This window comes from Excalfactoria chinensis, chromosome 1, assembly GCF_039878825.1.
Source record: "Excalfactoria chinensis isolate bCotChi1 chromosome 1, bCotChi1.hap2, whole genome shotgun sequence".
NCBI lineage: Eukaryota > Metazoa > Chordata > Aves > Galliformes > Phasianidae > Excalfactoria > Excalfactoria chinensis.
In genome coordinates this window covers 144238922-144304059 of record NC_092825.1, presented here as the reverse complement: position 1 = coordinate 144304059, position 65138 = coordinate 144238922, and the positions used below count along the sequence as shown (strand labels likewise).

The window sequence follows — 65138 nt, the reverse complement described above, 5'->3', positions numbered from 1 at the left end:
GCCCGGCCCCTCGCCAATGTCCCCCCGTTCTTGGCTGAGGTCCGTGCGGAGATTCCCCCTCCTTTCGGCCTCGCAACGTTACTTCCCCGTTATTAGCTGCTTCCTCCAGAATAACTCATGTGATGGACATTGGTTTGAGGCACTTAGGGGCTATCGGTTCCCACACATTTCCTCCCCCCATCTCCTCTCCATAGTCTACTAGAATTGTGCGTATCTCTTCCGCTCCCGTGCGGGGAAACCAAAGTTTGCTTTGCGTGGTCTGAGGCAATTACCGACGGAATAGCATATTCTTCATTTCCTTCTTTATTCCCCCTCTCCTCCCCCCTCCCTCCTCCCTTCTTTTTCTCTTTCCTTCCTTCCTTCCTTCCTTCCTTCCTTCCTTCCTTCCTTCCTTCCTTCCTTCCTTCCTTCCTTCCTTCCTTCCTTCCTTCCTTCCTTCCTTCCTTCCTTCCTTCCTTCCTTCCTTCCTTCCTTCCTTCCTTCCTTCCTTCCTTCCTTCCTTCCTTCCTTCCTTCCTTCCTTCCTTCCTTCCTTCCTTCCTTCCTTCCTTCCTTCCTTCCTTCCTTCCTTCCTTCCTTCCTTCCTTCCTTCCTTCTTCCCCTTTCCTTTTATCCTTTTTCCCCTTTCCCTTTTCCCTTTTTCATTTTATTTCTTTTCTTTCTCTCTTCCTTTTCCCTCCCTTCTTTCCCTTTCTCCCCATCTCTTCCTCTCCTATTTGTCACAGGAATGTTGATTCTCTCTGAGTTCCAAACTGAGTAAAAAGGAGAAGTGCTTTGGGAACGAATCCTTCCCTCCTTTCTTTTGTTCTCTCTCGCTTTGTGGCTCATCGAATACTTTTGAACCCAAATGAAACTCTTCAGGAGAGACAGTGGAGTAAGAAACTCGCGGCTGTTCTATGAGCGCTATCTGGGGCCATTGCTCCTCTTTAGTTCAGTTTTTCCCTTCTAGCTTTCTTATGGACTCGAAGATCCTCAGAGGCAAAGCTGAGGACGGTCCTCGGAGCAGCCGGGGAAGGCTCTGCCTCTGAGGAACGCGGTCACGGGGAGCACAGGGCAGCCCGCGAGGAGCCGTTACTATGAGGCATTCCGCAGCTCCCCCGCGTCCAGGAGGGAACGAACACGGGCTGCGGGGAGGGGGAGCTCCGGCATTGCTGCTACTCCGGGACACCCGCTCGGGGATGAACAACGTGGCATCGAGACACCGCTGTGGCGGGGGTGGGCTCTCTCGATTTACAGACTCTCTCCACCCCTCCGGTGGCAGCGGGACCCCTGCTTTCCCCCTCGGGCTTGGGTGTTGGAGCCGGGCGCTGCCGCTGCCGTAGCGTTAGGGACTTGGTACCAACTTCTTCCCTGCCAGGTCTTAAATGGTACCGTAGGGAAAGGCAGAAGGGGAAGCAGAAGGAGGAGGGGGGGTTGCTCTAAGTTATGAGTTCAGACAGCGCTTGCTCTGCCTCCTCGGCACTTAAAGTCCTAAACGAAAAACTTTTCTTGGGACACCTCTGTTATTATTACTATTTCCGAGGCGCTAACGTGAAGCAACGCTTTACGTATCACTCCCTAGATCCTCTTAGTGTTCGTTCCTCGAGGGCCCAACCCAGCCCCGTGCTGATGGACGCAGCCTGAGAGCCGACCTGGGGAGACGGCCACACTGCGACCCTGACACGGCGGGTCGGGGCGGGGGGGGGGGAAGGGGGCATAGAGGCACATATAGACACATACATGCCCACATATGCATGCACATATATACACACATACATACACATAGATACATGCACATATGTATAGACACATATATATACACACATACATACATATACACACATATATACATATACACATATACGTGTACACACGTATACACACATATATACACATAATGCAGTTAGGTGTCCCGCAGATTTCTCTGGCTTCAGATGCAGGAAATGGGCGCATATCTAGAATGGACTGTGCTGCCCACCTCGAGAAGGCACCAAAGCAGCCCATTATGGCCACAGTGAAACCATTTGTAAATTAATCGCTGTAATGCATTGTGTTTGGCTTTCCTTTTTAGGATTCCCCGAAGACAGGTGGATGGTTGGTCTAGACAGAATTATCAGCCTTTTCCAACCTTAATGATTACATGATTCTATCAATATGAGGATATTAAGGACTAAGTATCCGTGCCTGATCACAGATAGCCATTCATCCCGACTTCTACATGGAGTCACCGTGAAGCCCATAGGACCCCACTCTGACCCTCCCTGGCTCTTTATGCCACCCGGCATTGCTCTGTGGCAGTGTTTTCTTGCCCCGTGTATCAGAGGGAGCACGGGCAGAACGCCTCAGCGCCGTCCACTGAAAGTCAATATCCCACTCAGCGCCAGCTAAGTTTTCCCTTTCTAAAGAGGCAAAAACTCAGCTGTTTTTCCTTTAGATGTAAAAAAAAAAAAAAAAAAAAAAAAAAAAAAAAAAAAAAAAAAAAAAGCCTTTGGAAGGGAAAAAAAAAATAATAAATAAACCTTTGGGTGAATGCACAAAAAGTATTTCCATGTCCTAATGAAGACTTCCCCTACATCAGCAAAGAGCCGCTAATTACCGCGGTGCGCGCTGCAATCACCGCGGCCGCAGCCAAAGTGTAGAACGGTGTCCTATGAAAAATTGAAACGCGCCGCGCTGCTGGGCGTCCCGGGGCGGTCCTCCGCGTCTCTGTTGGGAAAGTTGCGGAGAGGTCCGCAGGAAAGCACCGCTCTGCTGATGGCAAAGTTTCTCTTCGGTGCTTCTCGCAAGAGAGAAGCGCCCCCGGCACCGCACTCCGCAGCCCACGGCCTCTTTCGGTCCCTGGGGGACGCCGGGGGCTTCGGGGGGCCCCGTCCCGCTGTGCTCGGAGAGGGAACGGAGCGGTGTCTCCCCGCCCTCCCAACCCCCCCGACTCGAATCCGAGCACGTAGCGAGGGGCTGGGAAGCGGTTGCCTTGTCATGTAACACATTGCCCTGATTTATTATAAAATTTTAACGAAATCATGCATATTTTAACAGCCTTTAATCACTGCATGAAAATTTAATTCATGAACTGTAGCGCGTTTAAATAAATGAAGTGTTAATTCATTAGGATTAATTAATTTGTTAAAGGATTGTGTGCAAGGTTAAGGTGGGAGAAAAACTCTTTGTTGGTTTCGCGTCTTAATCACCGGGGTTTGTTAACAGAGACGGGGTAAAACGTATGGCGGAGGGGGGGATGTGCTGCGTGCTGTCGGAGGACTCCGGGCAGGGCAGCATCCAGCGCGGGGAGGGACCCGTCGGGCCCGGGCGTTGTCAGCGGGGTGCGAAGGAGCCCGGCAGAGCCGGAGGGGGCAGCCCCGGGCCCAGCGGCAGCGCTCCCCTCCCGAAATGCCTCCTATCACTTGTGGTGGGGTGAACGCTCCTGCGGTGCTTCCAGGAAGGAGGCCCGGGAAAGGGACAGGGACCATTATCCCGTCCGGGTCTTCTGGATCCCCTTTGGTACCTAATGGCCGGGCTAAGGAACATCGGGTTCTGTCCGAGGACTTGACAGCACCGATTTGGCTTCCTTGAAAAGCAGAATGCAGACAGCAGCCCACTAACCTGTATTAGAGACGGCACTCTCTACCAAGAAAAGCTGAAAACACAGTAAACTTTTTTTCTTTTTTTTTCAGCCCAGCTTCATCCTCTTCTGCTACACTCATGACGGCTGAGGCACAGGCATGCTGTTCCCTCCACCTGCTCTTCTCGCCTTTCTGTCTTCAGCTGGTGGAGCTGGCTAGACCATGGCTTAATCTTGGGCCACAATGATGGGAGACATGGTACTCCAGATCAGACCCCTCAGGCACAGGAGTGTCCTTCCCTGCCCAGCCTACAGCTTACCACAGAGATACCAGGCTGCAAGGGACTAAGGACAAGTCCTGGGTGAACAGCTGGAGGGAATCACTCATCACCAGGTTGCCCAGTGAAGCTGTGGATGCCCCATCTTTGGAAGCCTTCAGGGCCAGCTTGGATGAGGCCCTGGGCAGTTTGATCTGATGTGTGGCAGCCACGAGGTTGGAGTTCAATGATCTTTAAAGTTTTGTCCAACCAAAGCCATTCTGTAATTCTGTAATCACCTTTGGCTGCAGGTGCCCATATCCAGATACCTTAGTGCCACTTTTCTTCTCTTCCAAACCTGGAAAAGAGAGAAGAGTGAGTATACTCACGTGGTACCATTCCACATCAAAGGCAGCAAGGAAGGAGTGTCTTCACATTTTGCAATGTGTTTACCTAAGCCAGAGTATGGAGGAAGTGTGCAAAGGTTTTTTTTTTTCCAAGCCTATGGCTGATGAGAGGCAGCAGCAACACACTTAAGCACTACCCAAGAATTTCTATCATTTAGCTGACTCAAATTGCCTTTAAATTAATTTTGGTGAGGGAGACAACTGTAAAATGAAGAAGATTCAAACAGTATTTGGTGCTGCAGCAGCCTTTCATGGAAGGAGGCAAGGGCAAGCGGATGGGGGCTCTCAAAAGGCCTTCATGGAATCGTGGGGGAACAGGTCACTTTCCAGACAGCCTGTAGGTAAATCTGCCTGCCAAGAAGTGAAAATTCGACTCTCACTTTCTTGCACTTGGTTGTAATCCAACAGATTCCACTGGCAAAGAACTGAGGCTGGTAGCAATCTCACTCTCCTGTACTATCAGTACCCTGGAGAGCGTTCTTCTATTTTAAAGCCTGCAAGTTGCTTGGTATTTAGTACAGTAAGTATAATTAGATTAAGTGAAAATTTTACAAGCTATTTAATATCATCAGACATCATCACTTTGAAAAATCTACTGCCTTATTCAAAATTGTAATAGTTAAGTTTTAGATCTTGTATATTACAAGTCTACATTACTAGATAACTACATAACTACATAACTGCCATAAAAAATTAACAGTGATGAACTCGTGTGTAGGCTCTTTTATTCAGAGAACATGGTAAGTACAGCAAGAAATTAAGGAAGCACGGCACTGACAGAATGCAACCTAGATAAGTGAAACCCCACATATGGCTAACAAATTTGTAACTGAAGAAACCCTATTAAAATTTTTTAACTGAAAGAGTGCAGATTTAGGCCAGATGCGAGGAAGAAATGTTTTACATTGAGGGTTGCCCAGAGAAGTAGTGGATGCCCATCAAAGTCAGATTGGAGGAGGCTCTGAGCAATCTGACCTAGTGAAAGGTGCCCCTGCTCATGGCAAGGGGGATCAAATTGGATGATTTTCAAGGGTCCTCTACAATCCAACCCAACTCATGCTATAATTACATATATATATAGACATATATACACATAATATATTTGTTATGGCATCATTTACTCCTCCAAACTCTAAGTCAAAAGGAATACATCCTACATTAACTAAATAAATGCAGAATTTAGTAATCAAAGGGATGCAGTACCTCCCATAAGAAAACAGCTTGAGGGAGCTGGGCTTGTTCATCCTGGAGAAGACTGTAGTGACCTCATTGCAGCCTTCCAGTATTTAAAAGGGGAATCCGCTTTTTACAAGGGTAGACAGTGATGGGATATGAAGGAATGGTTTTAAGCTCAAGGAGGTTTAGATAGGATGTCAGGGGGAAGTTCTTTACAGTGGGAGTGGTGAGGTGCTGGAACAGGCTGTCCAGAGAGGCTGTGGATGCCCCATCCCTGGTAAGTGTTCAAGGTCAGGTTGGATGGGGCCCTGAGCAGCCTGGTCTATTACCAGGTATGGAGGTTGGTGGTCCTGCCTGTGGCAGGGGATTGGAACTCAATAATCCTTGGGGTCCCTTCCAACCCAAGCCATGCTAAGATTCTATGAATCTACAGCTGGGGGGCTGTTTTAATGGCACTCAAAAGAAACAAACAGTTGACCAAAGTGAAACTAAAATATAGTAATTCAGACTGTTTTAGCTTTCAAAGTCACAAAACATAAACTCCTACTTAAGAGCACTGAATGCAATCACAGCCTACTTATTGTATTTGTAGTTGAGATTTGAGAGAAAGCTTGGAAAAGCTTGGAAAAAGCATGTAAATATATCACCTCTTGTTGCAGTGTAGGAGGTTACTAGCCCCAAGCAGGTGGACGCCTGGTACCTGCCTTGAAACATCTTTTTGATCAAGTTTGAGAATGAGACACAAAGTTTATGATTTTGGCCTTCAGCATTTTTTATTTTTTTTTTAACCTTAGGCTCCCTTTTTCTCTTTATCCCAATGCATGACAAGCAAAGTTCATACAGAAGGGCAAGCCTGTAAGAAGTGTTCCTTTTCAAAGAGATAAGGAATAGCACTGGAAAACCTTTACTAGACTTAATTTAGAGTACAAAATATCAGTTGTATTCATGTTCTTATCACTGAAATCTACTTGTGTATCAGAAATGTACTGGAGTAAAATACACCTCCATAAAACCATGGCACACATAAAATACACCTCCATAAACCAAAAGAAACCAATATAGTGACCTTAACACTTAATTAGATCATTCAGCAATATGAGGATGTTTTTAAAAGGTATTTGAGTCACTCTCATCTTTTCTCTGAAAGGGTTAAACCAAGGCTACATTTTTTGACTTTGCACAACTACTTAAAGCAGCAGCTCATGTACAGATGCTGCTCTTTTACTTCCAAAAATCAAAAATGAAAGCCTAAGTGAAAAATGAATGACTAAACTTTAATCTTTAAAGACGAAAATTCAGGTGGCTTACTGAAAATAGAGTTGGGAAGCACAGTGTCATACTGCACGTCACCGTGACAGGGGACTTGTGAATATGGCCCAAACAATGATTTTTTGTTGAAGTTATTTCTTGAATAAAAACAAAAAACCCAACAAACCCAAACCCATCTAGAATGAACACACCAATATCCATGTACGCATCACGGCGTCAAATGCAATTCTTGTTCAAACTGCTTAACTTCGCAAAAGATGAGCCAGACAAAGTCTATTGAAATTTTCCAGGTGACTATTACTCTCTTCAAGGGGACAAAAGGCAGCGTATAGATTTTTCATATCACGTGTATTGACGAATCAAGGATTTGTTTGTAAAAAAAAATGCCACCAGAGGCCTATAAAGAAAGAAAACTGGTATCTTACAATGAAATGTGCCCTTCAAACTAATTCGAAGATTCCGTCACCACCTCCTCACAAAAACAAAACCAACAGAAAAACCCCACCAAAAAACAACCACACAAAACAACAAAAAGCCCTTAAAACACAATAATGCAAAGAAACCAATTTTGCTCTGCTGCTTAATTAGGTCTCCCGCCTGTAGTAGGCCATCACATTATGTTGACCTATGCAATACTTTATGGAAGAGTCACCTCCAGAGAGGCTGAAAGCCATTTCCATCAACTGTATTGATGCTGACACTAGAATGGTAATACATCTAACAAGGAGGAGAAAAGGAGATTTTATTTTTTGTGAACAAGCTTACATTTATGTTTAACAGAACTCAGATATCTTCCAAATTATAAAAAAAAAAGGTTTCCCAATTCCTTTTTTTTTTTTTTTTTCTTTTTGCTAATCGTACATTTGAGAGACAACATCAAGGATTACAGTGCTTATAACATGTTTTATTCAATTCACATAGAAAAGCATGCAGTATTAATGTAAAATGGTACAGTATTAATGTAAAATGTTCAGTGCACATTAGATAAACAAGTCATTAGCATACAAACCCATTTTTATGGTCTACGCAGGCATACTGAACACATTTAGAATAACAACCCTTTTTGGGAACTAAATTAAAAATTGTGCTTAACTTCAAAAAATACAAGCCACGTTTGCAAGTGTTAAAGAAGCAGTGTTTTCTAAGTGAACTAGTGTAACCCTGAAATGAAAAAGGCTGCTACCTTATACCTACTTAAAACAAGAGTTCTGGTACAGTACAGTGCCATGAAACAATCTAAGCAGCAAGATTTCCTCTTGGAGGCAAGTTTTATGGCAAAACCGACATTGTTTTATAGCATTTTCATGAATCCATAGGATATATAGCCAGTAGCTGCCTTGCACACACAAAATGTAATCTTCATGAAAGGAAAACATAACCTTTAAAGCAAGTTCTTACATAAATGACTGATTTGACAATATCACTTAAAACTGTCCTGCTCAAGGGAGCCACTCACTGTGCTAGCAACTGGAAGGTCACGAAACTTGAAAATTCAGAAGAAAAAAAAAAAAAAAACACCATAAAAATTCCAAGTAAACAAAATGTCCAGACAAAGAAGAGAATCTGGAATGGTTCTTCCCTAGGAAAGAGCTTGTAATGGGTAAGGGAATGTTCAGTTTCCACTCAGTCGGAAGAAAGCAGGATCAGACACTCCATGGAAATCATTAGAAATAGCAAGTTCACTTGGTAAATATTAAACATTTGCAGACTGATGACTTTGAGCCACATTAGATTTCCACACAGAATCAGTTTTTGGTAGTTTTTGATGGACTAGCACTGGAAAGGCTGCTCTGAATTTTCCTCTTGGTCGATTGACTGCCATTTTTATTTTTCTTTTCAGCAATAAAGGAAGGCACCCAAGGAGGATTAAGTTGATTGTGCAGGTCAGATGACATCTTTAAAAAGCATGATCCAAACTTTTGTTCCTCAAACAGCCTCTGTGAGTTACTGAATAGCAGGCTCTGGGAAAACTCTCTTTGAAATAAACAGTTTGGAGGTTTAATTTCACTATTTTGGCCTGTAAATAGTGGAAAGTGGTCATTCACATCTAGTCTAGATGGGGTTAGGACAGAAAACATGGCAGGTTTCCAGCCAGTTCTGTCAACTGATAGATTGCTCGTTTCTGAGCACTTCATACTCTGTTCTTCATCCATCCCTTCCAGCTTCTTCTCAGATTCATCTAGAAGCTTGGAGCCATCTGCTGACTTTGAAGAATTATCAAGATCAGAGGACTTAAAATTATAGCATGGACTCTTGCTGTTGTCTGATTCAGACATCATTGAGTCCAGCTCAGAAATTTTATCAAGGTAGGCAGCATCCATAGATGCCTCACTGGAGGTTCTTGTGCGATTCATTTCTGAAGAGCAGAGAGTATGTAACCTTTTAGGCAAGCCTGAACTTGTTTTATCGCTGGACTTTGCTGATGTTTCATCTGACTGACCAGCTGCTGAATTTTGCGCCGACTCATCAAAATCCAAGTTCTCTGTGAAACTACTTGGGCCTGTGCCCCAAAAACCTGATTTTCCCACAGAAAAGCAGTTTAGCTTCTTTTCACTGCTTGTGCTTTGTTCTTGAGAATCTTTGCTGCAGTCATCTGAATTGTCACAAAACTCTTCAAATTTTAGCTTTCTCAAGAATGTTGATGTTTTCTCTGTATTTTCTTTTCCATCAGGAGTGTTCAACTGAAGGCGACTAAGAGACAGAAAAGGAGTGCATGGTGCTGGAAGATCATAAAGTTCTTCATCCTTATATGGGGTACATTCCTCAATTTTATTCCACTGCTGTTCTAAGCAAGTATCCATCATACTTGTACTATTTTCATCCAGATGGACACCCTGACATCCTGGAAATAATTCTTTCTTTGGGATACTCTGGGTGTTTGAACCATTTGAACCATCCTGACTCAAAGAGCTTGAACATGTTCCACTATCTGCTAGCTGTTCAAGGCTGTCAGGACTCTGACTGGTATTCACAGCTGTTTTCTCTTCAACCTGGGTTTTCAAACATGGAGCGTCTTCATTGCTCTCAGTTCCTTTAGCATCTGCAGAAAGTGCTTGTTCACTAACAGCACTTATGGTCTGAGTTCCTTCACCTGCACTTTTCAGCTGTAAAAGCTGACACTCCATTTCCTCTATATACTTATCACTTCTTTCCAGTGCCTTTTTCAGACGGTTCATTTCACGTTCACTTTGTTCTACCTTGGACTGAAGTGCAGCTATGGTAAACCTACCAAACCTGCAAGAAAAAGAAGAAGAAGAAAAAAAAGCATTAACCTGGAAAAAGACCTGGTGCTCTTCTATTGTGTTAATTTGAAAACAAAAGCGAGTTTCAGTTCTCAGCTAATCACAAAGCAAAATAAATAAATCGGCATATACAATGTACAGGTTGCAGTGAATATCCAAGAAGCCAGAATTAAACTATTAGTGGTAGTAAGGTAATAACAAGCAGATTACCCTTCCAGGGGCTGGTTCCATCAATTCAACTCAAATATGCATGAAGAATTATCCCCTAAAACAATGGCAAAGATTTATGATAACATTTGAACAGTGGTCCACATCTTGAAATATTTACATTCAATCATTTTCCTGCAGTACAGCAGTGTTTTACAATACAATTCCTACACAATGTCACCTTGTCAAATACAAAACGCAGATATAAAACTCAGGAATTGCACAAGTCCTCCTTTGAGGTGGTTTAAAGACTTATGCAGAACATTTCAATTACGTTCTTGTTAGATATATAGCTTCTTCTCAGCCATCACATGGATGGTACTTCTGCTTACATCAGAGCTATTTTGTTTTTCCTTCAAATTTTACAACTGGAACAATCTAATTTCTTCCTCAACACCAGTACAAAAGAAGTGCCACTTGTGGTTTGTTAAAACTGTGTGTTTGTGGTGCTTCCAGCTTGAGCACATCTTGAACTGCAAAAATACAGACCTATCTTCCCCCCATCCTCCACCAGCTTTCAAGCCTGACCTTCCCCAGAGGGCAGGTGAAGGTTTCAGCTATATGCCCTGACTAATTCTAACCTGTCACTGACAGGTAGACACCAGGGAATTTCCTGCTCCATCCAAGACTTTCAATTTACCGAAAGGTAAAACAATTAAAGTTCTGGTATTATTAGGAAGGTGGAAAGGACCTGCAGCCACCCTAAAACTCTGCCACACATGGTTTTATATCACAAATAAATGACTGTCATGGTTTTGCAATTTTGTAATTTTGCTATCAGTATTCCACATCATAACATCATGTTAAGCATAGATAATTTTGACAATTCTGCATTTTGGCTCATCATTCACTTTCCACCTTGCAGATTCATGTTACAGAACAACTTTATATTCTCTCTTCTAGCACAAAGACTGTTTCCACCCCATTTATTTGTCTGGCTGCATCTCCTTTGGCATCATTCAGTCACAAGGAATTCCCACTCCATTTTCCCCATAAACTTCTTAATTCCACATTTTTATCCTTTCATAAAAAGCTCTCACTGTAACCTTTACAGCAACAAGGTATGAAGGAGGCATATCTGTAGCTCATGATTATGCTGGTGAAATACCTGTAAATCCTAGCATGCATTTCCAGCAAGAAACTAAACTCAGTATAAAGCAGCAGGAGACTGTTTTGTGCTGACAACTGCAATGCAGTCACACCAAAAATGGAAGAAAGGAGTAAGGGGCATCACAAGCCCTGAACAAGTTGGGCACGAGCAACCAGATCTACTGATGTATTTCACTGCTCAGTTACTTGGGCAAGTAACTTAAAGGACTTAGTGGTAGTAAAGATCACACCACAGTTGACATAATTTCTTTCACAGAATTGCTACTAGTCCACTTTTAAATTCAAAGCAGTCTAAATTCCATGTTTCACTGTTTAGAATAAGAACGTTGACGTGGTGTTATGGTTTTGTAGTTTTTGCTATTGGCATTCCACATCATAACAACATGTGGATCACAGAGAAGAAGAACTACATGTCCCAGAGGACCTCACAGTCAGAGAGGGAAATATGTCATGGAAGTGACGCTTGCTCTCTCTCACTGCCTGGCAGCAGGTGTGGGTGTGCTTCCAAGCCGTGTGCCTTCAATTTCAAAGTAGGCTTCTCGTCTTTGGAAAACTCTTTCTTATTTTACTTGATTTATTAGCCTCAATTTTAATTAGATTGTATTATATTGTGTTATCTTGCATTCTGATATCAAAGTTAGTAAAATAAGTTTTCCTCCTTAGATTGTTGCAGCTGCTCCCTCAGCCCAGCTCCCATCTCCCCCCCCCTTTCCCTTTTTCCCTTCCCATTTCTGGGGTCAAGGGGGCCACAGGCATACCCCCTCCCCCCCCCCCCCCAGTCACAGACATAGATTGATGTACATAACTCCGTGACACATGGTAAAAATTTTTCTGCCAAAGCAACTTGCTTCGTGGGAACCTGTATCAAAGCAAGTTACCACAAATTAGCTCTAGTCAATTAACACTGTCTTCACAAAAATGAAAGTAGCCCATCTCTCTTCTGCTCATCCTTTGTGTAACAAGTTTTCTGATTTAACTGTAGCAGTTTTTCCATTTCTGGTTTCATTCAACAGGGAAAAGGGAGAAAAATGGTACAAGACTTCCTTCTCACTCCATATGAAACCAGATAAAAACAGAATCATAGAGTTCAGCAATGTTTGCTTATGTTCTCAGGTGAAGAGGAGGTTACAATGAAATAAGCATCCTCACAAGCAACTCATTTTGGTTTATTTCCCCCTTCAGTAAAAAGAACTCAGATTTTGGTTTAAGTATTGAGATAGCCTCTACAGCATGGCAGAGTCCAAGCAACATTCAGAAGTATTTATTTCGCCTTTCTCTAACAGACTTTCTCATGCAGCCTTACAAGAAATCAACTCCATATACTGCTTAATAAAAGACACAAAAATACTTCATCAGTTTAAGAGTCAAGTGAGAGACAGGGAAAAATTACCATACAGAATAAGCAGGATTTTATGGGGTCTGCTGTAACACATACTTCGACATAAAAATTAAACATGTTTACACTTCTATGCATACCTGGCAACTCCTTTTTAATGGAAGAATGGTGTAATATGTTTATTTAATGCAAACAGCATTAGTGACAGCCTGAGATTTGCTTATGAAGAGGAAGCTCTGTATTCTCAAGTGCAACTTTTATAACAAGTGTCTTCAGGTTAAAAAAAATACAGTATGCTGTTCAAAGCCAAATAGCATCACTAATATGTTAATTGTTGTAGAGGGATGTGCTTGGGAATTTTAGTTTTAAGAAATGGAGCATCGGACATACCGAATACAAACCTCTACAGTTAAACACTGAAGTAGTAGATGCCTTCTTGCTCCTGTTTAGATACTTGAATTCATTTATTTCCCAAAGTTTTCAAGGACATGGATTTTTAAGAGCCACAGTACAATGCACATATTTAAAAATCAACAACTCCAGATCAGAGGATGACAGAGTGATCCGTCAGGCTGGCCCATAGCTTAGAAGACATTTTTTGCCTAAAGAAGCCAAAACCTTCCCTATCTCCTTAATCAAACCACTCTGAGCAATTTCCTCTTTTTTTCTCCTCAGATGTACACTCAGCTGTGCCACAGCCCAAGCTGTACCATGGTGATGATAACAAAATACAGAACAGTTACATGAAAATATATAAAAATTTGGACTGATGCTTTTGACAAATTATTTTCCCCAAAAGTATTAGAATCGTGTCACACTTGGGAACAAGATAAGACATCCAATCAGTAGAAAGTTCAGGTATTCAACACATATGACAATGAGCCCCTTCCACTTTCTCCTGCACAGACCAAGCATTTTCAGTGCCGGGGCTTGTTCTTTAAGTATCTCTTAGAACAAACCCTTTGTATCTCATTATGTTTGTTTCAAGCACATCTTTTCTATAAAAATCTGAAAGACCAAAGAAGCTAATGGTCATTCATCATAAATAAAGACATTTCAGTAAGAGTTTATCTTCCAAAACTGGCACCTAGTGATATTTTAAATGGCCAAAGGTCTCTTAAGTCACGGCCTCCTGTAATCTCTCTGAAGGACAGATTTTTTTTATAGGTCCCATATCACAACGGCCAGCTGTGGACAGATGTACTGAAGATGTTTAGTGTCTGAGGTAACACTGAATGTTTAGATGAGCACCCAAACCCTGTATTTCAGGACCTTTCCTCAATCATTCTTACCCTAGAAGCATTTTAACTTGACACCATCACTAAGAATGTTAGCAGTCTGCTCATCTACAGTGAAAAAGAACTAATATAATATTTGAGTAACCGTCTTTCATTATCTCAAAGCTGCTCTCTTTATTATGTTTGAATGCTTCTGAAGATATCAATTTAGGAACAGTTTGCAAACTTTAGTAGTCTCTCTCCTTATAAAAGATAAAATTTCTTCAGTTGTTTCCTCTCCCTGTATCTATAAATGTTTTTTCACATATCAGTGACCATTGGCCTGTTCAGTTTAGCCCTTAACTCCATATGAATCAGCTTAAAACCCATACAGTTTCCTATAAACCTTTTTTTTTCATACAATAAGCAACAGAAGCAAGCACCGCTTTCCTATATAATCATATACAAAAGACTAGGACTGCACGGATACCATGACAGATTATTCTCTTGTTCTAATCACTTGATGGTCCAAATTGGAGAATGCTTTGAGGCTCAGAAACATAAGAATCATCCTCCTCCAAGAGAAACAAAGGCTGGGAAGTGGGCAGTGACAACATACAGTCAAGGCTTGTCACAGATTGACAATATCTGGGCAATATCAGAGTGTACATCTGTACTCAGTTTCATCATGTACATACAAGTTTCATTTGGATTTTGCAGTTAGAGGGGAAGTAAGAGCTAGGAAATCCAACAACAAAACATCTGAAAGCAGTATAATGTTTTACAGCCTTTTTTTTTCATGTATCAGATACAGCTGGAGAAGAATGAGTTTTGCAGTCACTTTCTACACCAACTATGAAAGGCCAAGTGCAGCAACATCTTGACAACATCCCAAGTTATATGCAATTTCCTTAAAGCAGCGTGTAATATTTATACAGGCGAGTATGAAACAAACAAACAGTTACAGCAAGCAAACAGTAGAGAAAGATACTTGAGGTCTCTCTCTTTTCCTATTTCAGATCTGAATCTAGAAAAATGTATCAACAATACAATTTAGTTCAACTGAATAAACAGCCCTGGATATTGTCTACTATTGCTTTCATTTTGCAGGAAAGACTGGCTCACAGAAGAAGGTATGTAACAACTCCTCCTTTAAGGAAACATGAGAAACACTCGCTATAGCTTATTTCCTAAGCTTACAGAGAAACAAGTTCTTTGAAAACAGCCACTCCTCTGGGACAGCCAGCTTGCTGGGAGATCGAGAGAGTATCCCAGCTTTCTATTCAAGAAGATAGCTGCACCCTGGATGCAGATTACTGGAAGCCTATTGGTAGGCCCAGTTACATGCAAGTTGAATTGAACAGCCTGGCACAAACTGAAATATTTGAACTGAATAAAGAGTAAATGTTACGAAGAATGATCTAAGTCAAAAGGCTTAGATTTCAGTGTGTAAATACCCAAAGTCACAAACCTAGACAAGATAAACAATAAATCTGGGTACGAATTTTTTGCAAATCAACCAAAATAGGACAAAACAAAACAAAAACCCTCAACAGATAATGCAACAATTTTCAGCATGTTTTCCATACTGGGATTTTAACTGGCAGAAGAAATTAAATATTTAGGAAAAAGAATCCTAGGAAGCCTAAGAGTCTGATACAAGCTAATTTGAATCTAACCATTCATAAAATGCACTGTACCCTGGGGCAGATGGACTTGCTAGTTATTTTCCTTCAGGTAAAAAGCAAACATTCCTTTGCCAAAAATGCTTTTAGATTCCACTGTGCTTTGCCAATTGGCCTAAGAGTCTTCTATTTTAAGTAGAGTTGGAAGTAGCAGGGCTTCATCATCCTGCAAACTTAAGTTTTAGTTTTCCTATTCTGTACCACTTTGTACCAGAAAAAAAACAAGTGACAAAAAAATCCTTGGGAGAAAGAACAAACGAAGAGCAAGCAAGCAACCACCAAACAGTCTGACTTGCCTGAGAAATGGAGACTAATAAAGGTCTCTGATAAGAATCAGATCAAGAAACTTATCTCTATTGCTTTTCAGGTTTATATTCCAGCTACATAATGGTTTGGTGAAAGTCTCTGCCTTCCCAATTTCCCAACTGAGAATCTATCACCAAAACTGTTTCAGAAACAGAAAACAAAAATAAATAAATAAGTAAATAAAAACAATCAATAAACATAATAAATTTTTTTGGTAAAAATCTGTTATCGCTGCATTTTTCAGTAGGTTATAATGGATATGATCAAAGAAAAAACAACTTAAGATTATGATAAAAGATGTCTGCTGATCACTGAAAAAGGCTAACTGTATTTTCCCTGTGGTGTCAGATGTAGAGCCTATGTGACACAGGGATCATTCACTTGCTATCAGTGCTTCCTCTGCTATAAAGCAAAGCCTAATCAAATGATTTTAGTTGCAATATTTAGCTTCAGCATTATTAAGCTGCATTACATCTGGGTCAAGAGGACTGAATAATGACAGAACCTTTCCCATACAATTAGATTTAAGTTTTTGTCAGCTAGCTAGCTAGTTGTTTAAGCGTGAATCCATATCTAGCAACACAAAGCTCACTACAGAATACAATGAACAAAAGAATGGTCATGACATTAAATTATCTAATTTGGTAGACGTTTTTAATTGTATTAAGAGTACCATTCAGGAACTTTTCCCAAAATGAACACCTGAATACTGAATAAAATACACCAAAACCAATTGCATTAGCAAAATAGCCTATCTGCACAAAAACAGCTTAATTACGGTGATGTTGTTGGGTTCTTGTGTTAATGCTTTAAATTCTGATTTCATAAGCAATGTAAGTTACTGCAACCATCGTTCACAGCATGTAAAGCTTAGTTTAAAGACCTCAGTATTGGGTATCAAAGTCCGCCCTCAGGTCTGGTCTCAATATTGACTACACTAATGACCACAAGGATCAAAGACAGCTCCCCTCATAAAATCTGCTAGCAACACAAAGATGGTAGAGACTTTCTGCCATGGGACTAGAATTCAAAGTGATTACTTAAAGTTTGACATAAACATCAAAACATCCACCTGAGGAAAGCCAGTAAGTGGGTCAAGTTCCATACTCTGCAGCAGAAATACAACATGAGGTAGCAGCATAACTTTTTCAGAAGCTGTTCAGCAGAACTAGCACTAGCCACTCATGCTAGAAGCCTCAGATAAAATGAAGCAATAAAAGCAGTATTGCAAGATAAAAGAATGTTATAACAAGACGCGACTGCTCTGCTAAGTGCTACAGAGGACTCATTTATAATCTTGTATCCAGCTCTAAGAATCAGGACTTCTGAAAACCACAGACAACAGAGGGTAGAGCAACATCATCTAAATCAGATGCTTACTTTTCCTAGGTCACACGTCTAGAAGAGTTGCGTGAATTCAGTCTAGAAAATAAGGACTGAATAGGTAAAGTCAGCACATAAAAAAATATTAAGTTCAACGTGTTGTAGGATTTCCTTCAGCCCAATTTTTTTTTTTTTTTTTTTTTTCCTTGAATATACTTAAATACTTGTAGTAAACCAGCTAGGTCAAAATGAAACCAAAGCTGGAGATAATAGAAGCAGGGTAAAGACTAGAAACTGCCTACGCTTTTAAAGCATTTGAACTGTTCCTGAGTCGAAGTCTGATCCCAACTTCCATGCTTAGAATGGGCAGAAAATCACTCCTAAAACACAGAAAGGATATGAGTATTATGGAGGCTTAAAAAAGTTCTAACAGAGACATGAACAGGCAAATCCAGATGGCATCTGGGTTGTAAAAGAGGCCTGCTCTGTCCAGTTTCTAGTAACATTTGACTATTATCTGTGCTTGCAAAGAGGAAAGTTGTCAGCTATTCTTTTAGGTTGCATGGACAAAAGATGGTAAAGTAACCAGCCTGCAACAGTCTCGTTCTTCCTCCCTTGATATCTCGTCTCTCTGACAAGTAGGATGCTAAAACACAAACAAATTAGAAGAACAGAAATTCTTTTCACTGGGGAGTTTACCTGACCTTAGTGAAACAGAGTAAGGGTAAATGATCTGGTCTCTTCTTACTCATCTTTTCTAGGATTTCTTTAATTGCATCCGTTTTCAAGTTCACCATCTCACAAACTTCCTCTCAAATCTTATAGGAGAAAGGTATTTCTTGCCATTAAATCCCTTTTCATTGCCAAGATCTTTAACAGCGCTCTATCTCCTTTATTAGTGGACATGAAAGTAAAGCGTACCTTTATACATTCACAGCACAAGGATCATGCATTTACTTTCTTGGGGCCTTGAACAACTAATAGCGTAGCAAGGAAGCTCTCTATAAAGGAATAATTTCATCTTCCAGGAAGTTAGTTGAGCTAGAACAAAATCTAGAGAGCTCTTCTCTGGGATTACTTAGGTCCCCCTAGCCCCCTTTCCCAAAAGCACTATAGAAACCCTTGACTGATGCTGCTCTTAGCTTTCAAAAAATATGACTGCTTTGCATCAAAAAGTACTTTCAAGGAGATGGACTTCAGCGCACAGTTGAATTTGGTATGAAACAGTTTCTGCTGTTTGAGGTCATCACTGATGTTTAACTGTTTAGGAATATCAAGCAGACATCAGCCATGGGAATGATGTCCTTATGCTGCAGAAGCCTGATTCTATGCATCTTGCTCAGATGAAGGCTGTCAGGAATATTCCTTGAATGAGCAGCCTAAGTTCATACAACAATTTTGAAGGCAAGAAAAAGAAGAAAAAAAACCCTCAAACCAACCAAACACAAACAAGCAGAATCTTGGCCCACAGGAGAAAACCTACTTTAACAAAAAGATGGAAGATTTAAATGAGATTTCTTAGTAACAAAAAATAAGTTAACTGTAGGATTCGAGTAATAGCTCCAGTTCTCCAGTAAGAGACAGATAAAACAGAACAACACCATTTGTGGTCAGCACATATTCCTTTACAGCAGACTTGCTGTTATTCTGTAAGTTGCACTTGTCACCCAAGTCTATGAGGATGAAAACTCTAAAGTCTGCCTTGTGACACATATGTAATGCTATGTACACCATCAGAGTTTTAGGTTCAAGTCCTACAACAGTTAAAGAGTCTATAAATAAAATATAGCAGCTTTTAAAATATTCACATACTTTTGGGGTGATCTACTATCAACTTCAGCTTTTAGTCGCAAATTCTCTCTTAAAAGGCTATTGTTCTCCATGCTCAGTTTCTTATTTGCCTAAGGAAAAGAAAAGGAAAACAATAAGTATACAGTAAAACAGAAATGACTTCTAATATTTATAGGACAAGCTGTTTCTGCTTTTTTTTTAAAGAGACAGAACTAGAAATGTGAAAGCAGGAAACAGCCTTTAGACAGGGACACCACTTAAAAATCATCATGGGAAATGGCTTGCAAAACTGAATAGCGAACAGACATTTTTAATTTATATTCCCAAAATACACTGCAAGTGTCCTATCTAGGGAAATAAACACAGCTATGTTAGTTAGTACAGAAAGTCATTAAGGAGATGTACTAATGGCAATTCCATGTTTTTTTTCCACATGACTAAATACGTTAAGTACATTAACATTACAATGTGCAGGTATCAGCAAAACTAATGTTGAACAGCTTCCTCCATCCCAAATTAGATTAAGATTACTTTGTTGGTTTTTTTTGTTTTTGGCTTCTTGTTTTTCAAGTAGTTATCCTATGGATGTAGATCCATTATGACAAGCTATTTGCAGTTTTTCTTTACTTTCTTCCAAGACCTTATGATTAACTCTTGACTCACAACTCTTCTGCTCCTCGAATTGAGGTCAAATTCTTCTTCTCAGTTCAGCAGACGCTCTTGTTAACAAGGTACTTCATATAAAGAGCTTTCCTGCTGCTGTGTTTCAGAACAATGAATGCTACCATCCTAACAAGTAGAAAGAAACCTTTGAACTTAATAGCCTACTCAGTCTCTGTATGTAGAGAACTGCACCAATCCAGGACTTGTAACTCATGGCCTCACTTAGAGGATGCTTCCACTGAATTACTTGAAGTACAATCTCAAGTTAGACCTGAAGAAGGAGCTAAGAAAATAGGTTCATGAATGAAGTATCCTTTGCTGGAAGCATCAAACAGCACAAGAGAGACAAAAAACTCTAAATGCTCATACAAATATTCCCAGAAACCTTCTCAGGTAAGGCTAAGGTATTGTGGGATGTGGGGGAAGGAATGGAGGGGAATTAACTAAGCAAAACTCAAAAAAATCCTACAATATTCAGAGAAGAAAAAAACCCCCAAAAAACCACAGATTTATTGCATAGAAGGAAGGGTGAGCCCAAAGCTTTGGTATTAGTATTTCAATCCCTCTACTGTGCATTAAAAAAAAATAAGGAAACAAAAAGGTATCCAGAAGGTAATGAATAAGAGCATGATATCATTTTATATCAAGGCCAAGACCTTTCTCTCTTTGCAGGGACACAGTTCTCTCAACCACAAAATCAAATAGGAGGTGAACAACTTGCATGGAGTTGATACATAGGGATCCGCTGGCACATGGCAGAACTGAACCTCCCCAGTCTCCTTCTAGAGGCTGCTCTAACCTCCAAGCCTGTAATCCGCAAGGCATACCTACGTGCAGTAGCATCTAAATTTATGAATTCACATAACCTTGCTATTAGTGCGTGTGCTTCATCTAGTATTTCTACCACAGTGCTGGTGTCAGTACTTTCAAATTTGCTATGACTCTTTTCAAAGTTACAGTGCCTACTCAGGGAGCCTCTGTCCTAGGACAATGAAGGATAACAGGGACTCATTTCCACCCTCAGTCTGGTTTAGAGAATGATAGCAGCAGTATGTTCTGAGGGACCCTGTCTCACTTGAGAAGAGATGCACGTTTGAAGCTCCTGTGTCAGGTATTTTAGGGAATAAGGAAGTTCCTGGCTCCAGACAGATTTTATGTGGGAAAGAGGTCTCTGCTGTTCAAACTGGGCTTGGTCAGTACACTCTTATTTCAGAAGTCAAATGAGGTCTAAAAAGAGCCAAGTGATTTTATATTTCCAGAACTGAGCAGCTGCTCTACATGAAACAAGACTGAAAGAAAGTGTCTGCATTGGAGGTTTGGACTTGGTCCCTAAAACCCATCTAAGCCACTATTTGTATCTAATACTTAACCAAAATCAGAAACTCCATAAAAACCTTTCATTGCTAAGGCTGAAGTTATATTGCAAGAAAAAACCAAACCAAAACAAACCACCCTTCCTTCCCCAGTCTCTGCTATATTCTAATTTTATCTCATCTATGAAAAGGAGTTATAAACCTCTGTCACCACAGAAAAGAGACATTACATTTTAATGCTAAGGAAGAAAAATTGAGAACTCTTTGCAGGCAATACCCTTTAGCAAGTTAGAAATTACTCTCAAGCTTCTTAAGTATCCCCTCTCAGAAGGCCAGCTGTGTCTCTGCCTTGTGAAGCTGAAGTCCAAACCTAGCTAAACTATTGAAAAAGCTCATCTTGGAAACTCAAGTTTACTTTTTGGTCGCATTTAAGCATTCAAAGATTTTATCTATTTTAGTCAGGACTAGAATTTCCTTTAGATAACGAAGATACAGATCTAGAAGTGTTCCATTAACACTGACAACTAACATAACTATGACAGAATGGCATAGTGTGCACCTCTGAGTTTGAAGCTACTAATTCTTAGAAAATAACAGTTCTTTAATTAATTAATTTATTTTTTGCAAGAAAAAGCTGTAGGCTTCCAGTGCTCTGGTTATAAAATGCTGAAGCTTGTCTATTTTTGGTCAACAGGTCAAGTTACTCTATCTCAGCAAATTGCACCAAAAATATTGGCTAGCTAGGAGGGCAATAGTGCAAAATCCGCCTCAGCCAACTGTACTGTGTTTGGCCACTGAATGTTGTAAAATAGATATATTATATAGATTATTGCAAGCCTGAAAAATCTGGCCATCAATACTGGTGACAAGCACTGCTATAATCCAATTATCCAGTCACAGAGTGACAGAAGAGCTTAGGAAGAGCCACATGTAAGGCTCACTAAAACAAGCAATAGTATCTGACACTTGCAAATGCTGTATGGAAATACTATGATACATCAACAGCCACTGGAATTCAATTTTTTCCCTGTTTTTTCCTGGATCTATGAAGCATCCAGAGGTCATGCCATCTCTCACCCCTTCAACTAACATGAAAACTGTACTTCAAGATGGATGAAGAAATGTATTTTTTACCTCCTTTAATTTTTCTACATTATCTATCACTTTTTCACATATATCATTGGCAGCTTTCAGCTTTTTGCTCCATTCTTCTGGGGTTTCTGGGCCACTGGTACTTGCTTCATCTGCTGATTGGCTAGTTTCTTCATTTTGGCCACACAAAGCTGGTACTGTAGGATCCAGAAGAGATTTCAGTTGAGTCTGTAAACTGAGATTTCTGTCTCTCAGCTCCTCCACTTCTTTTTGCAGGGATTCTATTTCATCCTAAAGGTGTCAGAAATTCACAGGAATTAAAATAATGTGAGAGGTTAATTAAATAATGCTGGCAAGTTTCCACAGCACTAATGAACCATTGGTTCTTCAGCAAGCCCAGATTCATGCCTTCACTCATGAAACTAAGTACGCTTGTGTGTGGTGCTCCAGGCAGGATTTTAATCAATTTGCACACTCAGGCATAGGGAAGGTTTCAGTGAAGGGAATCCCTTGACTATATAAAGGACCCTGAATGAACCGGTGGTCAGTCCAAAAGCTTCGAAGCATTCAGCAACATTAATCTATTATTAGGGCACTCTGTGGGTGGATTTCCTGTACAAAGAGAGTTCTTAAGGTCGTCCTCTGCTGACTCATTTGCTGTTATTTGAGAACAAGATGAGAGAGAGCCACTCTGAAACATTACATGTTCAGATGCTGAAAGTCTCGAGATTTAAAATGGACAGAACATTGCCTGGAAGAGGCTGCTCCAGCTGCACAGAAGTAGAAATATTTAAAGAAAGACTGCAAAACAAAGAACAAAGCATTAGCTGTAACAATCTGGAGCTACAGAGAAGCAAAAGCCTACTGTTAAAGGGATAAAAAGTATGTGATTTATCCTGAAAATGTCTTCTTTACTCTTTTCCAAGTTAATACTAGCATTGCTCATGTTAAGATTACTAAAAGAGGCCACGTTATAGCACTTACATAGATTCAGGATATATCTGCACAAATAATCAACCTCTACCATCCTCTTCCACCCCTCCCCCCAGAAAAACCACAAAACCAAACCCACACAATAAACAAATCTCAAACAACAAAAAACTCACAACCATTTTAAAATAGATTCTATTCTCTTTTGGAAGAGGTTTATGTTATTTTATGTCCATTTGTATGATTCTGGAGTTGACTTAAAAGAAACAAAGGAAACTCCCTTCTTCTGAATCCACTGTGAAAGAAGCTGAGTTCCAGGCCGACTTGTCATAAAGACTTCCCCCGCACTAAGGATACACACGGTGTCCATTTCCTTTCTCTCATCCTCCTTGCTTTGAGAAAGGTTTCCTTGAAAAATATGCTAAGTCTTCAAACCGCTGCTAGTAAGGAAACAATAACTGAGAAGATAAACTAAGCATATTCCTTATATTTTATATATATATATATATATATATATATATATTCCTTATATGCCTTTTAACCTTATTCTTAGAGTATTTTTCCAGCCAGAGAGTAGAAAAACTTCCAAGCATTCATCCACTCTCACAAAACATAATAAAGCAACAATAATGAAGTTCACCTACACCAGAATACTCCAGGGCTTGGAGCATCAGCCCTACGAGGAGAGGCTAAGGAAGCTGGGGCTGTTTAGTCTGGGGAAAAGGAGGCTGAGGGGAGACCTTATTGCCCTCTTCCAGTACCTGAAAGGTTCTTACAGTGAGAGTGGGGCAGGTCTCTTCTCACTAGTGACATGTGACAGGACGAGGGGAAATGGCCTCAAGTTGCGCCACGGCAAGTTTAGGTTGGATATTAGGAAGAACTTCTTTACAGAAAGGGTGGTTAGGTACTGGAATAGGCTCCCCAGGAAGGTGGTTGAATCGCCATTCCTGGATGTGTTTAAGAGCTGTTTGGATGTGGTGCTCAGGGATATGATTTAGTGGAGGGTTTTTAGAGTTAGGGTACTGGTTAGGCTGCGGTTGGACTTGATGATCTTCAAGGTCTTTTCCAGCCTGGGTAATTCTATGATTCTATGATACTTTAAAAAGACGTTTAGATTCCATAAGCAACAGGGAATCATTCAGAAAACATTTGTACCCAACATCCAATATGCATAAAAGAAATGCATACTACCATGGGATTGAATTTCCACAGCCTCTGCCTGTAGCTGGCTACCTTTTGCTTAGAAAGAATATCACTGTAACACTGCAGGATCTACCCAGCCGCCAACAGTCTCCCCCAGCCTCAGCTAGAAAGTGTTGCTTTAATGCATCTGAGTTTCATGTAGATACAGCACTGCTCGAATTAAAAACACCAGGACTCAAAGCAGGAAGACCAGTTGCATACAGTAATTTAACAGTTGCAGTTCATCTGGAAAGTCACAATACTCCTGTGTGCTTACCTCATATTCTTTGTGGAGCAATTCAAGCCTTGTTTTACGTAGGTGCTTTCTAACTGCTGGACTAAATGTAGGATCACTTTCACTCGTTCCTCCTAAAGCAACACAGAAGAAAAAAACCCACTATTATTATTACTAGCAATCCACCTTGCGATGTTTTTCATATTATCAGCTACAAGCACAGCTAATATTGGACCAATCTACTAGCATGGGAAAACTACAACCTTACATTTTCAAAACAGCTTAGACAGAATCTATTAGTGACGTTTAGAAGACAAAATCCTGTCTCACAGCAGGAAGACAACATTTGAATTTTTTCAACTTTGAATTACCCTTGACAGATTCATGCCTTATTTAAGACCACGCTGCTAAAACAAATATATAAGGGAGGATATTGTGGTTTAACCAGAAAGCATCTTAAACACCACACACCGGTGCTTGTTTACTTCTCCCACTGGGTCAGAGAATCTGAGAAAAAAAGGTAAGACTCATGGTTTGAGACAAAGAGTTTAATATGACAGAAAAAGAAGGGATAATAACAGTGATAAAAGAACAAAGAAAGCAAATGATACACAATGCAATTGCTTTCCACTTCCTGACTGACACTCAGACACACCCTAAATAGAGTTCCTCCTGTTCCAGTGCAGCCTGGATCAGCCCGTGACAAATGGTAGGGCTGCATTTCCATCCCACTGACAGTAGACTGCAGGTGTATTGGGTGCTCCTCCAAGAAAAAGCAAACTGGGGCCTGCACTCTACTGCCAAAGGGACTGAGAAAAACACACTGGCAATATCAGTTGTGGCATACCACTTGGCTGCATTTGACTCTAGCTCATACAGTAGCTCTAGCATGTCTGGCACACCAGCACTCAGCAGTGGCATGACTTCACAGTCAGCCCCCACACTCCACTGGACTTCTGTAATGCCCATATGTTACTACTGAAGGGGGAGCAAGTCTGGCTTGTGACTGCTTGGCTCTCCTGTTGATGAATCAGCTGATGAATGTGAATCTTGGAGTAATCTCAAAGTGCTGAGTTACTTCCAGAGGATCAGGGTCTGTTCCCCCTTTTCCAATTGTTTTGTCAATGTCCCCTTCCCTAGAGAAGCATTCCAGATGCCTGACTTCACAGCCCACTAAATCTAGACTCCTGGCCCAATTATCCCAGCCTCAAAGCAGACAGGTGACAAAGTGCTCACCTTGATGACAGCTGAAATCTTTTCACATAACTCACATAGGGATAGGCATTGGGTGGTTCTTGTCTCACTTATAACCTCTGCCTCTTCCTCCTCCTGTTCTTATGATGGATCTGCTTCACAGTAGCCTGTCTTATCCACTTCCTCCTCTTTCCTCTTCTTGATAAGAATTTCTTTCCTTGCTAAATGAGCTGACTATAACATCCACTGTTTTGCCTTGTCTACAGGCACAACTGATATTTATGTGGGTCAGTTTTCCAGTTCAGCTACATGACCTGCTGCAGGGGTTAGAGCAGAGTTAAGTGCAGCTTGGTAGGCACCAACTCAACCCCTGTATGTTGCAATGATTTGTATCTCTTTGGGACTGCTAGGGTGACAGCACACCTTCTAACATTTTACGTTTTTAAGGGCCCTGCATTTGTTTAGGGAAGAAGTTCCAAAACACTGGGGGGTGCTCACCATTCCAGGTGCCTACCCATGCTATCCTAAACTCACAACTATCCAACCCAGGAACAGATCGCTGGGAGATATTTGTAAATAGTTGTTTAATCTTAAACAAGACCAGGAACACAATCAGGAGACAAAACTACAGGGACATGCTTGTCTGAACATTCCAAGGATATTCAAGATTCTCAAGATCTACTTAACTGTCCTGGAAGAGAAGGAGAAAGGGAGGGGTGAAGGAACAGAGGAAAGTGTCCCTCTTACCTCCACTATAGATTGGCTCCCTGAGGGGTAAAGAGTGTTAACAGTTTCTGAACAGCGGCTCTCGAAATATGGAAATGACAGCAATGCCGACTACAAAACCCAGATTAGTCTCACAACTGGTAATTTTATCAGAGTACAGGCCAGTATTATACAGTACAGCAAAATGATAACTTTAATATACAGCAAGTAAGGTGCTACACAACAGAACTTGAAGATCAGGAACATCAATATGGTGACAAATTTGTGTTTACATGCTCCAGTCAGATCTATCGTTATCTCAACCCTTTGAGCCCCATGCTGGGCACCTAAGGGACTGTTGTAGTTTAACCCAGCAGGCAGCTCAGCACCATGCAGCTGTTCACCCACTCTACAACTCTGAGTGGAATGGGAGAGAGAATGAGGGGAAAAAAAAAGAAACCTGCAGATTGAAGTAAAGATTGTTATACAGGACAGAAAAGGAAGAGAAAATAATGCTAACAGTAGTAATAAATATATAATAAGAATATATATTAAAAAAAATCATGCACAACACAACTGCTCACCATCCACTGACTGAAGTCCAGCCAGTTCCCAGAGGCAAACCCTGCCTGGGGCAACCCTAGTTTTATCATTCAGTATAATGTCATATGGTATGGGATACCCCATACCATGGGATACCATGGGATACCCCAAACCAGTTTAGGTCAGCTGTCCTGGCTCTGTTCCCTCTCAGATCTCTGTGCACTCCCAGATTCTCACAGTTGAGGCAGCACAAGAAGTTGAAAAGTCTTTGATTTAGTATAAGTACTATTCAGCAACAACTAAAACATCGGTATCATTCTCTTCCTAAATCAACAGCACTGCACTACATCAGCTCCTCGAAGAAATTGAACTGTATCCTGGCCAAAAACAGTACAGAAAGGAAGAAAAGTACACAATAAAAACCAACACACACACATTTATTCAGCATATGACAGCATATTTTTCTAAAGGCTGTTCAGACACATATATTTTTCTATTAGAAATAAATAGCAGTGTTGGTATGTTATGTCAAGTCAAGATTCCAGTATTTCTCACAGCCCTGAGGAAGTTTGTATATCCTCATTCAAGTTTCGTAGCTTTGTCTTTCTTAAGCACCTTCGACATTTTCTTAAAAATAAAGCAAAAAAACCATGGTAAACAAAACCACAAGAACAACCAATAGTTAAAAAGAACACATACTCTTTCAAGATTGTGGATTTAAGTACACAATTTCTTGGCTAGATGCTATTCTCTTAGGTCAACACAGAGGTAAGACGTTTAAAGTTAGATTCATTTTATCTAGTTAAGGGCATTGTCCAATCCACGACTGCAAAAGAAAATTGCAATGGTGGGGTGCTTTCTGCCTTAGAATAATCAAGTCATTATTATACACAGTCTTTGCAATTTTTATCTTATAGTTATTATGCATGCTTCCATCTAGAACATGCTTTGATGGAAAAAAAACACCCAGACATCTTTGAAACCAAAAGAATCTTCTCCAGCAGTAAAAGCTAAAAAGTTATTTCAAAGCCTCAAATTGTCCTTACCTATAATTTCCTTGCAAGGATTTTCAGGTGTGATGGGAATCCTGCAAGCTGGACACTGATTATTGTTCTTCAACCAGACTTCAATACAAATGGAACAGAAGACATGGTTGTTGACACAGATTACTGGATGCCGGACCTTTGAGCATCAACAAGGAGAAGAAGAAGGGGAAAAGAAAACAAACAAACAAACAAACAAACAAAAACAACAGAAAGATGCTATGAATACTCAGAAACACTTTCAGATAATAGAATACAAATATATACTACCCCAATCTCTCAAAGCAAGTCTAGACTTCAAGAGGAAAGTGGCACTGCTGTTTCTGACTAGGAGTTGTCTCCTGACTTACAGCACCAAACTTCCCTATTATTGGCAGTGGTACTACAGCTACAACTATCTCTGCAAAATTAGAGATCCTCAGTTCTGTGTGCTCATTAATACACAGTGTGAAAGCCATCCTGAAGAAGAGCAAACAGCTACATCAATGAAATGAGTTCACATTCCTACACAGAGAAAGACTAAAACATGTACATTCACTCACTTCCAAAAAAAAGGGAATGAGAGCGCCCAGCAACAACCAAGATTTTGTCTTGAGAGCTATCACTGAAATGATCGGCATCATAAATTATCTCTAGCCTGCATATAGCCAGCTGTATGGAAATGAACTTTTAAAAAACTATATGGGCCAAAAATACAGACCAGAAATGTGAACCAACAACCATTCAAGAAGCCTTCTGCAAGATATGTATTGCTACCAGTCATTAGAACAGAATGGGACAGATTAAAGATCAGACATAGTTCCTTTCAAGAAACATCCCCCATCCCCACCAAAACAACAGAGTAAACAAACTTTTGTATTATTCTTCCACGTTATCTGGGGCCAGATGGGATTCACCTGAGGTGCTGAGGGAGGTGACAGAGTTGATTGCTAAGCTACTTTCCACTGTCTCTCAGTGGTCCTGGTCAAGCAGGGAAGTCTCAGATGACTGGAGACTCGTGAATGTGATGCCTATCACTAAGATTTGTAAGGAGAATCTGTGGAACTATAGGCCTATCAGTCTGATCTAGGCACCAGGGAAAGTTATGAAACAGACCATCTTGAGTGCAATCACACAGCAGGTCTGGGTCAACCAGAAGGAGATCAGGCCCAGCCAGCAAGAGTTCACAAATGGTAGTTTCTGCTTTACCAACCTCGCCTACTTTTATGACCAGGTGACCTACCAGGTGGATGAGGGAAAGGCTGTTGATGTAGTCTACCTAGACTCCATTAAAGCCTTCAACACTGTCTTCCATGGTATCCCCCTGGAGAACCTGGCAGCCCATGGCTTGGACAGGAACACTCTCTTTTGGGTAAAAAAAATCTGTCTGGATGTCTAGGCCAAGAGAGTGGCAGCGAATGGAGTTAAATCCAACTACTGACCATTCACAAGCCCCAGGGGCTGATATTAGGGCCTATCCTGTTTAATACCTTTACTGATGGTTTGGATGCCGAAAACTGAGTGCACCCTCAGTAAACACACAAATGACACCAAGCTCAGGGAATGTGTTCATCTGCCTAAAGGTAGGAAAGCCTACAGAGGGACTCAGACTAGACTGATGAGCTGAGGCCAATGGGATGAATTCAACAGTATTAAGTGTCAGGTCCTGAACTACAAGCTTGGGGTGGTGTGGCTGAAAAGCTGCATAGTGGAAAAGGATCTGAGGGTGTTGGTTGAAGCTCATCTGAACATGAGCCATCAGTGTGCTCAGGTGTCCAAGAAAGCCAATAGCATCCTGGTCTATATCAGAAACGGTGTGACCAGCAGGACCATGGAGGTGACTGTCCCCTGTACTCAACTCTGGTAAGGCTGTGCCTCAAGTACTGTGTTCAGTTTGGAGCCTCTCACTACAAGGAAGATATCAAGACCCTGGTCCAGAAAAGGGCAATAAAACTGGTGAAGGGTCTGAAGAACAAGTCTTATGAGAGACAGCAGAGGGAACTGGGATTCTTTAGTCTGGAGGAGACTTATGGGACACTTTATCACTCTCTACAGCTACCTGAAAGGAAGGCATGGCGAGGTGGGGATCGGCCTCTTCTCCCATGTAAGTAGCAATAGGATGAGAGGGCATGGCCTCAAGCTACACCAGGGGAGGTTCAGATTAGATATTAAAAATAATTTATACTCCAAAAGAGTAGTTAAAGTAGCATTGGAACAGGTTGCCCAGGGAAGTGTCAGAGTCACCATCACTGGAGATGCTTAAGGAAACAGTACGTGTAGAACTCAGAGACATGGTTTAGTAGGCAATATCGGTGGTAAGTAAACAGTTGGACTAAATCTTAGAGGTCTTTTCCAACCTTAGTGATTCTATGATTAACTATAAATCCAGTTTGAAAATAAGTATGGGACAGAGAGACTAACTACAATATAGAAAATGACTTTTCCTTATACCTGTGCCTCAGTGAGGCATGTGTTACAACTTCAAGTAATATAAACTCTCAAATCTTACAATACTTGATGTTCATATCTATATTAAGGTTCTGTAAAAGAAATATTTGCTATTCCTTCCTCACTATCTTTGCCCAGTAAACATCTTCTGATACTCAGAGGTAGCAGCACCTACTACTCATATCTCATATATGACGGATGTGAATTAAGAGCCATATCTGCCAGCTCTTTCTTCAATTTGCTTTCTATGCCTCTAACACACTATAGGATTATTGGTAGTTTAAGAACTTCTGATAAGATCACCTAGGAACCTCAGGACTGCCTATACACAAGCAGAAAGTCAAGTTACTGAAGGTGTGAATAGAGAGACTAAATGATTTCTGCAAGCATCTGCACATTTTCACCACTAATTAAGGAGGCTTTTTTTATGTGATTAATGCAAGCATTAGCATAGCAATGCTTTGTAAACATTTGAATATTTCAATAATATAGATACATAAAAATACGTCCTTGTTATTTACTGCTTTCTTTACCAGAAAAAAGCTTTCTGCAGTTTTCCACCAGCAGCTGGAAGAAAAAAAAAAATACATTTATTCTGGTAGCTCTTCTTTTTCATCCAGAAGCAGCCATTATATAAGCGCAGTTACACGAATGGCTCTGATATGCGGAAGAAAACATACAGCAGTCCAAACAGAAGAACACACTTCAAAAGTATAGGTCTCTACCCAAGGGGGCAAGAGACCCTTAGTTACCCCAACCCTGACATGGATGTATTCTTGCAAGTGAATGTTGACTCTACAACTGTAAGTTACAATTATTACTCTCCAGAGGACAGTGCTCCTGATTTATACATTTACACATTTCATCTCAGGGCTGAGGTTTATAGCTGTGTTAGCTCACAACTGGCACAAAGCAATCCATGCAACAGCAGAAGGAGCTGCTGCTGAAGTAACATTGGGAAACACAAAAGCTGGGGGTGCCACTTCCCCTCACAAAGTGCCTGAGTCTGTGACAAGCCTGGGGGTGGGGGATCACAACACACATTACTAAAAAGCATTTTACTTGAATTACAGCACATTTTCAGTTCCTTAATTGACTGCAGTGACTGGAAAGGCTACAGCTTATTTGCAAAGGCTTGATCAGCTAAGGAGAATTTGAGTATTGTCCTATTTTTTCCTGCCACACAATGTGATTCTTACATGGATCAAAATCTAATCCCATATACATCTACACCACACGGAAGGCTCTTCTGGACCTTCAAGCAGTATGAACTGAGGAGCAGGCATGTGGAAAATAAGTATCAGAGAATGAACCCCTGGACACCCTCAGAGATTTCAGTGCACCCAGAACCTCATGCCTGAGCCCAAGCAAATCACTGCTGAAATCAATCTGATGAGACCTTCAGTCAATCTGCAACAAGGATGCCTGACGGCCTCACGCAGCTTCTGATCTACTCGCCAATTAGGTATATAAGAAGTTAGCCCAGACTACCTTAAAAGAACAATGATTACAATAAAGCAGTTAATTCTTGTTATGTTTATTCACTCATCTTGCAGATACACTTGGCGCTAATGAAATCCACTAATGTTCTCGCCCCACAAAGAACTCTGCTTCCTTAGATACAGCATATGGATGACAATGCTGAAGGAGTTTCTATTTAACACCTCTTTTTATCCCCTTACCACTATACACAGTGAAATCACTGTTTTGCCACTAATCCCCTACAAGTTTTGCAGATAGCAACAAGTATGTTCTGACTGTAGGGTGGGCTTTACATCCCATTTGAAGTCCATGTTACAAAATACTAAAGACCAGAACCTGTCAACCCCCTACACCCCCTTCTGCTCTATAAGACAGTAAGATTTTCCCTTATTCGTGCTAGATAGCTCTTTATTCCCCTCTAAAAATACTCTTGAAAAGAAAAGGGTTATTTTCTGATTCTTTTCTGTGATGTTTCAAGCTGGAGACAAAGATTTGTATTAAAAAAAAAAAGGACAGCCACAGCAGACAGCTTCGGCAAAACCTAATGCATCTGACAAAGGAAGCATCCAAAAGTCTTCAATATAGATGTCATCACTGGATTCGCATACATAATTTTAACAAGTTATCTCAGTGCAAGATATCAAGAAAGAAAAGTACAGAAATCTCTTCCAGTACAAACGCAACTACCTCAATTCCTGGTCAATTCCAGAAGTGATGAGAACGAATGAAGCAATGACTTGAAATGAGCAAGTGGGCTTACAGCAGAATATGTATGAATCACAGAATCACAGAATGGCTTGGGTTGAAAAAGACCACAATAATCATCTAGTTTCAACTCCCCTGCTGTGTGCAGGGTCACCAGCCACCAGACCAGGCTGCTCAGAGCCACGTCCAGCCTGGCCTTGAATACCTCCAAGGATGGGGCATCCACATTTAGATTATGTTGGAAATCACCACAATCAGACTTAAAATCCTTTTCCAAGAGCATCCACTCTGCATTACATGCACAGCAAACTTATGTTCTTCTCTGTTTGTATTAAAAACACAAAAGGAGAGATAAGGACTACATTCCTGCCTTGACCTTCAATGAAAAACCAAGAAAAGGGTACATGTGGTTGACAGAAGCTGTCAAGGTAGGACAGCTGAATAAAGAGAGGTGTCCAACTACTACCATTACCAGTGCCATACCTGCTGCATGCACTAAACGCACCTCTTCTTTGGCTACCGGGCAAGCAGAACAGGCCTCAGAATCACACCCACGTGGGGAAGGGAAGAAAGCGGGTGGTAAATATCACAGCACAAACATCAAGGTTATTTCTTCCCTTGTGATTGCTGATGTGTTTTAAGAGGAAACATACAAAAAAGATGGGGAGCAAGAAAAGAACGCACAAAACAGTCAGCAACGGCAGCTGGCTCGGGGGGCTTTCAGAGCCAAACAGACCCAACAGCCCTCTGCCTCCTCAGAGAGACAAGAATGTGACAGAGACCCTCTCAGGCCAGAAAATCACGTTTACTCCAAAAGTTGTAATTCTGCTGAACGGGTTCTACATACACCTCTTCTTTGTTCCACCTGGCCTCACACCGCCCTCAAGACACATACCTGCCATGCATTCTAAGCTGCTCCGCCTCCCACAACCATCAGAAAACAAAACCTCAAAAATCTGCACTCCGAAAGCACTACACCCGCAGTCCGGGTTTCGAGTGGTGTGTGCGTGTGTGTGTGTGTGTGTGAAAGAAGAGGGGGGAGGGGGAAGGAGTGTCGTTTTGGGGCCCGTGGTCCTCACGGCTCCCAGGGACGTCCCGCGGGGTTCCCCCCACCCGCACGGTGCCAGCAGCCCCTCGGCCACGATTCCTCCCACCCCCAGACGGGATCGCCCCTCTGTTCGCAGGGAACACGGCGGGATGTCCGAGCAGGCGCGGGCCGGCCGCATTCCTCCCCCCACCCAACAAGCAGCGTGCGGGCGGAGAGGGCCGGGCAGCGGCCGCCACGGGGCCGTTACCTTCCCCAGGCAGATGTGGCAGGTGATGGGTAGAGTGAGGGACAGCGTGACGCTCGGGCCGTGCTGCGCCATCGCCGCGCCGCCTGCACGGAAGTCACGGAAGAGCGAGCGAACGAGCGAGCGGGCGGGAGGCAGCGCGCCGGCGGCCCCGCTACGGCAAGCCGGCGAGGCCAAGTGACGCCCGGCGCTGGGGAGGGGGAGTGGAGCGCGGCGAGCGCGGTTTTGAAGTGCTCCCCTGGGGGGCGGGAGGGAGCAGCGGGAAGCCCTAGCGCCGACCTTACGGCTCCCTCATGGCTCACTTATGGTGCCCCCCGGCTCCTCGCGGCCGTACCCCGGGGTAGGGCCGGGCCTCGCCTGCCCTCGCTGTGCCACGTGGAGGAGGTGACCCCGGAGGGGCGTTAGGTGGAGGAAGGCTGCGGGAGGGCAGTTTGGGCCCCAGTCTGCCGTTCCTTCCTCTCTTTGCATTGTGCCACGCTAAACGTTGGCTGTTTTTTAACGTTTCGGTCTTCCTGTGCGTTTTTTCTGACTTGTCTTTTCTCTTCAAAAACGACACAAATGAGACTGTGATGTGGATTAAATGAGAGATGTCGGCGGATAACATGCTGAACATGAGCCAGCAGTGTGCCCAGGTAGCTAAGAAGACCAGTGGCGTGCTGGTTTGTGTCAGAAATAGCATGTCCAGCAGGAACAGGGAATTGATTGTCCCTCTGTACTCAGCCCTGGTGACCTCAGAATCACAGAATGACCCGGGTTGGAAGGGACCTCAAGGATAATGAAGCTCCAATCCCCCTGCCTGGCAGGGCCACCAGACTTCCACGTTTACTAGATCAGGGGCCCAGGGCCCCATCTAACCTGCCCTTGAACACCTCCAAGGATGGGGCATCCACAACATCCCTGGGCAGCCTGTTCCAGGACCTCACCACTCTCCTAGTAAAGAACTTCCCCCTAACATCCAACCTAAATCTTACCTCTTTCAACTTAAAACCATTTGCCCTTGTCCTGCTATTATCGGCCCTTTCAAAGAGTTTACACCCCTCCTGATTATAGGTAGCCTTCAGGTACTGAAAGGCTGCAATGAGGTCACCCCGCAATCGTCTTTTCTCCAGGCTGAACAAGCCCAGCTCCCTCAGCCTGTCCTCATAGGGCAGGTGCTCCAGCCCCTTGACCATCTTCATGGCCCTCCTATGGACCCTCTCCAAGAACTCTATGTCTTTCTTGTACTGAGGGCAGGGAGGTTTGAATCACAGAATCATCTAGGTTGGAAAAGACCATGCAGAGTGTCATGTCCAAAAGTCAGCCTGACCTACTGAGTGCTATCACTAAACCACATATGTCCCTTAATGCCAAGTTTACAGTTTGGAGATTCAGGTTGGACATGAGGAAAACCTTCTCCACGAGTGGTCATGCTCTGGAATGGGCTGCCCTGGGAAGTGGTGGAGTCATCAGCCCTGGAGATGCTCAAGAAACTTGCAGATGTTGTACCAGGGGACCTGGTTTGGTGCGAAATATTGCTGGTAGGTGGACGGTTGGACTGGATGATCTTGGAGACCTTTTCCAGCCTTGATGATTCTATGATTCTATGTGGATAACAGCTCCAGAGTTGGGGATTCCACCACTCCTCTGAGCAGCCATTCTAATGCATGACCCTTTCCATGAGATAATTCTTCCTAATACCCAATCTGAAACTCCTCTGTCAGAACTGAGACAGTTTCCTTGTGTCCTATCACTTGTCACCTGAGAGAGGAAACTGACCCTCACCTTGCCAGAACTACTTCTAGGTATTTGTAGAGAGTGGTAAGGTTTCTCCTCAGCCTTCTCTTCTCCAGACTGAACAGCCTCAGCTGTTCTTCACAACCCTTGTGTCCAGGTCCTTCACCAGAATCATGGCTCCTCTCTTCAAGTACTCAAACATCACTATATCTTTCTTGTAGTGAGGGGCCCCAAACTGAACACAGTAGTTGAGATGTGGCCTCACCAGAGTTGAGTACATGGGGACAATTGCCTCCCTGCTCCTGCTGGCCACACTATTTCTGGTACAATCCAGGATGCCATGGCCTTCTTGGCCACCTGCACATGCACAAAATTCCCCAGGGTGTGAGCCACCCAAAGCACTGGCTGGTGGTGGCCATTTCCCCCAGTGCAACCAGGTCTCAAGGTGCTGTCTGTTGGTGGGATTTCCACAGCCCATACTGCTGTGAGGGCAAAAGGGAAATTGCTGCTGAAAGCCCTGCAAGTGCAGCAATGTTTGCCTAATGAAGCCTGGTGGAGGTTTCTGCTGTCATCCACAGAAACAAACCCATAGGTATAAACTTGTATGCTGCCCTGCTTCCACCAGCACATCTCCAAATGTAGTATTAGTGCTTTGCAGTCTGCCTGACCGAAGTACTGGTGGGACAGGACTCATAGGAGTCTGTTAGCTTGACCTCAGTCCCGGGATCCCTGTAGTTTCTTGTAAATGTGCCACAGCATGCTGAAAATTACAGACCTGAGTGATTTAACATTGCACCACATGATAAATGCTGGGAATGCTGAGCAGCTAATTCAAACAAGCATAAAGTTGTGGATGCAATGATTAACAAGGAAAGTATCTTAGACTGACACAGCTGAGTTGCACGGGTGCGTTTCAATTTGATATAGGTGAGTAACTGCAAATAAAGTGAGCAAACTAATCCGTTCTGACATGGCAGTGCTTGTGGCACTCGGCACCTTTGGTGGTAACATATTCCTGGGTGGGAAAGGACAGTTCAGAATAAGGTGTGCTTGATAATAATTGAATATTCACTTGATAAAATATATTTTAGTAAATATCAGAGAAAAGTGACTTCTTGTCAGTTAGAAAGAGGACTAATTAATGACACAGAAGGCATACTGTTATTTGTTTTAGGCTGGAGTGAAGGGACATCAGCTGTGAGGAGACACTTTTAGACCTGGAACGATCTACCTGTCAATGAGAAAGAGCTCTGGGGATTTGTACAAGAGAAATCTAAAATCACTGGCTTTTGAGCTTTAAAGAGAGCCACTGGGGCACGACATACATTAGGTGAATTAATCGTGCAGTGAGCAAAACATGTGGGAGGCAGTGAACCTGTTATTTGTCTTTCTTAGCTTTATCCTCATATTGATTTTTATTGAAACTGAAACTTTGAAGAGCAGGAAGGTTAAATACATAACAGAGAAATAAAAAATGAGGAAACACAAGGAAACAGCTGATATACAAAACCCTTTAAAATGAATCTGGAATGAAGCAGAAAACTTTTCAGCTGCATAGCTTCTACTGATTCAAAACATTCTGTGTAACTAGCAAGTGACCTGTTAGAGGACGAGATCTATTGAAATGTATATATTTTCTCCTAACCAAAAATAGCTTGTAAAGGAGCTTATTTCTCTGAATAAGCTGCTAAAAGGAATATATTTTCTGTTTAAGGAGGTTAAATTTATTTGTTTAGTGGATTTCTGCTGAAGTTGGGTGCCTACTCAGTGAACAAATATTTCAGAAATTGTTCGTGATCTGATAGTGCCTGAGGTTTAGTTGAAATTTATGGGATGATGTTACCAACTCTTCAGGGGCATAGAAAATACTTCTGTAGAGCTGAGAGAGAAAGACTGGTCTCTCTCTGTCTGGTATGTCTACTGGGGCACTTGGGCATAAGGATCAAACACATGGGCAGGAGATTAGTGTCTGGACATTGCTGCTAATAAATCTGCAGAGAAAGGATGGAAGAGGACAGGTTAAAAGCCAAGATCTTAACCACCAGTGATCTCCCAGGATTAAGGCTTTCTTTGTGAAATAGCTGAGCCATGTGTTCCTGAAATTTCAGAAATCCTGAGACTACAAAAGGCAAAAATATAAAACATTGCTTATCACAGAAAAGTTTTTTGATGAAGAATTTGAGGAAATCAACTTTGGACAAGATAAACAGTTCAGAGTACTAAACTGAGCTCTCTAACTCTTCTCAACTTGAGACTCATTTATATATTTTTTGATATGTGAAGCTGAATAAATCCACTGTATTTTTGGCCTAAAGTGTGTGAATTACCTATATTGTAGCTCAGTGTATGTTTTCCACCAGCATGTTGAGCAGAGATAGCTAGGAGCCCAACTGAGGATGTAAGCTGTGTTCTTGGTTAGCACAAGTGGTAAATGAGAGGTAACTTGTGCGTCTGTACTGGTTCTGATAAATTATCAGAATGTATGTTTGGATGCTTGGCTTTGTGAAATGAAATGTTTGGAAACTGCCAGGTTGCACCAAGCCAGAATATCCACTCTCAGTATCTGCTTCTGCAACAGTGAAGTCTGCTAGAGTGTGGAATTCAGAATTTCCTGTTTGAGAAACAAGGTTGGATCCTTAGCTCTTATGAAGGACTTCTCAGGTGATTTTATCTGATTTAGGGGAATATACAGTGAAATTTCCCAAAAGCAAGAGTAAAGGATTTAAGCTTGGGATTCTGGTGCCTAAATTAAAAACTTGTACATAAAACCACTTACTTTCTGAAAGGGTGACGGTTCCCAGTGCTGGGGATTTTTTCGTTGACAAGCCCCACAGAGTGACAGCCCTCCTATACAGCAGCGTCTGCCTTGCTGGTTCCTGGTGCCATTTAGAGGCCATCAGAAATTCCTAGCTCTGAGGTATCCTCTGTCTATTCTGTAGACTGCCTTTGCTCTTTATGAGCTCACACTTAGCCTTCATTTTAAAATAAAGGTGAAGTTCAGCTTTTTTCTTAAAAGAATGTCACGTTTCTGGTGGTAGAAGAATGTTGTGCCACTGGAAAGTAAAAGAGTGCCAGAGGCCAGGGTGTAAATGTGCCCTTTGGGTAAGTGAGCTGGGGGCAGAGTAAGATGTTGCTTTGGCAATTTAGTAGTTCTTGAGACTGACAGCAAGCTTAGTGCAGATTAGTCTTCACGTGAAATAATAAAAGATGACAAATTACTTCTATAGGTTCAGTTTTCTTTTTGAGTTTAACTTCCCTGACTTTATCTCATCTCAAAGTAGAATGTACCTGCTCTCAAGCTGCATTATCCATGAAGGGATTTAAAGTTACTAGTTCAGACTTAGGCATCCTTCTCTTAGACATCCAAACTGAAGCCAGTAAAACCCTGTTCTTTATGACCTCGTTAGGATTTTTCAGTGTTACCCTTCTAACACTTGCATTTTTCTTGCCATGTGTCAGCAAGGAGCCAAAGATGTAAATAAAAAGACTGGATATATCTGAAGTTGGTGCAACTTGCATACTAGGAGAGATTAGACTATCCTCGTTTTTTTGTTTTGAGGCACATGTAAGAGGTTGATTTCCTGTCAGATTCTTTTTCAGATGAATATTTTATCCAAACAAGCTGAATTATATTAAAATGACATCCTAGGGCGAGAAGTTCCAGGAGTATTATGTTGTGCTGACACTCTAACATACCTGTAATTGTATGTCTTAGCCTAAGGATATATCCACGGGCTTTTTAGGCAGCTGTGCTGAGCTCTGCCCACACCGTGCTAGAGGCTGTGCTTCTGCACTTAGCATGGCACTCAGTCCCAGCTCAGACGCTGGCAGACGTAAGGCTTGTGGCCACTTCGCAGCACCACATAGACATGCGCTAAAGCCAGCTTTGTCCTGCTAAAAGCAAAACATCAGGGCATGTTCTTTGATCTTGTGGCCACCTGGTGCAGTCCTGCTCATGCCTACATTGCCTTAACTCACCCCTACAAAGTCGTAGCATTGTGTTGCTTGCTAGGCTGTGCGTGGGGGCTGGCTGGAGAAGGATGGTTGAAATGACCCAAAACTGTACCAAGTAGAGCCCCAGATGTCAAAAACATTGCATGCTGCACTTATTTTACTTACTAAACTGAGTATAGCAGAAGGTTCATCTGTTTGGCCACACAGAGAACATCTTCAGGAGGGGGGCCACTATTCTGCATATTTTGGCCATGAGCAGATCCAAAGAAGGGCATTATGACTTGTGAAGGTCTTGAAAACTGGGGCTATTTAGTCTGGGGAAGAGGAGGCTGAGGGGAGACCTTATTGCTCTTTTCAAATACTTGAAATGTGATTTCAGTGAGAGTGGGGTTGGTCTCTTCTCACTGGTGACAGGTGACAGGATGAGTGGAAATGGCCTCAAGTTGCACCAGGGGAGGTTTAGGTTGGATATTAGGAAAAACTTATTTACAGAAAGGGGTGTTAAGCACTGGAATAGGCTTCCCAGGGAGGTGTTTGAGAAACCATCGCTGGATGGATTTAAAAACCGTTTGGATGTGGTGTTCAGGGACATGATTTAGTGGAGGGTTGTTAGAGTTAGGGTAGTGTGGTTAGGTTGTGGTTGGACTTGATAAACTTTAAGTTTTTTTCCAACCTGAGCAATTCTGTGATTCTATGATTCAATGATTCTATGATTCTATGACAGAATGTTCTTCTTTCCACCAGAGCTTGTGCCATGAAATATGTTACTGAGAAAATACACGTTTGAGTGGGACAGACCTTCACTTCATTTAAAATGTCATTATGATCTCATAATCACCACCTTGTGGTGCTTGCTGCTAGCTGAAGATCTATGCACTGAGATATCACAGAATCATAGCTTCATCTAGGTTGGAAAAGACCACTAAGGTCATCTGTATCAAGGAATGAAGCAAAGAAGTGCAACTAGAAAAGTATGGACAAGTTACAGCAATGAAATAACATAATCGTAGAATCACAGAGTTCCCTCCTTCCCTCCCTCCCTCCCTCCCTCCCTCCCTCCCTCCCTCTCTCCCTCCCTTTCTCCCTCCCTCCCTCCCTTCCTCCCTTCCTCCCTTCCTCCCTTCCTCCCTTCCTCCCTTCCTCCCTTCCTCCCTTCCTCCCTTCCTCCCTTCCTCCCTTCCTCCCTTCCTCCCTTCCTCCCTTCCTCCCTTCCTCCCTTCCTTCCTTCCTTCCTTCCTTCCTTCCTTCCTTCCTTCCTTCCTTCCTTCCTTCCTTCCTTCCTTCCTTCCTTCCTTCCTTCCTTCCTTCCTTCCTTCCTTCCTTCCTTCCTTCCTTCCTTCCTTCCTTCCATGAGAAGAAGCAGGAATTAACAGTGTAAAATCTTAATGAGTAGCTTGTGCTGAGCAGTGCGATTCTCCTGAGTTACTCTTCCCGTCTTGAATGTTTACCAACCAATCGGAACCTTCCTTAAAACCAAGAGATTTATAATGAAAAGTCAGCCCTAATTGAATTTCTTCATTAGGAACACCATCAAACAGATACAGAACACCTTACAGCACCTTGTTTAAATTAGATTCATTTTTCTGATTAATTATTAAAAGGAAAGTTTAAAAAATCATAAAATCTTAAGTGCTATTAAAAATTGATTAGAAATGCATTCTTTCATTGACCCAGTTTGTATTTTTTTTAATTTTTTTTCCATCAAAGCTAATACATTTGAGTAGCTGCCTCAGACAGAAGTTTGTAATCATTTGGTCATCAGTCAATTAATCACAGCTTCATAAATATTGATCTCAGATTACATTTATTTTTCATTCTTGAAAGATAGTTTTTTTATTAATTTAGGCTCACTCACATACATTGTGGTTTATGCTGAAATTATTTTTAAAAGTTCTATTAAAATTTAATTTGAGCAGCTCGCTAACAATGCAGTCACTGCACACTGTGCCACCTCTCGGCAAGTTTGTCACCTCGTGCTTAAGGGTCCCAAGTACACACAGTGCACCTGAGCAGGGCCTGCTGGTTGGTGTCCTTCACCTATAGAAGCCTCTGTTGTTGAAAGTTGCTAGCCACTGCCACCTTAGGGAAAATGAGTGATTGGAATGTAATCGTGGATTTGTTTCAAGAGAAGAAAGGAGAGCGCTGTGGTTTCCCATCCTGCCTTCAGTGGGTGTGTTCCTGATTCCTATTAGTCTGCTATAGAAAAATTATGACCTCCTGATGGCCACCCAGAGTGGTGTCAGCTCTTTGTCCTCGCCCAAGCTGCAGACAAGCCTCTTGAGTAGATGTTCTTGTGGGTGCTTTTATCAAACGTGCCCTGGTCCTGCTGTAGTGGCTGTCATGGAATTCATATAGAGGCAGTGACCCATTCCAGGATGGTGAAGGTACCTGCAAGGTAGTTCAAGGAGTGCTTGGACAATGCTCTCAGACATAAGGTTTGTAATTCGTGTGGTTCTGAATGGAGCCAGGAGTTGGACTCGATGATCCTTCTGATCCCTTCCAACATGGTGTATTCTGTGATTCTGTGATTCTGCTAAAGAGTGACCTGAGGTATTCACTGAGGAAAATTAATCCTTTTCCGCCATGCTTTGAGTTTTACTTTGCATGCATTGCTTCACATTGAGAATGACCAATTTTTCCAGGCCAGGAACATCTGAATGGCAGACTTGCTATAGCTTCTGCAGCATGTTGGAGTCCTCTGTTTTATTCTCTGATAAGAAGTGTTTTGAGATAGGTCACTACTTCCTAAAATCTTCCCTGGGTGAGGACTTTGGAGTGATTTTGTCATGTAACAAACATATGTTTTACATTTCTAATAAGGCATAGCCTCGTCTTTAATGTCTGAAATCAAACCCATTCACCTACTGTCATCATTCCAAAACTATGGTTATTCTGGGACTGATGTTCTGGAAGGCTTCAAATAATGGTCAACAGTGTCCTGCTGTGCTTCTCAGCATCAGTACCAAGTGGAGTCATGTGGACCCCTATCTGCAGTCTATATTTTTGCTCACATTAGTACATGTAATATGGAGAAGTGATCATTTTTGTGGCTGTTCATGTATCTAAGAGTGAAAAAAACACAGCTCCAGATCTTTGGATCCAAATTACTTTTCAGAATTGTATTCCCCAGTCAAAATATATTCATTTACCACATATTCTGCTGAAAGGTAATGTAGCATGCTCATATATGTTTGGCATATCCACAGTAATAATTTCTCCCATTAAAAAATGGAATCAGACTACAGCAAATTCTTAGACCATTTTCTTTAAATCTCAGTTGTACACAGAGCTTTTCTGTCCTTTGAGGCTCATGTCAGATATAATGCATGGAGAGCATTCAAATAATGCATTTGTTTATAAATTGCTGCAGCTAGTTATAAATAAGATTTCTAAATAATATCTTATAAATGAGAGCTGTTTGCCACCTCTGTTCTATTTGCTGCAAAATCAAACTCATTTTTAGCTTTCTCTGTCCATGAAACGTTGGGTGTAAGTTGTTTGTTTTACACTGTGGCAAATCAAGTAATATTTATAAGTAATTGCCTGGTATGGGGACAATCATCACCAGAAGAGAAGTGCAGGCAACAGGGGATGCACTGAGTTACTCCAGTTACTGCCTTAAAAGGATATAGATCCCTACGTGTTTTCCGTGTATTGCACAGTCAGGATCAGATTCCAAGTTCAATTGCAGTTGATCTCTTCAAATAAGAGGGGTGATAAGGAAATCTAGTAAATATCCGCTGAGCACTTCTTTACAACAGTGTGGCAGTATGAACCAGCTGTCTCTTTATCCTGCATTTTGACAGATGTTAGTGTGGATGTGAGCAGTGTGTTACATTCTGCGCAAAACTCAGCAATCCTGGACAATCTGGCAGAAAAGAAGAGGAAAAGCTGCAAAGCAATAGAGAGAGATGACTGTAACAGTGCCTCAGCTCTTCCTGGCTTTTTCCTTCAACACCTGCAAAAATGATCCAATTGGAGTTTTTGCGCTGAAGTATTGTGTTACTAACTCAGTGCTCAACAGCTTCAGCACTTCTGAGAATGAATCCTGTAGCTGAATGTGAGCTACTAGTTTATAGAAATACTTTTGTATTTTTTTTCTAAATACTTTTATATCTCCCTAAATACCCAGAGTTCTTTTAATCCAAAATACACAAAGATGCATATTTTGTGAAGATAATTTTAACTTTGTAATATATGTAACATAAAAATATCATCTTTCCTGCTAGTATGTGCAGTTGATATTTCTGTCTCTCTAAATTTCCTATTGATTGGATTAAGTTGATTTAATAAGTTCAGCTGATAATTGAAAAGCTTTTAAATGGATTTCATAGAATCATAGTATTGCAGAACAGTTTGGGTTGGAAAGGACCTTTAGGATCATCTAATTCCAACCTCCTACTACAGGCAGGGACATCTCCCACTAGACAAGGTTGCTCAAAGCCCCATCCAGCCTGCAAATACTTTTTTCTTGTAAAAAGTGTTGTTTTGCATTTTGTGTGTTTATGTATTTTCCCTTGGCTCAGAGTCAGAGACCTCTAAAGTATGTTGGTAACAAAGGCATTGTATATGTGTCCTTGCAGGACCAAACATTTGTCAGCAGGACATGAAAGAAACTATGGACACAAATCTGCAGTCCCAGTTTCTCTGTCTTGTAATTGCTGCAGAGCAATGTATTCAAGTAAAGTTTCTTGTTACAGTAATGTTGTCAGATTAAAACAGAAACACCCCTCTCCATTTTCATTAGTATGTGATAGCTTGTTGGACACAACTTCAGAGACTTCAGAGTGTTGGAAGTAGAGAGTAGGGGTTGGAAGAGACCTCCAGAGATCATTGAGTCCAACCCCCCTGCCAAAGCAGGTTCCCTACACCAGATGGCACAGGTAGGTGTCCAGGAGAGTCTTCATCTACAGAGAAGGAGACTCCACAACCCCCAAAGCTCAGGTAAACACAGACTTCACTTCTGAGGCTAGTTTCAGGAAAAACACAGCTAAGAAATAGATTGCTATGTGGATCTTAAATAGACAACAGAGAAAGGGAGGGGAAGATATAGCGTATATCCAGGAACTGCTGGAGTTTTATAAGCATTGTGTTATCGTTTTTTAAATCTATCCAGGGAGGGTATGTAAGGAGATAAATGGAAAAATGGAAAAGCAAAGATTGAAGCAAATGGAAAAAACAGCCAATAAACGAAGGGAAGAGAGGGTCCACTGTGAGTGCTACAGAGGTATTCAGACAATGTTATCCATGTCTATCAGTTCCCACTTCAACAGTGGCTGCAGCTGTTCTGTGTTACTCCTTGGCTGCTTCATCCCTGCAGCTCCCTCACCCCTTCATGCTCATGTGGGTAAAGAAGATGAAACCTGCACAGATCCTGGTGTCCTCAAAAAGAGTATCTCCCAGAGCACATTTACTTTTTAAGGAACACATAAGGAGCCCTTTGTGAAAAATGTACAGCTTTCATCTTGGGCATCTGAAAAGTGAGGGAGTGTTTTGTTTGTAGGCTCCTCTTCATCCAGCCAAAAGCCATAGACACCAACATAAAAGCAAATGTTACCAAACACATCTGAGAATAACTGCAGAGAAACAGAGCTTTTTGGAACATGATACATCATATTTTAAGATAAACATTCTAAATAGATTAAGTGAATTATATTTTGAAAATGCCTAGTTTTTCTCCATTGACTATAAGGGGACACTAGGGTGAGTAGACCAGACATTGTAAATGTGTCTTAAGACAGCTGAGATGAATCCCATTCTTAGTATTGGAAAGCAGGAATGAAGAGACATCTGTGTTTCATTTCAGTATGATCAATGAAAAAAAGGGAACTCTGAGAAATAACAGTCTGGATTTTAGTGACTTTTTTGTAATAACATCCTAAGTTCACTAGGGTTTAGATCCAGCTCCTTATCAGCTGGAGGGAGACAAGGCTAGACTTGCTTATAACTCTGCTTCCCCTGAATATAGCCAGTCTTGCTTACTGGTTAATTTGCAAATTTTACAATTAAAAAAAATAATAATTAAAAAATAAAAAATAAATCATTCTGCTAGGTATACTGCACTGACAGTTTTCTTTGTAAGCTTCACTTGCTTCAAAACTTCCTTTGCAAAGTGTCATGCTATGACAATAAAAAATGCTTTTTCAGAACTTTCTTGTAAATATTTCATTTGTGTGTTTTTTTTTTGTTTTGTTTTGTTTTTTTTTTGTTTTGTTTTTTTTCTTTTTCCCTTTTCTTAAGTATTTTTTTTATCCATTCAGGAAGAGATATGATGACTTAAAAGTGGATAGTAAAGACAACCAATGAATCCATGTGTTTGTTGGCAGTGCTCTTAGGAAAGCTGGAATAGTGTATCATCCATGCTGAAATGTATGGGAAATTCATTCATGAAGTGTGATCAGCAAAATCAAGGACCACTTATGTCTGGCCTTTGCTTTGATTTGCTTGTTAAAGCTTATTGTAGAGAATCAAGTAATAACTTTGATCTTAACAGTATTCTCCTAAAAAGCCCCCACATTTCTCTGGCACTGAAGCCCAAGTACCTCAGGGGAGGCAGCGTGCAGTGCTTGTGCCCAGAGGCCTCTGTTCAAGCACTCCTGCTGACTTCAGTGGGAATTTTGCCTGAGTACAAAGAGATGAACAGGAACCTAGAGTAGGAGCAGAGTCCATGTTGTGTCTTCTCCTGGAAAAGGAGTTTATAAGGAGCACAATTTTTCTGTTGTTTTGCTTTTAGCTGTAATAGGCTATGAGTATTTTAGACTAAATTGGATGCCTTTAAACTAGAAGAACTCTACTCACACTGATGACTTAATAACACATCTAAATGTCTTTTAAAAGACTTCAATTTACCTATTAAGACCAGATAGACTGTCTGTTAATTTGACAGAATATCCATGTTCCCTGAACTTCGGGCTATAAAAATTGTTCATCTGCTCAGTCACAGGCCATTTAATTTTGGATGCATCATTGCCAGTTGGTTACAGTAATTAGCATTCTCTGTATTGTGGCAGCTTCCCTGAAGCTATGCTAAGTAGGGTTACCATTCTTTATGGAAACATAAGTAGCCTTGTGCAAATGAGCCTGACCACCCATCTCAAAGACAGAAGCCCTAGCTATAGCTTCTCTGCTCAGGGTGCCTTATATGCCCACCTGCAGATCTTATTTACTAGTTATTAATGACATGAAGTGTAGACAGCTGTGAAAGGCACAGCATGGCAGCTGAAAACCTTCACTTCAAACTATTTGCTCAGCCTTGTCATTTATTTGAGTGATGCCTAATTTTAAAAATCATATTGTTATTATTTTAAATATTTCTTCATATTGTCTGTTAATTAAGTTTTCAGATACAATAAAATTATTTGGATACAAATTGTGTTTGTGAATGTATATAATTCTGTAGGCTGAGGTGCTGTATTTGTTAATGCAGGTACTTGCTACTTAAAACACAGGGCTCCAAATGAAAATATTTTGATCAGTCCTTCCCTATTGTGAACATATACTGCAAATATTTTGGTTGGCTATGTTCTTCCATGTCTCCTAACACCTATTGTAGTATTTTATTGTATTTCTAATAAAAACTCCAACTGCCAATGGAATATGGGAAGTGCTGGAATTGTTCTTTTGTAAAGGCTAGAATAAACAGTAGAATAGTTGAAACCATAAATAAATTAACGAGAGGCCAATTTTTTTATTTTTTTATTTATTTATTTTTTTGCCAGTTGTTCTGCAGACTGTGCACATTTCGCTGCTCTGTGGTGAATATCTGTGCTTCCTTTTTGTTTCCTGGGAAACAAGTGAGTGGTTTTATGCACTGGAAGACATACACTAAGAATAATTCTTCCCATTTAATCCACTCTGATTTTTACTTCTTAATATACTGGAAGGTAACTAATATTTAATACCATGAAATGTATCTGTGCATGTTTAATGATTCAATTAATCAGAGAGAAACCTTCTTTATAATTAAATATAGATAGGCTATAGTCTTTTCTTCTCATTGACTGATGCTACTGAGAATAAGGGATAAGAATAATTTTATACTATTATTCTGTTTGCCTTTTATTAGAAGTCTGAACTGTTTAGGTGAGTAAAATCAACCATAAAAGTACATTTTTTCTTAAGAGTTATGCATTCTGCAATTTCTGCATTCCATAAAAGTCCAACTATTTGAATTTAGATACCAGTCCTGTGAAGACTTGCACATGTGTTTAAGCACAAGAATAAGTAACTTCAGTTAATGCTAATGTCACTGCTTACATAAGTTTGAAGCAAGTGCTTCAGCCTTTGTAGGGATGGCTTTTGCCACCAGGAGCTTTCTGGAACAGGCCCCATGTAAGCTTGGAAGAGACCTTATATATTTGCTCTGTAAGACCCAATTTGACTGTGACTTGCTGCCTTGTTTCTGTTTAGTAAGTAGCAATTTTATTAAGCTGATCTTGGATTTCTGTTGACCTGATTATTTAAATAAAGGTTACAACCATCACTGCAACTTGTTTTTATTTTTATATGGCTCCATACTAAATTCTCTAACTGCAGGATACAAGAAAGCCAGCTATCTTCAATGCTGTATGCAGATGGGATGGCAAGTTAATAAAATAATGATGTACAAGGAGGCAGATTTAAATATGGAAATAGAGACTTCCTTCTTCTTGACTCTGTATAAATTGTTGAATGTATTTGTTTAATGATTTATACAGAGCCTCCAGCAAAAGCAGCTAGGTGATGTTTACAGAACTTAAAACATAAATTACACATACAGCCTTCAGTGGGCTTCATTACAGGACCATTTCTGCCAGCAAGGCTACTATGTGATAACAGATATATTGTGAGACCATACCTATCCATTGAAATGGCTTTCCACTTACCTATGTGCTTACCTACATACCAGCAGATGCAGATACCATGATAACGCCATTGTACAAGCAATACTTTTACACTGTAAGTGATAAGTTATTTCTAATTTAAATAGTTTAGCGTATGTGCTTTTACAATTGTATGAACAGAGCTCAGTATATCTGGAGTACTTGGAAATTAATGCTTTCAGCTTGCTGTTTCAACAGGAAATACAGTTTTGTATATTAAATCCTTATAGGCTGATGTACTGATATAGCTATCCCAAGTTTGATTGATTTACCTTTCAACTGAAGAAAGAAGAAAAATGTTTGTTTTCAGGTTTTTCACTGCTCACATTTCATATGGTCATATTTTTCCACATTTGCTGTTTATCTGAAAATACCTTGTGAAGCTACCTTGGGTAGCTCTTCTTCCAGGTATATATGTCTCTACATTATTGTAAAGTGTGCTACCTTATAATGCTGCAGGGTGAGAAACACGAGAAATACTCCTTTCAAAAGCCAAGGATCTCCTTTAGGCTAAATATACTAAAAGTACTCATTTTTAGCACCAGTAGGTAGGGAAATGACATTTAAAAATAATCTTTTTAATGTACAGAGAAGTTCTTTCAATATTTTTTACATATAAATTATGGGAATTTGCATTTGTGGGTAGAATTCCACTTTTGGTGAAGACTTTTTTTTTAAAGGCAAATTAAACAAATATTCCTAAATGTCAAGCTAATATTTCCATATATGTGATATTGTGTATACAAATATCTTGCATTCCTAAGTGTGAAGAAGAGTGCAAAGAACCATAGAATTTGGCATAGTGTCATATCGTAAAATCATAGAATGGCATGGGTTGAAAAGGACCACAATGATCATCTGGTTTTAGCCCCCCTGCTGTGTGCAGGGTCGCCAACCACCAGACCAGGCTGCCCAGAGCCACATCCAGCCTGGTCTTGAATGCCTCCAGGGATGGGGCATCCACAACCTCCTTGGGCAACCTGTTCCAGTGTGTCACCACCCTCTGTGTGAAAAACTTCCTCCTAATATCTAACTTAAATCTTCCCCATTGTTGTTTAACGCCATTCCCCCTTGTCCTATCACAATAAGCACATGTAAACAGTTATTATGAATGAAGTTTTCTAAAAAAGCAAGCAACCCAACACCCAAGACTGCAAACAGTCTCTTGGAAAGGCTTTAAGAGGAGTTCTGGAGGCTCCTCTTTAGATATCCCTGAGGGTAATAATATATCAGGGAAAATGGAACAAAATAGTAATAGTAGTATCTTAATATTATGCTATGTTCCTATAAATACGTATAATTCTTATATGTGATATCATAGTAGAATAAAAAGAAGGCTTATTGTAATTTAAAAATAGCATCAGCATTCTTTTGTTATAGCTAAGAGATAAATGATTTGGAAACGATGAATACTTGGTGAAATACACTGAAGTGAAATATTCTTTCAAAGCTTTTATAACCAGGTCCTATGCCAGTTATATGAAAAGGAAACTGTTTGAAAGGGATTGCTCAAATGGTATTGATCTTGGTGGTGACCAAACAGCAGACAGATTTGATTATTGGCCTGTATGAATTCATATGGGCTATGATTCTATATCAGACTGTGGCCTGATGAGGAATCCATATTTGTAGTGAAAACGCTGTTTGTTAGAATCATGGCTTGGGCATAAAATCATCTCTATCATAAATGTTGAATGACAGCTTCTCTGAAGGGTGCTTCAGGTGAAGACTGTTTAGGCACTATCACATTTACAGTACTTTTTTTTGTTAGACATCTTGCTTGAACAAGCACATGGAAATGCTTAATATACAAGTGGTGCTTTTTTTTTTCCTTTTTCTTTTTTTTTTTTTTTTTTTTTTTTTTTTTTTTTTGCCAGCATTTTCTTTTAAGCAAACTCTCAGCTAAAGCAATCAAAACTGTAAGGACAAAAGACTGCTTATTTCTCTCGACAGCTCTGAGGAAACCCAACAAACCCTCAAGCTAACTCAGATAATCCACTAATTCAAAATAACGTCTTTAGGGATGCATGGGGTAATTATTGCAAACATAGTGTCTAATTTCTGGATCCTATAAATGTAAATAAACTTCACTGATATTGTGCTGCACAACATACTTGGAAATTATGCCCTAGATGGCTAATTGAACAGCAGAAAAATAACATAGTTAAAAGTTACAAATCACTTTGAAAATGTTGGCTTAGCCAAGCTGGACTTCTGTCAGATGTTCAGAGAAGAAACCAATTAGCTTGGTTATCCACATTTCAAGAAAGTCTGTTTACTCACATGGGTGTGATCTCTCATGCATATATGCAGAACTAGTTTTTTGCTGACTTTTCTTTGGCCGATGTTTCTCAGAAACTTACTGTAAGCATTTTAGGAATTTTCTGGGTGTACTTAAGATCTAGACCTAAGCATTATTCTTAAATGAAATTAACATTCTACCTCTGTTTAGTTTTTGGAAAACTGTGTCTTTTTTCACTACTTATTTCACTTTATAGTCTTTCTATAAAATAGCAATCCTAGAAAGCCAGTTTTCTATTCAGTTGGAAACATTTGGATTAAACTATTGTTTGCAATTGTAGATTCACTACATGGGTCAATTTCATGAATTTTGAAGGATTTATTTCAAAGAATTTTCTCTGGCAACATAGGTCAATATGGCATTTTGCACTGAATCCTCATGGAAGCCAGTTTGTCATGTTTAGCAGCTACTCAAATGTGAATCAAACTCGTTGAATTTGTATGAATGTTGGCAGGAAGATTGAATAGGTGATATGACATATCTCACCTGAGTCTCTACTTGGTGTAAGGTACTCTTTATATACTAATGCAGCATGTGGTGTAGGCTGTACTGAATAATTAATGCAGTCACATTGTGATGGTTTTGTTGTTGCTGTTGTTGTATCTAGGTTCTCAAAATGCTTTACACTGAGCTAGTGTGATCACTGATACACAACCATGGCATCAGTCTCAGAGCAACACAACTTTAATTCTTATTAATTTATCTGTTTAGATTTATTGTCTTAATATATTATTCCTTACACTGAAGAGCAGATAAACAAGTGCATGGAGCTCAAATCCATTAGGAAAGTAGTGAATTTCTACTTATTATTATTTTTTAAACAACAAACTTTTCTTTAAGGAAAGTAGGTACTCCATGACACCCTTTTTCAGTGAAGGTTATGAACACGTGGTTAGCAAATCAAGAATGACCACAATGATTTTCCTCAGCTATTAGAATGCACACCTTCCTGTTTGACATTAACAACAACATTGTTAATTACCCATGCCCAAATATATTTCCCAGGAAAAAAAGACTGAAAAGGCTAATGATTCTTCTCACAAGTCCAACAGAGGGGATGGTGCTCAGGAAGAGTGAGAGAATTGAGATGGAGTGAAGGGACAGCTACAGTGGAAAGCTTCCCTTACTTGATGTTTCTAGTCCAGAATCATCCTTTCTAAACAAAAATTGTGGAGAAGTGTAGAGGATATGGCAAGTTAGATGAAAGTCAGTCACATGTGGGACTAAGCACTCCCTCAGCAACATTATTTCTTCAACCCAGTATGTACAGGAATTCTTATCCCCTGATCATGCAGACTGGGGAGTAGTTTGGATCCAACCACATCCTGCTCAGACAGCAGCCTGGGTTTCCTTAAATTGAACTCAGAGTAATAATAGCAGCATAAAAAATTACGAGACTGCTGCAGCGGCCTACTGCTCCCAGTGTGTAGCTGAGATACGACCAGAACATGTCCCTGGACCTTAATAATGGGCAATGCCCTTAGCAGGCCTGATTTCTTGCTGTAAGCTCTGGCTTAAACAATGTTAGGCAAACAACCTGAGCATGCTTTTTTTCTGTGACACCAGCTCCCTTATGCTACTTGCACACTGCTTCGTAAGGGCTTCTAAAGCATGGAAATTGAAAACCACGCAGTACTTACGCTTTCACATATAGTTCATGAATCCCAGTGGCTCTGTTTCAGATCTGGCATTTTCCCAGTAGCAAAATTACATAAATGTTCAGAACTTGATGCTGGGATGCTTCAGCTGTTAAGCCCAAGTTTTGAATTTTGGACTTCTTGATAAATGAGCTTTGTATTACTCATTTTAAATTCTTCCCGAATTGTCCCATGTTTGCTCAGGTCTTTCTCTGGATATGACATTCTTTATATGCAAAGCCACAGTCCCTTTGCATTTGCTCCACCATGATATGCTTCTTGTTAGCAGTATCACTGTTGCATCCACCAAAGCCATGGTCCTAGTTTGAATTTGAATTCATGGCTTCAGTAAACTCAGATTTTCAGGTCAGTCTTCTGAGCTTTCTGAGAAATAAAAATGACTTGCTTAGGAGCAACCACTGCTTTAGTTGTCTCTTTCAAGCAAAGAAGCAAGTATTTTTATTTAAGACAGCTCTGATCATCTTTCTTGTTTGTAGGGTTGGTAACGTGAGTTGCCATTCTTACATTTATTCTTTGGTCAGACTTACATTTTTATTTCCATGCAATGTTATTAGTTTTTGCCTTCCAATGAATGACATTTCCGTTGCTAGCTTCTTCTCTCCCTTTCTCCCTACAGAAGTAAATTAGTCTTGTCCCCAAGAGCTTTCTGAGATAGAGGTAATCTTCTGGTGTGTTTTGAAGTCACATTCTTGTATCTGATAGAAAGCCTTAGTTATGATAGCAAAACAAATAGTGAACAGATATGCTTTTAGGTTTGTAAATGGATGTCAAGGAAAGAGACTGAGAAGGAAAATGACCTGCCCTGACACTGCCCCCTTCACTTCCACTGGGAACTCGGGAGCCAGAGGGGAGAGAGTCTAGGTAGAAGAAAGACCTGAGCTTTTGTTAAGACTTTGTGTTAGCAACTTGCTAAGGAGAACTGATGTCTGTACATTAATCTGAATTACCACAGTCAGTTTTACTTTTGCAAACAACTCAGTCACAGCATCTGTCTATTTCTTGAACAGGAGATGAACTGAGCCCAGAATGGGGACAGCACTAGAAAACCTAGAGAAGTAGAGAATGAAATTAACCAACGTTAGACAATTCAGTGAAAGAAAAGACTCTGAGGGCTGACACAACTTTCTTTTCTTCTGATCATTAACATCATATTCCTGCTTTCCTTCAGTACTCCCAGTTCTCTTCTTTTTTTGAACATCTTTAAAGTGGCTCTGATATATCACATTTCTCCTAGCAAACCATATGAATTTTTTTCTTTGTTGAGGGGGTTTCTTTCAAGCTCCAGTCAGTAAATTAGTAACTTTAAATTAATATCCTTATTTTTAAGCATGTTTACTAATTATGAAAGCCCATCCCAATGCTCACCATGCTTTATAACACTCTTAAAACCCTCTAATCCAATCATTTATAAGCATTTTTCCTGACACAGCTTACTACCAAAACTCTTGTTCACAAACATTCCTGAATCAAAGTTCATTAAGATCCAATATTCTACTGAGTTTGAATCAGCCTTTCAGTAAATTTCAGTCTTCTAGCTTTTGCTCTTCCCCCCCCCCTTTTTTTTTTCCTTTCATGTCCTGGACAGAGGTACAAAATACCACATGACAAGGGGTCCATCTGGCTTATCCTGTAGTCAGTATTTCAGATACTTGTCAACAGTTTGTCAACAAATTGTCACACTCAACAGAGAAGAAGAATACTTATCTTTCAGAAAAACTTGTTTTCATTTTTTCTTTTGTTTTGGACAAGTGCTCTAATCTCCTTTCCTCAGGTAGACGTCCATTGTGTTTCTTCAGTGCAAGGTCTATGGTAGCTGCAGAGACATGCCCAGTCCCAGCTCGTTCTCTTAATCACAGGACTGCTGAGAAAATCTTGGTTGTACAGATGCACGTTTTGCTTTGCTTTTGCTTTTACTGTTGTCAGTACTGTGCTGACTGCCGACCTCCTCTAGCATGGGTGAGCCAGCTTCTCAGGAGCATCTGCAGTTGGAATTGCTTGGACTGGTTGCATATATTTTCTGCTGATGTGAGCCAGGGGAGTTTGTAAAGCACAGAAAAGCACTTGAAAACTGAGAGCATAACACAGGTGGTTGGGATTTTGCAGAGATTGGGAGCTGGATTTTTAAAGGCACTTGGCACATCTCAGTACCTGCCTAGAGGGATTTTCCAAAACTACATGAAGAAACAGAAACATTCTATTCATTTTACCTAAGTTTGGCCATCTGATCAGCTAGCTAACTAGGTTGTCTCTGGAGAGAGACAAGCACTTCCAGATTAATCCCATGCAAAGATAGGTGCATAAGATAAATGAGAGGTGCATGGGTTGGTATTCATTTCACCATATGAAGAAAGAAAGACAAAATTAATTTGAGAAACCCCTGCTTGTATTCCTACCATCAAGACAAAAACATGGAATCATGTAATTTGGAGATGATGAGAGGGCTATAGTTGCCAAAACTCATTTTTTTTCTGCTAGATGGTGGTTGTCTTTTTTCCTAATACAGTCTGACCCTGGTCTCCTGTCCTACTCATATTGATTATCAGCCAGATGCTCAGTGCCATGCCTAGTATCTATGAGTAAACCCAGTTGAAGAAAAATGCAAATCTGGGTAAGTAAAAAAGGTATGTTCTTCTTTGGTTAAATTGATGAAATTGGCTCAGATGAAACCCAAAAATGCTGTTTTGAGCTAGCACACCTTCTTCTTACATTTTCTGAAAAAAATATTTAATTTTTTATGCCACAGTGACATTTCATGTGAAGCTTTATTTATTTTCAAGTGGTCCAACCAGGAAATAAAGTATAAATGTTTCACAATTCTATAGTACATTTATAGAGTACTTTTTCTAAAGTACTTACAGTATCTTTGTGTAATGGTAACTGTTTTAGGTTCTTGTGGTGATTTCACTAATCTGAAAAAAAATCCATTAAATTAGTTTCATATACGTGCAAAATGTGTCCATGCTGCTCTATACAGTAAATATCACTGGAAATCTTTCTAATCATGATTTTGGCCCAAACTGTTCCTGGGGGAGATCCAGGTCTAAGAGTTCATGAGGCCACTCAATAAGCAGTTTGGATAAGGTCCCCTCTTACAGAGATTAGTAGTTTGAGTTTAATTGTTCTCATCTGGACTGTGTAGGGGATGCCTTATATTTGGAGACATCCAGGGTCAGGCAGGGTGGGGCTCTGTATCTGCCCCCGTCCCATCACAGGGGAGTTGGACTGGATCACCTTAAAAGATCCCTTTCAACTCAAATGATTTTCATTCTGTGATCATGGCCTAAGGAATGCTGAATTTACTGACAGAACTGTGGATAAGGAGTTATCACAAACCATGTTAACAAGCCACAAGGGCTTTCACAATTAAGAAGATGGAGAAGGAATGCCCCCTTAAACTTCTATTAATTCTAACAAAAATATAGATGTACCTGGTAGCAAGGTTATATATCTGTTTGACAGTATACAGGCTTCCTACTCATTCCATGGTAAGAAACAGATTTATTCATTTTTGTCCACCATGAAATGCAAATAGGCAGTTTAGACACCTATATCCAAAGCTGCATCATGTGAAATCTTCTCCTAAGGATAGTGCCTTGGACTCCAAAAGCCAAGTCTTTCTGGAGTATCATGTTTTTCAGTTCAAGTAATTTTGAGAGGGGACATTGTTAAAGTCTTTATAAATAGGCTTTGACCATGCTTCCTCCTTTTTCTTACATTCACATGGAATACTCTCTATGCTGTTTAATCTTGGCCCAGTAGTTTTAATATATATTTTGTTTTCATTTTCTCTTCATTTTCTAGCATCTTTGAATAAGCTCTATGTGTCCTGTGAACCTGCAGACTTAAAGAATGATCTCACTCTTGTGCCAGATCCACCCAGTGAAAATAATGACTTCCACTTGCAGACAACAAATCGAACTCTTTAGCTCGCTACTGTACATATCCTTCAAGAGCAATTATTGAGCTAATACATGCTCTTGTTCCTTCTAGGTGCCTTAAAGAAAGGAGGCCAAGTGACTTCAGAGACCAAAAATCCAATGCAAACATATAAACATGCAAACACAGAAGTAAGCAGAAAGTATTTTTAAAAGATCAGAATTGCTGTGTGAAGGAAAGCTCTCTGTGGATTAGTGTGGAGTAGGAAGGGAGTGAGGATTAGGAAGGGAGAAGGAAGATGGAGACTGCATTGAATCTTTCCCTACTGGGAGCAGCCCGTCTCTGAGTCTCCTTCATGTCTGTGTACCCTGAGCCACCAGCAACGATCTTTTGATCTGTTGGCTTTCCACAGACATTTTCACCACTTGCATACAAGCTTATGGCTACACAAATCCACCCTATCCAAAAGGTATTTAATCATCAGGTGAAGAAATGTGTGATTCCCTTCTATGGACAATTTATTCTGAACTCCTTCGGATGGGAGGGCTAAGGCTTTCAGTTTGGGTACTGGTTTAGTACCACCTGTTTTCCACCTTGAATAAACTTGTGAAATCCACATAGTGAAATACTGAGCATCTACAATAGCAAGGGAAAGTAAAAGGAAATCCTATTTTATTGTTATTTAGGTTTACAATGGTAAATAACCTTTTGTCCTACTTTGAGAACACAGTTTAGAAAATACAGAACAACTGGTACGCACACACCTTTTATCTCTTTACTCAAGAGGTCTGTAGCAAATTGGACTTTACTTGGAGTCTGTGGTAGTGGTTTCCTCTCACATCTGTTTGAAGGAACTTGAGTTTGGTGGAAACTGAAGAGCAAAAGCATACATTTGGTCATTGATGCAACCACCTTTTCTGCTTATTGCATTATTTCATTTAAAGTTACACATTATTCTTGGAAAGTTCTCTAAGCCAATTGTATGCCTTTCACAGTGCTGAGTACTTACTTCCCAATTAGTCCCACTGAGCCAGCAAGACTATTTGCCTGAGAGCTTACATCATTGTGGAAAAAAAAAAAAAAAAAAGAGGATCACAATCTGGCCCTTTGCAATTAGCACAACGCTGTCAGGGTTTCACCTTCCTGCTTAAATCCTATAATGAGCAGCCATTGGAAGAGGAGGTAAATAAAGCTGTCATGCATATTGACAGTAATACAAAACAATACCGCTGCTCATTTTTTCCCAAAGTTAAAACTGCAGAATTAACATGGCACATGATGTTCTTCCCTCTCCAGCTAAACGCATACCAGCTGCAGTCTTTTAAAGTCTCCTATCATTTTGTTAGCACAATGACTGCCTACGTGAGCAAAAAAACATGGAAACTGCATCCTACCACAGTTGACAAGATTTTTTATTTTCATGATTACTTCTCTGCCTTTTTTTATTTTGCCTGCAGGCAAAGGTTGGCATACATGTCAAGAGAACATTCTCCAGCTGGGGCCTGCAGTATAGAGAATTGTATACTCCAGAGGGCTCATGGGACCTTGGGCAGATTATTATGGTAATATTGGAGACTGCTGTCCTTTCCCTCCCACAGCTGGGCCGCCTCTCTCATTGTAAGTATTGAAGCAATATGTTTTGCAAATTATACACTGGGAACAACAGGGACCCGGGAAAGTAAGGGAGAAAGAGAAACATGGCAAAATGTTCTTTTATATGATATTTTTCTTGTTCATCAAGCGGAAATAAATTAAAGCTTTAATTTTTTTTTAAACTAAATTAGGATCATATATTGGGGAAAAATGGCATAATAGTAAAGAAACTTAGTATTGATTTTATTGAGTGACAGTTTTAAGAAAATATGGTTTATTATGGGGAAATTTTACACAGTAACCTGATGCAAGAGAACCAGAGTAAGATTACATAATAGCCTTCATTACAGATTGCGAAAATCCTTTTGAGTGCAATGAAGCTGGATTAACAAAAACTGCACAAAAAAATATCATTTTAATTAGTGCTAATGTGATCCCGTCATGGTCCAGCTGTTTCACACAGGATGAAAATCTGTGTTGCTTTATTAGCAATTCACCCTCCAAAATAATGTCACTTCTGATTTTAACATTTCTTATTGATGTATATTTTAATAAAATATCCAAATGATTTGGACAGTACTGTCGTAATGAAGCAAAAGGATTTTATTGCTTGTTTGTTTTTGAATAAAGAGTTCAAATGTGGTTTAAAAGCATTATTAGTCACTAAAGAAATATTTTATTTTTTGGATCTTTTTCAGAAGCATTAACATGAAAGTCAGATAAAATTTGTATGGAATCATTGTAAATGTGATTTGTACTTACAAAGTAAAGTAAGTAAGTATTGCTAACTTGCTGACAAGCTGATATGATGGCTTACATGGGCCAGATACTTAAAAACTTGGTTTTATCTGCTCCTCAGTAAGTGTGGACTTCAGATCAAAGTCTTTAACCTATGTTCCATTATTCTGTTAGCTAACAGACGTTTTACATTTAGATCTCCATTCATTTTTGGCAGCACTATTTCACAACTCAATTCTGTATGCAGCTAAACTTTAATTTTAATATAAATTAATTTCAAGTTACTGAAACTTACTGTTTCATTTATATATGAAACGGTAGTATAATGCCTTGGACACCTGCCTGAATTCTACGTTAAAAATAAGCAAATGTAGGAAATCTCAAAGCTCACAGCTCAATTTTGTTCTCCATTATTTTTATATGCTTTAATACAGTGGAGACCCTTTGCATGAACCACTGTAGAAAAAGGCATTTATTTTTAATAACTTTATTCCTTTTCCCTGTGTTCCTCAAAAGATTTCATTATACACTATTGGTGCTGTGCTAATATATTTATCAACTCTCTAATTTAGCTCAGACTGTGCTAATATATTCCAGAATGGTGATCGGTGTTAGTATTTTTTTTCTTTAACATTGTATGGTTTCTTTTCCAATTCTTAATTAATGATTTTACAATAAACTCTCAGTGTAAGGAAAATTTTTGCAATCCAATGGCAACTGATATAACTTAAAGAGTAATGAATTTATACCATACAGTTGTATGGTATAATTAGCAATAATCTTCAATTGTAGTAGTGGAAGAGGTTACAACAACAACACCAAGAATAATAACAAAACAAAACAACAACAACAACAAAAAAAAAAAAAACAAAAAACAAAAAAAACAAACACGTGAGAGCTGTATTTATTACACTGTTTTGGTTAGTAAACATAGGATCTTTGAACAACCCTGATGTTACTGTAAAATCCATCTCCCTCCATCTCCCCTCCATCATCATTAGACACCACCCTTTGTGAAAGAGAAAAGAGACCTAAGATGAGAGCGAGTTGGTTACACGTGTCTCTGTGAATCTGGACATTTCCTACTCCTAAACTGACAGTAGGACTTCTATTTCACAGTAGTTGATGGATGGTTGTATGTAGCAGGATTAGTGCAAAACACAAAACCGTGATGTCATGCATTTTCTATTCTGAAAGTCAGGCTTGAGCTATCTTCCCCCTTTCCTTCCTCTTCCTACCTTGAATTCCACCTTCCAGGTGTCACATATTGGCTTTTTTTTTGTTTGTTTTTCTTTTCTTTTTTTTTTAAATTATTATAAATAATCTCTTGAAATGCAGTTTTAGAGTTTTATATTTTCTTAATTGCCTTGCAATCAGTTATCTTTGCCCCATATTCTTCAAGTTCCTCAACTGCTTTCAACAAGCAAGAGCTTTCATTATTGCTAATGACAGATCATAGTCTACAACACAGCATCCACAGCTTGCCCAATACCTTCCTAACACAGATTTTTTTTTTTCTGCATTTGTCATATGTGGGTAAAGTGTGACATTTAGAAGCATAATTCAGTCTATCTGGCTTTTTCCTATATTGTTTACAATGAAAAATCCATGTGGGATGAAAAACAGTTGAAGAAATTGTGCATTTCTCCCCTGGGGGCAGCGTCTAATGCAGAATCTACACTGCCTGATGAATCTGCCTTAGGGAATGATCCTCAGCCTAGGGAAGAAGTGTTGCATGTTTGCTTGTTCTTTTTTTTTTTTTTTTTCCATTGTAGCAGGATAGTGCAGGGTTGAGGTTGTCAGCTTTGGATCAGTCTCCTCTGTGCTGTCTTTTAGCAGTGATCCCTACAGTGGTCTGTCCCCAAAACTCCACTTGATTTCTGTTTTGGAAAGTGTTAGATGGTTCATTCCGAAAGAGACCCCAGAGATAAAATAATGTCTTTGCAGAACTGGGAAGGTCAGTTATCTTATTGTGTGGGTGTAGTGTAATACTCCAGCATTTTTTCCTGTGAAGTCATGATTAGGAAGCATCTTCCAAACAGTGGTACTATTTGCAGGTCCCTACACCAGCTACCCTGCTTTGATATGAAATGCATCAGCAGGTGACTCTGTTAAAACTCTTATGTAAGGTTACTTTCATTAGAAGGTGAGAAGGACTGGGCTTCTAAGATATGTTGGTCTTGGTAGCTTGTAGCCTTTTGGAAACTCTCAGGGTACAAATAACCTTTTAGAAATAAAAAATATATATCCACATACTCAGAAAATCTGATAAAATAATAGAAGCACATTGTTTCCTCGAACTGGGCTTTGATACTGTTTTAATATTCTGTAAGAGGAGCTTGTGTCCGTGCTGACATGTACCAATAAGTCCATGTTCATGTGGATGATATATGGAATATAACAAGTGGTTTCTGTCTTTTCTCAGTTGGAAAGCTGTTTTGAAAAGATGTGTGGACTTGCTGCCTGTTGGCAAACAGCTATCATAAGAACAGATTTAGAATATGCATGGGGTTCTGTCCTTGAAGGTCTCAATAGGACAGACAGAATGGGCACAATTACGTAGTAAATAAATAAAACTTGGTTCATTTTTCTAAATACAGTGTTTAGGAACATTTGGAATGTCCTTGGCAACCTACAACTTGCATGGAAGAGTTCAGATTTCCTACAAGTCTCAAATCTGCTCAACCAGTAATCCAGGATGTCCACTCTCCTCTCAGGTGTCACTACATGCCTATGCACAGACACTAAATGAGACCCTGCATTTTGGGAAAGGATTCATCTTCAAAGTGGATATCTAAACATGAGTCTGTGAATTGGGTTGTGAGGTAGGTGTTAAGCCAATTTTAGCCAATGGAGATAAATTAGTTAATAACAGTGAAGTGGAGAGAACTTACTTAGTTCACCTTACCTATGTTTTGCCAGCTAAATAACTTTCTGTATTCCATGGGGATGGATGTAGGTGGACTCTGATGATGTCTTAGCCACCTAGGGTGAGTTACAGGGCCATCTGAGATAATCTAGGACAACCTACCTTGACAAAATTAGGGCACTGAGACCATGTCTGTCCATCCTGTGATGGTGTTTCAAATAGTCATACTTGCTCATGCTGAAGCTTGTAATTCCCTTGCAGATACCCTTATTTAGTCTGGATCTGTTACTGACACCCTTGACTTAACTCATTATTTTTTTGCTCTTTCTGATATCTGGAACTTCTTCACTTGTGGCTTTTACATCATTCTAATTGGTCTCTTGTTTTCCTTCACTTACAGTTCCAGCAGATCTAGTTGCTGACTTTTTTTGTACTCTTCTTACAAATGTATGGATACAAATCATTTAGCTCTTATCAGTTGAAAACCACAAGACCTTTATGTGACCAACATTAGCTACATGTGACTTCTACTGTTTCAGCTAATTTGGAGAAAAGATTTGATGTCTTTCATTTCTCTTGAAGAGCAAATCTATCAGATTAATAGGTGAAAGGATGTGAAGGAGAAATTTATTCTTTGACCTTGCTTTTCTACATTTTGTGTTGACAGTTTTTCATCTTTCTCAGTGAGAGAGTGACATCCAGCATCTTGTGAATCTGTGCTGTCAAAAATGTAGAAAATACTCTTAAAATAAGCAGGTTTAAAATTTATTTTATCCCCTTTGTGATATGGGTGATAGACAGTAATTTTACACAAGCAATGAACAGCCTGTAAGAAGCAAGCATTTCTGTGTAAATTACCATTATTAAGCACATTTATTGGATATAACATTAGAGATTGTGGCATTGTCAAATGTTATACTACAAAGGCAAAACAGAAATAACCACTTTAAAAATTGTAGCGAAATACTCTGGGGATTTGAGGAAATTTTACAGTCTCAACAGACACTGTAATTTAAACGTATTCTAAAATTAACTGGTGTGTAACTCTTTGTCAAAGTAGCAGGACATAGTCAGTATATACTGAGATATCCCTCAGTGTAATAGACAAGTTCTGATTTGTATTTCCATCCAGGATTTACATGAGGAAATCTTGACTCTCTTCAGATAAATAGGATCTTTTGTGTATTTGATTCAGAGACAATACCTGGCAGGTATTTGGAGAAGTTCACCAGGAAGAGAAGGAAATGCATCTCTTTCTACTAGAGGTGTTCAATACACAGTACTTGTTATAACCAAGCCCTCCCTTGAATTCCTTTGTAATTAGAAGGAACCAGGCCTTGGTAATCCTGATGTAATGATCTAAGACTAATTAGAATACACTACAGTTTGCCTGTATAGTGAAAGGTGAGTGCTAGAACAGATGTGTCAGACATTATCCTAAAAATGAATGGCACGGATGTCAAGTAGTTTTATTGTAGCTGTCACATATTTGAGGTATCGACTTCTTGCAGACATCAACACAGTTGAGACTTTTATCTTTCTTTCAGTAGCATTTCCTACTAGGGAAATCTGTTTTAGCCTCCTTAAAAATAATAAATATATAAAAAAATAAATACATAAAATACATTCATTAATTAAATACATTAGTTTTGTGTTGTACAATTTGCCCTACATCCTCCAGGGTACTGGTTGTGAATTCATACTTTTTTTTTTTTTTTTTTTTTTTTTTTTTTTTTTTTTTTTTTTTCCTGTGCTATTTTTATTCTTTAGCAGAATTACCATGGAATGATGTGGTTGTGAATGTCTCTCTAAGAAACTTTTGTCACTTCATTCTTAATAAGATTCACATCCTTACTCACTTAGTAAGGATATTATTTTGGACCTGATCTTTCTTGTATTTGAAGGCAAGTTATTGGGATAATCGAAGATGTGCTATGAGGTTAAATTCATTAACAGTGTTTCTTGTACTTTTCTGAATCTTGTAATGAGATTTCTAATTATTTTTACACACATGATGATTCAGACAAAATGGTAGACAGGGTTCATGGCATCTGATTATAACAAAAAATATAAAAATCTTACTCAGACTTTTAAGAAATCCTAACTTAGAAATGAAAAACAGCCAAACAGTGATTGAAACTTATTTAATGTGTCTAGCTATCTGGTAGGGTGTGGCTTCACACCTTGCAGTCTGCAGTGAAGGGGTTTGTCATTTATCTGTTTGTTTATGCTAGCTTCTTCAATAACTTAAATTTAAAATGTATATTTGGAAGATGTTATTACCCTTCCACATTTTAAAAGTGGATAGTAGTAACCCTCAATATTCAACCAATAGTCTAGCTTAAGGATTCCACAAAACTCATTTGAAGACGTGCTAAATTAAGTAAGAAAATGCTACTATTGGTGCTTTAATTAAATTTGTTATTTATAGGTTGGAAATTCCACTGATTTGAATACAGGGATTTTCATTATGGTAAAAAGGCTGAAAACTGCTGCCTTAGAAAACCATATTCTCTGGAAATTAATCTTTACCACATTAGCTAGAAATTAATCTTTAAGCAAAAGACAGGTCCATCTGTGTACACTACTAAATTTGACTTGGGAGACAGACTTCAAGAGCAGGCCTCAGGATACTGCTTCTCAGAACTGTAAATTTTATTTGTTTTTACATAATGAAAACAGTATCTTGAACGTTAAGATGAAAAAGTACCTTGTTCTACTGAAAGTTGAAAACATTACAAGGTACTAATAAAGTAAAAAATCAAAATACTTCATGAAGGCTTTAGTGGCTTTCAGATTATAGATGCCTAAAAATATTTTGGGTAAATATATATGATAATTCTAACATAAGTACCTATAGGAAAATACTTAAAATTGTATTTTTTAGGTAAGCAAGAGAATATTATTATAAATCTTGTATTCTTGATAGAGTAAATGATGAGAAAGAGGAATGAAAAATATTTGAGGGTGCCTGAACTTACTCACCAATAACAGGCAAGAGCCCGAAAAAGTAAGTTAGATGATCTCAGTTGTTTTAGATGAAATTGATTCTAATCTGTTGCTAAGGGTTCAAGTTTGTACAGAGGTTGCTCAGGCCATTTTAAACACCCTAAAGTATCTTGAACACGTGTTTGGTGCTGTGATATATGATACAGGAGCCATGGAAGACCAGCAAGCTTATGTAGTAATAGCAGAAGTCCAGGTACAATGCACTAGGGCATCTCAAAGGGCTTCAGGTTTCTATGAAAGGTAACTGAATTCAGCCAAAGTCCAACCTCAATAGTGCAAACTGGTGACTGGTCATCCTCTGATGTCTTGAGCAGAGATACTTTTTGAAATCTGGAGATTTCCAGTCTTGTGTCTCAGTGGTTCTTCAAGTTATTTCATTCTGGCCAATAAAGTAGGCTGCATGTTTAGGCTTTCTATAAGTGATTCTAGGTGTGATAGAAAGTGCTATCCTCATATTCTGTATGTCTGGTTTATTGTACCAGTACCAATGACTCAAATGTCTGTGGTCATTTTTAGTCAGTGATCTTACCTGGCATTTACAACCTAGCCAGCACAGCAGAGTGATACAACAGTACTGGAATGCCTCTGTAAAGCTGTAGAGTACATTTGAGTAAGCACTTGTTTAGAAACCAAAATCTATAGAGACCAAGTCTAATATTAAAGATTCTGACATGGGTTTTAGCACAGTTTTACTCATTCTGGATCTGAGCTAATAATGCTTTGTAAGTGGTGCCCATCTTTAACTTGTTTCCTCTGAAAAATCTGAAACTGCTATCAGCCTCTTTTGCCATTGAGGAGGAAAGTGAATTCTTGTGTTTCCTTCCTCTGAGGCTTGGAGGACTTGCAGTCAAGCTGGGAAACAACTTCTGCAGTGCAATTGCCAACAGTATGGCAGA

At 40.1% G+C, this 65138-nt stretch overlaps 1 protein-coding gene across 1 annotated transcript; it reads right to left on the bottom strand.

Moving 5' to 3' along the window:
• Positions 1 to 7366: 7366 nt before the first annotated feature.
• OBI1 (ORC ubiquitin ligase 1) lies at positions 7367 to 33841 on the bottom strand. Its single transcript, XM_072337714.1, has 6 exons — positions 33673 to 33841; positions 27767 to 27902; positions 24321 to 24412; positions 21974 to 22222; positions 18885 to 18973; positions 7367 to 9880 (listed from the first exon to the last, which is right to left on the bottom strand). The coding sequence occupies exons 1-6, from the start codon at positions 33742 to 33744 to the stop codon at positions 8392 to 8394; spliced, it is 2127 nt and encodes a 708-aa protein (XP_072193815.1). The 5' UTR covers positions 33745 to 33841; the 3' UTR covers positions 7367 to 8391.
• Positions 33842 to 65138: the final 31297 nt, after the last annotated feature.

Coding starts and splice junctions, on each gene's coding strand:
- OBI1 (XM_072337714.1), bottom strand. CDS start 33,744: ATGGCGCAGCACGGCCCGAGCGTCACGCTGTCCCTCACTCTACCCATC. Junction 27,903..33,672: donor GCCACATCTGCCTGGGGAAG/GTAACGGCCCCG, acceptor TGATGCTCAAAG/GTCCGGCATCCAGTAATCTG. Junction 18,974..21,973: donor ATGTAGAAAAATTAAAGGAG/GTAAAAAATACA, acceptor TCTTTTCCTTAG/GCAAATAAGAAACTGAGCAT.